The sequence below is a fragment of the Lissotriton vulgaris genome, chromosome 12 (genome assembly GCF_964263255.1).
Source record: "Lissotriton vulgaris chromosome 12, aLisVul1.2, whole genome shotgun sequence".
Lineage (NCBI taxonomy): Eukaryota > Metazoa > Chordata > Amphibia > Caudata > Salamandridae > Lissotriton > Lissotriton vulgaris.
Genome location: NC_141700.1, coordinates 786,208,145 through 786,269,092, shown reverse-complemented (window position 1 = coordinate 786,269,092; position 60,948 = coordinate 786,208,145). Strand labels below are relative to the sequence as shown.

Genomic DNA, 60,948 nt, shown 5'->3' with positions numbered 1-60,948 from the left:
CCTCCAGTTGCATGCAGCGGTAAATGCCAAGCCATCAGCATCCCATGAAATATAGCCTGGTTTTCCTCTAATGCTGTGCAATAAAGATGCAGCCCATGCATTACAGCTATTATACCAAGGGCCACTGGAAATATGTGATTGTGTGGCCGCAGCCATTTCAGCATAATTATAGATTTGCTGCATGTGCCACATAATCCATCATCTGCCGCAGTATCTGCTGGTTTTCGCACAAACAATAAAAACATTTTCTCAAAAGGTTTGAAAGTTACTAAAAAGCAGCAACAGGTGTTGCCGCTCTGTAGAAGGCCCTTTGTAAAGCTGTACTGGTCACCTTTTTAGGTTGACAAGTGAGCCAGCGCACAAACGCTGCTCCGAGAGAAACTTCGCCCACTCCCCCGCCCTTATTTTTCATTGGCTTGTGTGTTTGTCCTTTGTAAATGCTGTCTTCTGATTCATTATGAGGCTTGTTAGTCCCTCCTTAGAACAGCCTTCTCGTCCTTTGTATCCTCCCATGGCTACTGGCCCCTTTACTTGGTTTTTACACAGGGTGTGTACTATTTCCTTTATTAAGTTTCTCCATTAGGCGGATGAGTGCTTCGCCTACATTTAATGGCCATGCCCCCTTTCTCTTTTGAAACAGCCTGGATAATGCTGCAGCAGGGGTGGCCGGTACGTTAAATGCCAGTTGCAGTGATGCCCATACCTCCCCCCCTCCCACCCATTGTCCATGCCTTCTCCTCTCCTCCCCTGCCCGCCTGCCCTCCTGTTAACCGTGTCTTCTTCCCCTGCCCTCCCTACCAATGTCCTGGCCTTCCTCCCCCCGCTCTCCCTCCCATAGTCCATTATGCCAAGTTGCCAACCATTTGCAATGCAATAGGTTTGCAAAAATTGGAGACCTATTGCATTGCAAATGCTTGTTGTTTTGGCAATGCCCCTTTCTTTTGGTGTTTGGGAAATGCATACAGCATACCCGACGCAGAAAATGTACCCACATGTTCTAGATGTTTGGTTACTGTATATAATTAACATTGTGCACCACCGTTTTTACTAAAGATATATACTATAGCGTGCACGGACACCGCTCTTTAACTTTAACTACAATATACGCCCGCTCCCTAGACGCCGCGCTTTAACTATTGCGACTAGATGGAGCTCCGATCTCTCCGACAGATGCGTTCTTTATTAGTGTTACTTTAAAAAAAATTGTTTGGAGGTTGCTGACTCCATGGGGAGCTCAGCAGTAGGTGCTTTTGACCTGGGATGTTTCGGAGTACGGTCCCCACTACTCTGACGCAAGGTGCACTGGCACCAGTCGCACCGCCCTAAAGCTGCCACAGGTGCCCCAATATCCGCTACTCACTAGCCAGCAGGCGTGTCACTTGTCTCCAAAGTATCAGGGCACCATGTTTCCAGGACACGGATTTTGAAGGCCCACTGAATTCTGGGAACTGTAGTCTTGATTTGCTTCAGTTCAACTAGGCCACCTGTTACCTATGATTTGCAAGGATGAAGTTCACAACTGGAAACCAGCGTCTCAGGAGTCTGGGAGGTGATTTCCGGCACTCTATAAATGACAACTTTTTGAAACTTTGTGTGTTGAGAACATGGAGGAAGGTGGCAACCCTCTGGCATGATGCCTCAGCACTGTATAACAGGAACACTGGAATTATGTGCAAAAGGAAGCCCAATTGATGTGGCGGGGATGACTGAAGTATGCAGCAAGGAAGTGTGCTGTGGCATACAGCGCATTGTGTGGCAAGATCATTTCACTGTTATGGTCATTTTAACCCACAATAAAGCTGTCTGAGCAAAGGTTTCACCTCATCAACTTTTCTTTACAAGAAAAGGGAAATGGCACTTCTCTTTCTATCAGCGCTTATGACCTTTCCTTCCTCTCTCGGCAGGACACTTATGGATGGGCACAGGCCCCGCCCAGCGATGCCACTTGCAGAAGCTGTATTTTCTGGACATGCCACTCACATGTTGTGGTGCTTGGGCAGGAGCACATCAAGAAGGAAAAATACTCGAAGCGTGTTTCTGATTAGGCGCGTTGCTCTCTGCCCACCTCCCACACATGGTCCCAGTGGGCAGACTCCAGCCTGTGCAAGGCAATAGGACTGGCAAGGCCGCTTCTCCTAAGCGCAGACGGTAGTCTGCAGAAAGATTGAGCATTGCTTCAGATACCAAAACCGCTCCCTCATTAAACCAAGGTGAGAGACAGACTTTCTATAGAGAATTAAAAATGGTGGGGCAGATTTACAAGCCCTTTTTATGCCGCTGTTGCGCCACTTTTGTGACGCAGTGGCGCCGCCAATCCAGTGCCATGGTGCGGGGTGCTTACACGTGATGCATCTCCGAGATGCGTCACGTTGTAAAGCCCTGCACCACAAGAAGGCGTTCCTGCGCAAGGGAGGGCGTTCCGGTGCAGGAACGCCTCCCAAAAGTGGCTGAGTGAAATCTACAAGATTTCACTCAGTCAGTTTTAGGACCATGCTGCGTCAAAACCCTGCGCCTGCTTGAAGGCATAAGGATTGACGCAGCATGTTAGAGATGGGGCACCCCCGAGCCTTGCTGGAGCTGCGTCGCGCTGCATTGTAAATGCGTCGCATCTGTGGTGGCGTATGGGTGAGCAGATGCGTCGCAACTCTTTCTGGCGCATCTCTACTGATTAGCAAAGATGCGCCAGAAGTCGTAAATCTGCCCCGAAATGTGTCAACACGGGCATGCAAACAAATGTTATCATGGAACATAATTGAAACTGACTTACCAAATGTTGAAGCCTCAATCCTAGCACATTAGATTGTTGTACAGAAGTAATTTGATAAGCTGTTGGAACAGGAGAAGCAGAGATGCTACGATTGTCTTATGATATTTGTATAACATAATTCTGTCATTAGAATGACATTGTAAACCATTTGAAGGATGCCTTTTTCATAGGGTTACTGAATTATATTTGTTTCTGCTCTGAAAAGGTTCATCATTGGGCCGTTTACCCATAGACTTACCTTTGCTCGTGACCCCTGCCCTCTGAGCCCCACCCACCATTGACTCTTCCTACATCAACCCAGACCAACCATAGAACTGATAGCAGATCACATGACTTTAAACATGTATGCAGTGTGGCTGGCTGGTACAGGACTTTCATGAATGTCCTTGTGATGCATGTATCTACATGGCTAAACGCAGATCTCAGGGTAATTACTAGTGAACAGTTTGCTTATGGGGCAAAAGGAGATTTACAAATCTAGAAATGTGTTTTATTAATCTATGTATGTGTTAAAAATTATTGTTTTTATAAATACTTTCTCTCATTCACACAAACGACCTATCTTTATCCAAAATACTTTCAATATATTCGAAACAACTCTCGCAACTATCTATTAACCACACCACATAATTCCAAAACACAAAAATACGGCACACCCTACACAATTCTACAACTAACAATCACAACAAAAACCACAAAATACCACTACAGACAACACACACCCACTGCACCAAAACCGAATGAACATACGTAAGATTTATCATTTACAATACCAGTAACTCTAGCTTTCACAATGCGAGACCGAATGCATTGCAAATGCTTATTGTTGCTTATATGTGGATGTTAAACAGGAACTAGTGAGGTGCCACCACGGATTGACCGTTTCTCTGGAGAACAGTTATGGTTGTTAATAATAAGGACTACCAGGTTCTAGATTTTTTTGTCAGGAGGGGGTCCTCGCGCCTAAAGAATTTTGATGAGGGGTCTCGGCATCAAAAGGTTTGAAACCCGCACTGTTTTCGGCTCACTTTGAGGTGTGAGGTGACACTTTGTCCATTCTGCTGCTCTCTGTGATCTGAGACATGACACCCACAGTGTGAGCCCCGAGGACTCTCTCTGACACACCCCTCGTGCCCCCAGGGACATGCATGTGATTATGGGAGCGGATGCCCCTCGCCCCCAGGCTCTCGGTTCCCTCCCCAGAGGTGCGCACTTTCATGCTCTGCTGATTTTGCGCAGGAAGCACGTGCTCTCCACCCCATGATTCCTGGCAGTGCCCCCCACTCGTCCCCCAGCAGGGTGGAGCAGAGTGCGTGACGCGGGTGCCCTTGTAGAGCTGGTGGCAAGGGGCAGGCGGGCACATCTTCCAGACTGCACCGCCAGGCTCCCAGTTCAGCTCTCAGAAGGACCCCTCGTCTCCACGTCACCAGGTGAGAGCCCCCCCACTTCTCGGACAGATATCCAGGCAGGGGTGTGGCCCATGGGCTTGCTGGCACCTGCAGCAGGGGGCGGGGCTACGGGCCGCAGTGTGTGCAGCTGGTTGTAGGGATGAGGCTTTGTGGTTGGTGATGCCAGGCGATGCCAGTGCTCCAGTCTGGTGGAAACAGCTCCTGTGGCGCTGGTGATGTGCGCTGTACCAATGTAGGTGCCAGGAATTCTGGCCTGGGGCTGGCACAGTCAGGCAGTCTGTGCCAGGACGCATTGATCCTGGGAGGGCAGAAGACTGGAGCTGGCACTGGTAGATGCACCTATCTGTCTGTTCAAAGGGTCCCATGGTTCTGTGAGGGCAGAGCCCTAGGTGCCAAGTGGTCCGTGCCCGGGCTCATTGACCTCGTGAGGGCAGAAGGCTGGAGTTGACACTGGTAGATATACCCGGCTGTCTGTTCTAGGGTCCCATGGTTCTCTGAGGGTAGAGCCTGGGGATTATTAATATAGCCAGACGTGCCAGGCTGTCTGTGCCAGGGCTCATTGACCCCCAAGAGGGTAGGAACGTGGAGTTGGCACTGGTAGAGTAGATGTACCCAGCTGTCTGTTCCAGGGACCCCATGGTCTATGGGGACAGAGTCCAAAGTACCAGGCGGTATGTGCCAGTGTTCATGACCCTGTGAGGGCAGAGCCTGGAGTTGGCACTTTTAGAGGCACCCATTTGTCTGTTCCAAGGGTCCCATGGTTCTGTGAAGGCAGAGCCCTAAGTGCCAGGCGGTCCGCTCCAGGGTTCATGACCCTGTGAGGGCAGAAACTGGAGCTGACCCTGGTAGATGCACCTATCTGTCTGTTCCAAGGGTCCCCATGGTTCTGTGAGGGCAGAGCCCGGGGATTATTCATATAGCCAGAAGAGCCAGGCTGTCTGTGCCAGGGCTCATTGACCCCCACGAGGGTAGGAAGTGGAACTTGGAGTTGGCACTGGTAGATGTACTCGGCTGCCTGTTCCAGGGACCCCATGGTTCTGCGGGGGCAGAGCTCTGGAGGCTGGAACTGGCTCATTCTGTCTGGGGGAGTAGGGCCCTTCAGATTGCCAGGACCCCCTGATACTGTGAGCGGGCAGGCCTTGGGTGGCATGGGTGGCTGTGCCTATGGAGAGCTCTTTTGATGATACTAGCGTGGATCCCAGCTCTCTGGCCCCGGGGGGCGAGGGAAGGCTGGGTGTTGTTAGTGTAGATCACTAATACCTGTATAGGGTGGTATGCCCACCTTCTTGTTGGTAGGTCAGATGTCTTGTACTTGGCATTAGTAGGTGTGTCCACCATGGTGCAATTAGTGCTAATCTCTGGTACTTGATGTTGGTATGTGAGCCCAGCCTGGTGCATTTAGTGCAGATCGCTTGTACCACCTTGACGTCATTAGGGCAGATGCTTGTAATTGACATCGGTAGACGTGCCCACCTTGGTGTCAGTAGGGCAGATTGCTCATACTGATAGAGCGCGCAGTTCACCCTGGTCACCTAGTTCACCAATTACTTACATGCACTGGGCCCTGGCGTGCACAAGATTTAATACACCATTGACATCTGGGGGGAACTGGGTGATGGCTTCCGTTGCACGCTTCTATGAGCAATTAAGGTTTGGGTTTACACCTCTGCTTACCATGTACCTGACTTACCCCAGGCACAAATACATATGACAGATCTGGAGCTAACAGGGAAAATAGTAGACAGGGATCCTAGGAAAAAGTACTCTTTATAAACAGTACATTCTTATCCACAATTTTTTGTAAAATGACCACAGACACCTGAGGATGTTCAAAACTTTATATAGAGTATTTAAAGAAAGTATGACAAGGCAATAAGTGATATGCAGAATAATGCGTCAAACATCAAAATCAAAAACACCAGGTAACTATGTATTAACACTAGGACCATTGAGTATATGGGAAGACTAAAGGTAGGAATTTTAGAACAGAGCTAGTCACTGCAATTTTATACTAGAACATAGGACAGAGATGGGATCTAGAACATGTACTTAACCTAAAATCTTTAAGCTATTCTTTCTAAGTTCACCGCAATCATGCTAAAGGAAAGGGAAAAATTGGAACATGCTAAAATATAACAGTTTTGCAATTCCCTAAAGGTGGGGAGAGAAGTGGAACAATTCTAACAACTAATGGAATATAACTTGCTTTTCAAGATGATAGAACGATATCACAGGCAAGAGTGCTTTAATAAGAAAATGGAGAGAGAGAGAAAGAGAGAGAGAGACGCAAAACCCACAGACTGATATTTACCTAGTTCAGAATGAAGACCAACCCTGGCCACGGGTCAGTTGGAAGGACAAGGACCCTCAGGAAGGAATGCCAAAGTGCGAGCAGGTACAGCTCACGGGCAGTCAGGACAGGATACCCCTCAGGTTCAGGGTCAAGACTGGGCCACCCAGGGTACGACCAAACACCCACAGCTTCGGACAGCAACGCCTGCGTTAACCCCTCTCCTGCAAGTAATCCGCCAGTAACCCCGATTGGGTTTTCGAATTTCCCCAGCAAAGGTGCTTCGCCAGCACTTAGTATTATTTCCACCCCTTAGGAGTTTGTGGAAAGTATGGACAGAGTGCTCCGCAGCACTTTCAGATTGAGCACCTATAGAGTTCGTAGGGTCAGTGACAGGTCTGCTACTCGGACAAGTCGGACAATTTTCCTAAGCTAAACTAGGGCAATTATACTATTTTGGGGTCCCTCAGACCACCCCCTAATGTTGCAAGTGACAGTTTCCCACATTATGATTGGTCAGGAGAGGTGGTGCGGTCATTACCACCTCCTAGAATTCAACTTTCTCATCCCAATTATTAAAATTTTCCTACCCGCCCCTTGGGTTCACGTTCCCATGCATAGAATACAGCAGTACAGTAAAAGTTCACAATAGGTAGCAACAGAGTTGCATCGTCCAAGGTAAGATTCTGTCTTCCCAGGGAAGTTCTCAGGCGCATTGTGCTTCAGGAGCCAGCTGGCTTGTTTCAGCTTCTGCGCAATGGAGTTTTTCTCCGGTCATGTGATGGTGCCCAGCAGAGCATCAAGTATGGCTCCGCTCCCGATTTCCCAGCCCCAGAGACGCGGTACATGAAAAGTAAGCGAGAACAAATTAAAATCACATATAAAATGATCACACTGTATACCATGATGAAATTCTAACCATCCCTTACTTTATAATAACTATAGCATTACTGTTTAGTGCGAAAAGACAGATAGGCTAAAGCAGCAGTGGCAAGCAGAATGCGTGGTGAGAGACAAGCGGCCATGTTTGCAACAGTGCGCATGAGCACAGATTCCCTCCAGAATGCGAGTGCGTCACATCACATGGGTATGACCGACGCATGCGCAGACTGAATTTCAGCGAAGCAGCCGATTCTTTAGTGCAAGCTTCGTTAATATGGAAAAGACATACGAGCAAGCATCCTGGGGACACCCGCGTGTATGGGAAAACGTATAATAAATGACGAACAACTGGTTTAATAGGATTATACATTAGGCGAGGTTCTTGTACTAGAGCAAGGCGCTTTACGTGCGAATCCTTGCTCCATCAATACCACCTGGGTGTCGTTAGCGCAGATTGCTCATACCACCTGGGTGTCGCTAGGGCAGATTGCTCATACCACCTGGGTGTCACTAGGGCAGATTGCTCATACCACCTGGGTGTCGCTAGGGCAGATTGCTCATACCACCTGGGTGTCACTAGGGCAGATTGCTCATACCACCTGGGTGTCGCTAGGGCAGATTGCTTATACTACCATAGTGTCGTTAGGGCAGATTGCTCATACCACCTGGGTGTCGTTAGGGCAGATTGCTCATACCACCTGGGTGTCGCTAGGGCAGATTGCTCATACCACCTGGGTGTCGCTAGGGCAGATTGCTCATACCACCTGGGTGTCGTAGGGCAGATTGCTCATACCACCTGGTTGTCGCTAGGGCAGATTTCTCATCTCACCTGGGTGTCGCTAGGGCAGATTGCTCATACCACCTGGGTGTCATAGGGCAGATTGCTTATACCACCTGGGTGTCGTAGGGCAGATTGCTCACACCACCTGGGTGTCGTTAGGGCAGATTGCTTATACCACCTTGGTGTCGCTAGGGCAGATTGCTCATACCACCTGGGTGTCGCTAGGGCAGATTGCTCATACCACCTGGGTGTCGTCAGGGTAGATCACTTTGATACAGGGAACATGGGATACTGCATATAAGGAGACGCAATCTCCAAGAATTGAGACCCCCTGACAAATCTTTCAGGTTAGAAACAGTTTTAGGCCCCAACACAGGCCCGTTTGCTGCAAAGAAGCGGAGACGCAATTAAAAACAAAGTGTTCAGCAGAAATAAGACAGGCCCAGGGCGGGCTTCTCCATTTGAGCGGAAGAGCATCACCCCACAAAGAAAAGCCCCAGGCCACAGCTGAAAAATAATCTTTATTTATTACCATTTTACATTTCAGCAACCAACCCGTCCCAAAATGAGCGTAACAACGGGGTGGGCTAGTGCTGCCGAGTGGCAGCAGGGAGCTGGGGGCTTAAGTTTAACCACTTAACTGCAGAGGCAATTCCGCCGCGGTTTGATTAAGTGGGCAGGACCGCGTCAGCCAACAGACGTGTGCAGCACTACGGAGGTAGTACCCGCGACGGCCGCTGGCCGATGGGCGCAACGAAGGGGTTAAAATGAGCATATCCCTTTGGCCGGCTGTCTTGCAATGGTCAGCCAGACATTCGCATTTTAAACCTCTCTAACCCAGCTGTCTTGAGAGCACTCAGGGTCACATTTCCAGCAGAACGGAGAAGCGTGGCGTTAAGAAAACATGGCTAATGCCACACTTCTCCATTCTGGAACCCCATGGATGTGCACAATTCACAAGAATGCGGCACACCCTTGCGTTTCCCCTAGCACTGGCCCTTAGTTCAGCTGTCTAGCCCCAACACAGGTACCTTTGCACCACAGTGCAAGGGTGTCTGCGCTGGGAGGAAGATTGTTTATGTGCAGGAAGGTCCCCCTTCATGTACATAAACAATCTTTAAATGCCGTTTTGTAACTTCTATGTGTGAAGCTTAATGCAGCACACATGGAAGTTGCAAAATTGCATTTTTTTAAAATGATTGCTTATGTGCAGGAAGGCGGACTTTCTTGCACATGAACAATCATAGGCAATTTGCTGTTTCCATGTGTGCTACGCAAGACCGCACCCATGGAAACGGCAAAAACAAGGAGAAATAAAGCATTCCTCCTCCGTTCACCTGTTTAAGACCAGATTTTCTTGGTCTTAATTTAGGGGCTGCCTCCTATTTACGCTGCCCTTGTAAATAGGGGGCAGCGTCAAAATCAATATGTGTTGCGGTGGAACGCCCACCACAACACCCATTGCACACCCCTTTCACGCTAACATAGCGTGAAAGGGGGCCTTATTTACAAGGCAGCGTTAAGCCATTTTAAGAAGCTTAACGCTGCCTTGTAAATAAGGCAAGGCCCCTATCACATTGTGGCGATAGTGGCTTATAAATATGCCCCTGAGCGAGGGCGTTTCCTCAAATCCTGGTGCTTCTCTCATGCTGGTGATAGCAGCACTGGGATTGGTTAGGGGAGCTGGCTGAGTCCTGCGTTGGAGCCTCCCTTGAAGCGAGCTGACCGAAGGAGGAGGACGTTGTGGCGTGCAGGAAGGTAAGTGTATTTTTTAGTGCCACCCGCCCATCACCCTCGGTTCATCCAGCTGCCACTTGACACGTCCCTTCACACATTCAAGCTTCAGGAAAAATATTGTGGTTAATTCAACCTGAGCTTCTGCACGAAAATAGATCACATTTTCCTTCAGTTTCAGGAAACTTGACAGAACATTTAGTGGTGAGTAGGTTACCGCAATCTCCATCTACTAGGGAAATGAGCGAGGATGCACCAATCACATAAGAGCCCGCTTCCTCTGAAGATGTCCTCAACAGCTTGTACCACCTTGGTGTCATTAGGCAGAATGCATGCACCACCTTGGTGTTGCTAGGGCAGAATGCTTGTACCACCTTGATGTTGCTAGAGCAGAATGCTTGTACCACCTTGATGTTGCTAGGGCAGAACGCTTGTACCACCTTGATGTCGTTAGGACAGATCGTTTGTACCACCTTGGTGTTGCTAGGGTAGAACGCTTGTGCCACCTTGGTGTCATTAGGCAGAATGCATGCACCACCTTGGTGTTGCTAGGGTAGAACGCTTGTGCCACCTTGGTGTCGCTAGGGCAGATTGCTTGTGCCACCTTGGTGTTTAGGGCAGATCGCTTGTGCTAGGCATCGGTGGGTGTGCCCTCCTTTCGGTGCCAGGAAAAGAAGACCTCCAATGGGCTGCAGCTCTTATCAGTGATCACCTACCTTCCTCTGTTCATGAGTGTCATGGCTAAAGTCCCTATTTTACCACAAGAAAAGTATCCTACCACCTTCTTGACTTTGATTCTGTTTCTCCAGAAGGGTGGGCGACCCACAAGAGTTGTTTAGGGACCCTCCAACCCCCTATTTGTGCCATGCTTCATCATCGGGTCTCATGCTGGACCCTATAAACCAGGACGAGCCCAACCATCTTCCAGGGAGTTCTTTGAATATTATTCCTAGCGGGGTCTAAAAGATAAAAAATACCTGAAGGACACCCCAGTTTCCCTTTATTCTTGGATGCCTTTGGTATGGTTAACTCCATGGTTAACGGGTTTATTTTGAATTCCTTTTTCAGGTGGCCAAGTAAGAAGCTTCTCTACTTGTTATGACCGGCTGGTTGTGTTGCTTATATTGTGAATTATGTAAGAAGAGTTTCAGTGTGGGGTCAGAGGCTCATGGGTGTGCCTCAAACTTAGTGCACTGAAATTGTAGCTGCCTGAAGTTTGGCATGGAGCAGAGAGGGTTGCACCTACCAGCCATAATGACCTCATTGAGATGACATCTTCTGGAAGATGGGTGGGTAGAAGTGAGATGCTGGGCTTGGTCCATACAGGATCGGCAGCGGTGCTCCCGAAGGGTGATAGGGTGCACCGCAGAAGGTCTATGGGGGCCCCAGAGTGTGAAGTCACGAACCAGATAATACAGCAGAGGGTCTGTGGGGTCCACTCAGTGGTAGGTATTTGTGGTTCATACAAGAGGAGGTGTATGTAATCCACTTATAGTGGGTCTGTGAGATCCAGCCAGTGCTGGATCTGTGGTGTCCACCCAGTAGTGGGTGTATGAAGTCCACTTAGTAGTGGGTCTCTGGAATCCACATATCGTGGGTCTTTAGGATCTATCCAGTACTGGGTCTGTAGGTCAACTCAGTAGTGAACCTATATGGCCCATGCAATAATAGGTCTATGTGATACACCAATATGGGGTCCATAGGATCCACCCATAAGCGAAGATGGTACGATCCAAGAAAAATAGAGATACCACAGCAGTGGGTCTACGGGGCCAGCCCAGTATCAGTCAATCCAGGGATCACAACAGATACCATGGAAGTGGGAGAGCAGGTCCATCCAGAAGAGAAGGAGGTGGTTCCAAAGGAGAGTCACAAGGACCACAGCGGTGGAGCTCGGCTAGGAGGTAGTGAACAGTATCCTGTGGAAGGGGTTGGTCATGGTGAGATTTAGGGTGATGAGGGTGAGTCAAGGAGGGAATAGGGAGGACTGTGTAAGGGTGATGGAGCAGGGATTCTGAACCTAGGCCTTATCAACCCTAGAAGGTGCAAACAGGGAATACACCACAGAAAGATGCCCTCACCCTCTCCATCCTTCATATGGCCCCCCCTGGGCATGACACCCGAGGATGAGAGGTTAAGTAGAGGAGTTGAATTTAAACATCACAGAGGTTCAGAGGGGCTAATGGAGGGGCCGGGAAGACCTCCAAGTCAAGAGTCAAGGGATGAAGCCAAACCAACTAAATGTAAAGACAGGGAGAGAAAAGGATGCGGTGCAGAGGAATCAGGCCTGTAAAGGAACAAACTCTAAAGAAATGCCTCAAAATATACCTTTGTAAAGAATTGAATATGTATTTTAACCTTTTACTTGCAAAATAAGACACAGTAACAGCTGTAGTTGTCTTCTCAGCTCACAATAAGCAATTTAACTTGGTACAGGAAAACAGACTCTGAAATTTACTATCATCCCTGGGTGGCTACTGCAGGGGCTTTTACCCTTACATCTAGGTTAGAAAGGATCAGATAGAGCCCAGAGATTGACTCTTGGCAGATATAGAACTCCTTACCTCCTGTTGCACAAGAGTTCAGAAGTCAATTATACACAAATTAGGTGTTGGTGATGGTTTATGTGGTGTTGATGGTACCAGTGGTGTTGCTAATGGGGGTAAGGCTTGTGGTAATTGTGGTGGTGCCAATGGTGGTGGTAGTCATTATGGTGGCATGCCTGTGGTGGTAACGGTGTCGGTGGTGGTAATGGTGAAGTTAGTAGTAGTGGTGGTAACGTTTTTGGTAATTTTGGTGGTGTCAAAAGTGGCGCTAGTCATTATGGTGGCATGCTGGTGGTGGTTATAGTGTTGGTGGTGCTAATGGTGTTGGTGATAGTAATGGTGATGTTGGTAGTAGTAAGGTTTGTGTTAATTTTGGTGGTGCCAATGGCGGTGGTAGTCATTATGATGGCATGCTGGTGGTGGTAATAATGTTGGTGGTGGTAATGGTGATGTTGGTAGTGGTGGTAGTAAGGTTTGAGGTTATTTTGGTGGTGTCAATGTTGGTGCTAGACATTATGATGGCATGCTGGTGGTGGTAATGGTGGTGGTGGTAATGGTGATGTTGGTGATGGTGTGGTATGGTTTGAAGTTATTTTGCTGGTGCCAATGGTGGGGGTAGTCATTATGGTGGCATGCTAGTGATGGTAATAGTGTTGGAGGTGGTAATGGTGTTGGTGATGGTAATGGTGATGTTGATAGTAGGTAGGTTTGAGGGTATTTTGCTGGTGCCAAAGGCAGGGGTAGTCATTATGGTGGCATGCTAGTAGTCGTAATAGTGTTGGTGGTGGTAATGGTGTTGGTGATAGTAATGGTGATGTTGGTAGTAGGTAGGTTTGAGGTTATTTTGCTGGTGCCAATGGCGTGGGTAGTCATTATGGTGGCAGGCTAGTGGTGGTAATAGTGTTGGTGGTGGTATTGATGTTGGTGATGGTGATGGTAATGGTGCCGTGGGTAGTAGGTTGGTTTGTGCTTATTTTGCTGGTGCCTATGGCGGTGGTAGTCATTATGGTGGCATGCTGGTGGTGATAATGGTGTTGGTGGTGGTAATGGTGATGCTGGTAGTAGTAAGATTTGTGGTTATTTTGTTGGTGCCAATGGCAGTGGTAGTCATTATGGTGGCATGCTGGTGGTGCTAATGGTGTTGGTGGTGGTAATGGTGATGTTGGTAGTAGTAAGGTTTGTGGTTATTTTGGTGGTGCCAATGGCAGTGGTAGTCATTATGGTGGCATGTTAGTTGTGCTAATGGTGTTGGTGGTGGTAATGGTGATGTTGGTAGTAGTAAGATTTGTGGTTATTTTGCTGGTGCCAATGGTGGTGGTAGTCATTATGGTGGCATGCTGGTGGTGTTAAGGGTGTTGGTGGTGGTAATGATGATGTTGATAGTAGTAAGGTTTGGGGTTATTTTGGTGGTGCCAATGGTGGTGGTAGTCATTATGGGGGCATGCTGGTAGTATTAATGGTATTGGTGGTGGTAATGGTGGTGAAGATGGAAGTCATAATGGTGGTGGTAATTTAAATGCAAATGGTGATAGTACTGGTGATGGTAATGTTTGCAGTGTTTTCCACCAAAGTGTTGGACTCCCAGCCACTGAGTGAGAATATACACTAGAGGTGTGGGATTCTTGTTCTATGAGTGAGACCGTGCCCCACGGCGTGAGACTCTGTCCCACTGAGTGAGACCATGCTTCACGGCGTGGAACTCAACTCCAAACAAGCGTTATAATGCACCAAGTTGTGTGACTTGCATCACATATGTGTGACCAGTCTAAAAATACAGCCATCCTTGCTAACAATGCGTGAGACTCTGCTGCAAGAATTAAAGCTCGGACCCATTGAAGGAGCCTCTTTCCTAAGGCGTGACACTTATGCCAAAAGAGGGAGATAATGTATCAAGACACTAGATTGTCTCCAGCTGAGGGAGATGTGCTGCAGGACCTGCAGCTTACAAAGAGTCAGTGCCCAGTGGTTCAGACTGCACCTCAAGGTGTGAGACCCACATCCAGTCAGTGAGGATGTATTTCATTTTCCTTTATTTATAGATGGTTCATGACTAAGGGGTCCAGGGAACAAGAACATGCCTTATATAATGGTGCACAACAAAGGGGCATTACAAGAGTGCCCGCGGGGCCAATGAGAGATGCCAGAAAGGGGAGCAGAAGATATCAGGGAGATGGTCTGACTTTAGAAGAACCCTAACATGTGCAGGGAGGAAGAAGAGGTCACAGAGAGAGGGAGGAAGTAACACGGATTAGGGCAAGCACTGCAAGGCACTTAAATCAGGAGGAGGTGAAAGGAGGGCGGTGGGTGGAGGCTACAATGGAATCAGATCTAAAGAGAGAAGGATCATAGAGCAGAAAGGAGGGGCTGGAGCTGGAGACACTTAAAGACCAGAGAGAAGAAGGAAGTCAGAAAAGAGAGTGTCTGTGAGTGAAATTTTAAAGAGAGGTTGGATCATGGATGGAAGACTTAAGACCTATTTTAGAGAAGTAAGTGAGAGAATAGGCAGGAAGGGAAGGCATGAGCAGCAGGGTGGATCAGGGTTGGATTGGAAGAGAGGGTGTTTGTGCAGCAAGTGACGTGTGTATGCTACACAGTGATCGAAGTGCATTAAAAACGTATGGGAACTGTGATGCTGCGCTCAAATGGGACGGAGTGAGTGAGCGTTGGGGGATCAAAGGCGTGACTGCAAAAATCTAAATATTCAGTAACTTTTTTTAGGCTTTTAGAATGAATGAAAAATAAATGTTTGTTAACCTAATCAGTGGGAAATGCACTGCTGTGCATTATTAAGCCTCTATTAGTTAATGCCCTGCACCAGAGAGCCACATAATTAAATCCTGGTTGGTGCAGTGGAGTATTGAGACTTGTGTACGTTTAGTGGTAGGTCCGAGTTTGCGGGAGAAAGCACTGTGAATATGTAAGTAATTATTTTAAACTTGCATTAAACACAGTAGAAGACAGGTTGCTTTAAAATGTGCAAAAAGGTTTAAGATAAAAAAGAGTTCACTGATAGAATATCGATGTTAGAAACATCGAAGTGCAAAATATTGAAACAAAATATAGACTACTAAAATATTGACTCACATACCTACACAGGCAAGAACAAAAATATTGAATCAAAAATATTGTTGTAAAAAATATAGATGAAAAAAATATTGATTTAAATATATATAAAAAATTAAATAATATATATTAAATATTAATATTTATTTTAACAAAATTAATTACATTTAATATACATGTTTACAAAATATACCAAATAAACATAATAAAAACATAAATACACATAGTAATGTATATATATATATATACTAGCAGCCCGTCCCGACCTTGTCCGGGAGCATTTAGGCTTCCCCTACCCCTGCCTGCCCCGACATTGCCCAGCAGCCCGTGCCCCCGCCCGCCCCGCCAGCAGCCCGTGCCCCCGCCCGCCCCGTCCCCCGCCTGCCCCGACCCCGATCATTGTTTTAGTAATTTCCTGTCCCCTGCCTGGCCCGACACCCACCTGCCCCGACATTGTCCCCGGAGCATTACCTGAGCTGCAGGTCCTCATTTCACCGCTCCAATTTCCCGTCCCCTGCCTGGCCCGACACCCGCCTGCCCCGACATTGTCCCCGGAGCCTTACCTGAGCCGCAGGTCCTCATTTCACCGCTCCTCGCGCCTCAGCCGCCGGTCCTCATTTCTCCACTCCCTCGCTCTGCTCCTCACCGCCTGTCTGCCGCCGCTCCTCCCCCGCACCATGTCCGCCTCTCCGCTGCTCCCACCGCCGCTGGCCTCACGTCACCTCTCCTCCTCCGCGCCATGTCCGCCACTCCTCGGACGCCTCTCCTCCCCATGCTGACGTGAGCACGCACGTCGCGGCCGGCGCTACTTTGGGGGGGACTACTTTTTTTTAAATATAAATATTGTAAATAACGTTTTATTTTGTCATTTATATAGCCTATAACCATCTACACACCCTGACGATTTCAACGGTGTATCGGGTGTTTAGATTGGCGCTGTGGTTCCCGAGTTTACCCGCCTCAAAGCCTGAAAGTTCTTACTTTATTATAGTAGTATAGATATAGATATATATATATATACTTTAAAATAATTAATAAACTATTATCTTTAAAAAAATATTATTATATAAAAATAATATATATATATATATACATATATATATATATATATATATATATATATATATATATATATATATATATATATATATATATATATATATATCAAGAGTTCCAAAGTTCCAAAAGGATTATATGCGCACTCAGAATGAGGGTAGAAAACACCAAATTTTATTCTTGGTTACCGCTACGCGTTTCGAGACCCAACGGTCTCTTAATCACACGATACTGTTCGTATACCGCATTGTGCTTAAATAAAGTTTTCAAAAAACCAAATGTCTAATGTGTAAACACAAAAAAGGTTCTGCAGGTTAACATACTATAGCTGAAAGCATGGTTGCCATCTTGGAGTGGAGTTTTTACATAACATGCGTGTTATTACATACATTTTTTAACACAAGTTTTAGCATTGTGGCGGGCGGTGCAGAAAGCACCGCCCGCCACAAAAATGCAGGATGTGCCCGCCACTGTGGCAGGCACATCCTAATACCTGAAAACCACGATATGAAAAGAGGGCCCGAGGGAATTATTTTTAATGACCAAATGAACTCCAAACCCCCATAAAATGAACAAATAACAAAACTAGGAGAACACTGGTCAACAAAATGGTGAGACTGTTAAAGTTCTCAGTAGAGTGAAGAAGTGAAAAAACCATATAGTTTGAAATAATATCTATCTCAAGGCAATAGGATCCTGATCCTATTGCCTTGACATAGTTATTATTTCAAACTATCTGTTTTTTTTCACTTCTTTTTAATCTTGGCACTTGGCAAACACTAAATAAAAGATGGTGGTGTTTTCCGGTAGCTATTCTTAACCCGCACTTTTTCATGCACTGCACTTTTCAACATTTTTCAGCACCACTCTACTGAGAACTTGGACAGTTTAGTGTCCTCTAGATGCAGTGTGAGCAAAGTCCCCCTCATTGAGGGGTGTACTTTACTGTATCTATATTCCTCAATCTCAAATGACGATGCTCCGCCAGTGAGGTGGGCTGATGGGACGTGTCTCAGTATAGTGGAACTGAGTCCATTGGGGTTTTTCTAGCTTAACAGTCTCACCATTTTGTTGACCAGTGACATCCTAATACCCGCCACGGGACCCCCGCCCTTTTGGCAGGCGGTCCCTTTTTCTAATGGGATGGCAGTGGACAAAGTCCGCCGGTCATCCTAATGGGGGCATAAGGCTGTGCTCTTCCTCCACACAATGTGAGTGGGAAAGGCTCTCTGCAGGGGTTTCCGGCTAGTTTTCTATGTCATTGTGTGATATTGGCTCCTTACTGGGTGACTGTGTGAATGTAGCCGATGCTGTGCAACACTCTGTGGCAGTGTAGTGACAGAATATTGAGTACAAAATATTGAGTTGCACAAATATCGAGTCATTAATATTATGGGTCAGAAATAGCGACAGCAAGAATATCATGGTCAAGAATATCGGCTTACGGTACGTAATATTGATTTAAAAAATATCAAAGTGTGTAATATTGTTTGCAAAAATATATTTGTTAAAAATATAGTTTTTTATATTGTTATGCATTTTAGTATTTATTTTATATGTATGTGATGAATGTTTTTTTGTATAAGAATTGTTTGTATGTTTAATATATTTGTTAAGTTTTTAGTAGTTAACTTTTTTTACTTTAATTTTTCGCTTTTAGATCCGTAGCAGGTTGTGGGTTTATAGGGGAATAGAATGGGAAGTAATTTAATTTGATTATATTTATTAGTTTATTTTGATTTGAGTTTTGTGTTTTTAATTCCGTAGCTGGTTGTGGGTTTATAGGGGAATAGGGTGGGAAGTAATTTAGTTATATTAAATGTATTGATTACATTTTATTTATTAAAATGTGTTTACATGAGATGTTATAGTGTTAAATGTGTAAAGTAATTTATTATTAATTAATTCATATTTGGTTGTTAATGAATTTTAATTAATTAATTGGTAATAAATTATGGTAATTGTGTAACTAATTTTAGGTGTGTGTTGTGGTGTTTATAGGTGTAAAGTAGGTCGTAAAATGTGTTTAACTAATTAATATATAGTTGTTAATTAATGTTAATTATTTGACATATGTTTTGGGTAATTGTTTTATTTTATGTCTGTTGTTTTTACTTTTAAAGGGGTGAAGGGTGGGTATTAAATACATTTTACATATTTAATTATTAGTTGGTATTAGTAAGAGTTTTTAATTTAAAAATAAGTTTAAAATGTGTTTTATTATTTTATAGTTTAATTTAGGTGTGTATTGTGGATATTATAGTGTTTAACTTTGTGTATTCATTTAATATTTATTCATTTTCTTATTAATACATTTTTAATTGATTATTAATTATGTTAAATAGGTAAATACATGTAATAAAAAATGTTGAAATGTTTTGTTAGTGGTGTGGTGTTATACAGTATAAAATAAAATAAATACATTAATGTTTTAATAAATTTTTTTGTTTGTGTCTATGTTCTAGTTTAAAAGAATTTTTTGTGTGAACGTATTTTTTATTTTATTTTATATATTATTTGTAGGTTTTTGTTATTTATAATTATTATTTCATACGTGTTCTTTTTATTTTTAATTATTTTTTAATTAGATTTTTTACATACTGTTTATTAATTTATATTATGTATTTTTATTTTCAATATTATTTTTAAGTGTTTGAGTGTGAATAGTAATTTGTTTTCTCCTTTATCCAACAGTTCCCCTACAGTTGCATTCACTGGAGTGGTAAAAGTAATTTTTATCTTTCCGCTATCCTGCACTTTCCCTACTATTGCATTCACTGGAGTTGGAATAGTAATTATTACCTCTCCGCTATCCAACACTTTCCCTACTGTTGCACTCTCTGGAGTGCGAATAGTAACTTTTACCCCTCAGCCATCCAACACTTTCCCTACTGTTGCACTTACTGGAGTGGGAAAAGTAAGTTTTTACCCCTCCCCTATCCAGCACTTTACCTACTGTTGCATTCACTGGAATGTGAATATTAATTTTTACCTCTCCACTATCCTGCATTTTCCCTACTGTTGGACTCACTGGAGTCGGAATAGTAATTTTTACCTCTCTGCTATCCAACACTTTCCCTACTTTTGCACTCTTTGGAATGGGAATGGTAATTTTTACCTCTCCGCTATCCAGCACTTATCCTACTATTGCACTCAGTGGAGTGGGAATACTAATTTTAACCCCTTCACTATCCAACACTTTGCCTACTGTTGCTCTTACTGGAGTGGGAATAGTAATTTTTACCCCTCCGCTATCGAACATTTTTCCTACTGTTGCACTCACTGGAGTGGGAATAGTAATTTTTTCCATCCCGCTATCCAATACTTTCAATACTGTTGGACTCACTGGAGTGGGAACAGTAATTTTTTCCACTCCGCTATCCAACACTTTCCCTACTATTTCTCTCCCTGGAGTGGGAATAGTAATTTTTACCTCTCTGCTATCCAATACTTATCCTACTGTTGCACTCACTGGAGTTGGAATAGTAATTTTTACCTCTCCGCTATCCAACACTTTCCCTACTGTTGCACTCACTGGAGTTGGAATAGTAAACTTAATTGTTTTACTATCCAATACTTTCCCTACTGTTGCACTTATTGTATTGGGCAATTTCAGATAAAATATTTTTCATAGTTTGATGTTATAATTTATCCTAGATTTTCTACCCTCATTCTGAGTGCACATATAATCCTTTTGGAACCTTGGAACGTGTAGCGGTAACCAAGAATAAAATAACATGGGAAAAAGTGACGCACCGGTGGCGCAAGGCCTTCATAAATAAGGCCCCAGATTTTATTCTTGGTTACCGCTACACGTTTCGAGACCCAACGGTCTCTTGATCACACGATACTGTTCGTATACCGCATTGTGCTTAAATAAAGTTTTCAAAAAACCAAGTGTCTAATGTGTAAACACAAAAAAGGTTCTGCAGGTTAACATACTATAGCTGAAAGCATGGTTGCCATCTTGGAGTTTAGTTTTTACATAACATGCATGTTATTACATACATTTTTGAACACATATTTGAACGTATTTTAAACGTTTTGTATTTACATTTTGCATTACATTCATGGGATGTATGTATGTATACAAATGTGTTTATCTTCTGGCTCTTATAAGGTGGGATGGAGCTAGAGGGCGGTACAGGGGGAACTTGTATTACCATAGTGAATATTTGCAAGGAATGTGCGATTCCCCTCTGGGCCCTGTTACCCTCGCATGATAGATCTGTATTTGAACTCGGTCTAGTGCCGAAAATTCCTATGCTCTAAGTCTAGTGCCCCACTAGACCTAGAGCATAGGAATCCGCCCGCCATCCTAATGGGCACCTTAGTTTCTTTACTTAGGGGTGTTAGAGTAGCTCATGGACAGTAATTTGCACAAAGTATTGCTCCTCCCAATGGCCACGCCCCTTCAAAAGCCCTTTAATGGAAGGGGAGATAATGGGCTGAAAGTCCCGCCCCAGCTCTGCCCCACTCCCTCCTGGTTCCCTCATCTCACAAAGTGAGTGTTTTGTTGGCGGTTGGAAGTTCTGTAAATAAATAAATATATCACTGTGCCATCCTGTGAGCAGAAGTGGAAATCAGATACAGTGCCATATACTAACACAGGCCTCTGCTATGGGTGGGAAGAGTCACATTCCTAGTGCATAAGGATGAGTAATGGGAGCAGAGAGCTTGGCCCACATATTGTTGCAGTCCTTCCGGTCTCTATGAGCGGGAGGAGTCTCAGTCCCACTGCGTGAGGATGAATAATAGAAACCAAGAGCATTGTCCACATGTTGTTGCAGGACTGAGCTATGGTTGGAATGAGTCACAAACTCACTGCATAATGATGGATAATAGAAGCATAAAGCATAGCCCATATATTGTCACAGTCCTGTCTCTATGGGCAGGAGGAGTCGCAGCCCAACTGCATAAGGATGAGTAATAGGAGCATAGCCCATATACTGTCACAGTCCTGTCTCTATGGGCGGGAGGAGTCACAGCCCCACTGCATAAGGATAGGTAATGGGAATATAATGCATGACCCACATACTATCACATATCTGAGCTAGGGATGGGAGGAGTCGCAGCCCCAGCCCCACTGCATAAGGATGAATAATAGGAACATAGCCCATATACTGTCACAGTCCTGTCTCTATGGGCGGGAGGAGTCACAGCCCCACTGCATAAGGATAGGTAATGGGAATATAATGCATGACCCACATACTATCACATATCTGAGCTAGGGATGGGAGGAGTCGCAGCCCCAGCCCCACTGCATAAGGATGAATAATAGGAACATAGCCCTTATACTGTCACAGTACTGTCTCTATGGGCGGGAGGAGTCACAGCCCCACTGCATAAGGATAGGTAATTGGAGTATAGAGCATAACCCACATATTATCACAGATCTGACCTAGGGGCAGGAGGAGTCGCAGCCCCACTGCATAAGGATGAGTAATAGGAGCATTGTCCATATGTTGTCACAGTCCTGTCTCTATGGGTGTCACAACCCCACTGCATAAGGATTGGTAATGGGAATATAGTGCATGACCCACATACTATCACATATCTGAGCTAGGGTTGGTAGGAGTCGCAGCCCAAGCCCCACTGCATAAGCATGAGTAATAGGAGCATAGCCCATATACTGTCACAGTCCTGTCCCTATGGGTGGGAGGAGTCACAGCCCCACTGCATAAGGATAGGTAATGGGAATTTAGTGCATGACCCACATACTATCACAGATCTGAGCTAGGGTTGGGAGGAGTCACAGCCCCAGCCCCAGCCCCACTGCATAAGGAAATATAGTGCATGACCCACATACTATCACAGATCGGAGATACGAGCAGGAGTAGTCACAGCCCCAGCCCCACTGCATAAGGATGAATAATAGGAGCATAGTCCATATACTGTCACAGTACTGTCTCTATGGGCGGGAGGAGTCACAGCCCCACTGCATAAGGATAGGTAATTGGAGTATAGAGCATAACCCACATATTACCACAGATGTGACCTAGAGGCAGGATGAGTCGCAGCCCCACTGCGTAAGGATTAGTAATAGGAGCATAGTCCATATACTGTCTCAGTCCTGTCTCTATGGACGGGAGGAGTCACAGCCCCACTGCATAAGGATGAGTAATAGGAGCATAGAGCATGACCCACATACTATCACAGATCGGAGATACGGGCAGGAGGAGTTGCAGCCCCACTGCAAAAGGATGAGTAATGGGAGTATAGAGCATGGCCCACATACTATTGAAGGCCAGAGTTAATTGCTTTTTTAATGCCTGATCCATGACTAAACGTCTCATTTAGGTCTTGAAATTGGTCCAACAACCAGGGCAAAGTGACACCTGTCAAGCAATGGGGCTTTCTATAGAACCTGCTGTGGCAGCCTGGGATCAAAGTGATGCACGCGTCGAGTTGTGAATCACACTTATGGATTATGTTTCATGCAACTCAAAGTGCCTCCAATTTGCATATTGGATGCACAGGTGCACAAGCTCTCTGAGGAAAGATCACCTTTTTCTGTGCTGTCTGAAATTTCTCTTTCATCAATTTCACTGACACCCAAAAGCTTCATAAATACTGAAGTAGTTTGCTGCACAATTATTTCTGTAGCCTCCTATTTAGGGCAACAAGACCTGGTTCTCAGACCTAGTGACTTTGGAACATTAATATCTCCTACCTGCTAGGGAAGACATAGCTTCTGAGAAGCCAGGTCAGATCTTTCATCGCTTCCCACAATCAATGAGTTCAAGTGTTTCGGGTCCTGAGTTATGACGGTACACGCAGTCATGCACTTCAACCTGTCACATAAAAGTAAACCAGCATATAAAAGGTAAAAAATAGTTCACCAAACCACAGTATGCGAGAAAATGGATGAATGTCTAACATTTAGGGACCGATTCTAATGCGGGTTGGAAAGCTTCCTGACCGAATTGGTTTGGAAATGGTTTCCAACCCACTCGGATCGGGGGAGTCCGACAGACCGAGTACGATGCATCCGGATGCTTCCAGATACGATTTGGTTGGACTCCCATTGACTTCAATGAGAGCATATGTTCCTAAACACATAATAATTGGGCCGTGGGTCAGGAAGACACGTTCCCGATTCGATTTGGAAGGAGAAAATGCTGTTAGGAGGCCTTCCTAACCGCATCGCAATCAGGCCCCAGGTGGGAATGCTTTCCTAACCACATCGGAATCAGGCCCTAAATGTTAGACAAGCTTCTTGCCACTTTAATCTACCCTATCAATAACATTCTCTGCTTCAAATTTACTATAGCTAGATCTGGAATAAAGGACTTTAGAAGATCGGTTTCAGGAGAGCCCTACCTATCCACTTCCTCCTTGTCTCTGAAAGACTTCTGATTTGCGCAATAACTAGAATCCGGCACATGGTTTGGAGTCGTTATCTTTCTAAGTTTTGCAAGATGTGGAACAACAGAGGAATAACTGTGCTTCTAGGCTCAACCAATGTTACTGGACGTACAGACTCTAATTCACTTTTATACCAAAGAGGCCCCCTAATAGAAACCAAGCAAATATTCACAAAAGGATTGTGATATGCAAATAAGGGCCACATTTTTGGATTCCCATGTGCATATTGTGCTGCATTATGAGCCTTAACGGGAACAAAAGTCACAGTCTCTCCCTTGTTCCACCTCAGTCTGTGTGCTGTGCTCTGGTGCTTGCTGTTCTTCTCGGTGCTAGCTGACAGTTCCTTCCACGCGTGTAGACTATGCCTCTGCTGTATTTTATAACCTCGGCTGACCCCTTTACCTGCTTTCCAGGGTGTGTGCAGTTTAGGTCTTGTCTACAGGCAACTTCTAGTTCTTTGTTGTCAAAGACCTATTGTGTACAAAACCAATATTTAAAGTGTGCTTTGGATCGGCCTGTTCCTTATCATTGGTTCTCTTTCTTGTCAATCTCATTTGCTTGCTTCTCATGCTATCGATTTATTTTGTCTTCCTGTGTTTGTCCCTCCCCAGAACATCGTTTTGTTACAATCCTTCTGATTGGTTGACTTGCCTCCTTCCAGAGCTCACATGTTGCTCCCTACATCTCCCCCATAAAAGCCCAGCAGCTGGTGTACTTTTGCTGGGTGTTCACTAAAGAGCACCCTTTATTTGATTGCTTTTGTTTTATCTCTTCCATTCTCCATGCTGCATGAAGGCTCAGGCATTGGCTCACATTCAGCTGGCGTTTGAAGCAGAAAGCGTACTTAGCACAACTAGAAACGAGGCGTCTCTCCTCATGGAGGCCCATAAATCTGATCCCTGGGCTGCTACAAAGTTCCAAGTGGCTGGACCACTCACTTCAGGTCTAAGTGGTGTGGAAAGTAATTTTGACCTTGGCTAGTATTTTCCTTTAAATTCTTTATTCTTTTTAAAATTCTCATCCGATTGTCCTGCTTGAAAAAACATAAAGATTGAAAATATTGAGTTTAATGTAGTTTCAAAATGCCTTAATGCATTTTATTTGATTTTCTCCAGTAATGTGAAGTCTTTTCTTCATTTACTTTTTTTTATAGAACAATGATTTACAAACAAGCATCGGCAAAGTCAATAGCTTGGCACTTGCTTTGCAAGGATTCAACCTATTGGCTTTGTCAATGCTTGTTATTTTTGTGCTAACTTACCTATTTTTTTCCTGTTAAGCTCCTCCTCTGCTGTACTGGTCTCTTGTGACTTCTTCCAGACACCTCCTTCTGGCTGTTTTGCCCGGTACAGTCTTGCCACAAATCTCCGTCAGATCCTCGAATCTTCCTCTGGCAGACTACAGGGCATATTATCAAGAACGGTGTTAAAATTATCACCGCTTTAGCAGCAGGAAACTGCCGCTAAAGAGGCGATAATGGGCTTGATAATATGCCCTTGAGAATTCCAATAGAAGGCCATGTTCACACCAGAACCTTGTCTTCTATGGGAATTTACAAGGGCATATTATCAACCCCTTATCGCTGCTTTAGCGGCAGTTTCCTGCCGCTAAAGCGGCGATAATTTCAACGCTGTTTCTTGATAATATGCCCCTTCATTTTTTGGAGGCAGGACTTTGGAGCATTGGGGATGAACACAGTCACAGAAGAAACTTAATGCAACCTATAAATGAAGCACCCTGCTATTCTAATTGTATACAATTTTGTTTTTAAGATAACACCTATTAATATAGACAATGAGCACTGGTTCAATAGTTGAGGATATTCCCAACTAATAAAGCTCACATGTGTTCACTCTTGGCAGTTTTCCATTGCCTACTTCAAGCCAGAAGTAGAGTGCTACAGGAGGTCTTCTGATGTAGGAGCTATAACATGCAGGGTGCTCTCTTTTATAAAACAAGCAGTGGGAATCTCACCTATTCCTAAAGCTTTTGAAAGCCAGGTATCCATCATGGAACTCTGCCAGGCAGCCACATGGGCACCTCATCGTGCCATCTGTAAGTATCTTTCTCCAGATGTTCACTTGTTTGTTGACCACCTGACCATATTACTTGCCTTTTATTCAGCTTCTAGTCTGCAGTTCGGATTATTTGGTTCCTCCCCAGAATTTGCAAAAATAGAAGCAAAGAGGTTTTTGAGAAGGCAAGGTTAGCAAAACACTGACCCCACCACCATTGAGCTGCTCACATTCCCAACTTTCAACTACTGAGCATGCGCAGTTTCTGCCACCTTTAGCTCGGACTGAGGGTCATTCCATTGAAGCCAGATGGAGGGATGGGAATTCCCTCCAAGCTCCTGCTTTTAACTCTTGCCTCTTTTGCACCCGTGGTGTACAATCTTTGTTTCCAAGCTTTTAAGAATGTCTCTTCACACGTTAACATCTTGTTAGCCGCCATCTTTTCACCGAGATTAATTATCAACGTGTCTAAACTGCTTAACCGCGGCAGCAATTCCACCGCGGTGCAGTGGTTTAGTGGAGTAGGCGGGGCCACGTTGGCCAACAGACGTGCGCAGCACTATGGAGGAAGTGCGAGCAACGGCCATTGGCCGATAGAAGCAGCGAAGGGGTTAAATTGTAATGTTTGTTTTCTTATGCTGCGTGATCTTTGAAGTTTCTGCTGCAAATAACTATGCTCAGAATGCAGTGAAGTTACAATCAAGGACATAATAAATTAATTAAAATTAAGAAACAATTCCTTTGGTGATTTTACCGAACTGTTTACAATCCAATGTCATGGGAGTTTGAGTGGAGCAGAAAGTAGCTGATACCCAACCCTGTCTTCTTGGCCCCTCTTTTGCAGGATCACCATGGCCGCCGTGACAATGCAACCTCAAACGGTCATCACCAAGACGGTGACCATCATCAATGAAGGCGAGTGGAGTAGCGGGCTCTACGACTGCTGCGAGGACTGTGGGATATGTAGGTATCTGCAGCATGGACCAGACAGAAGTGCGGGTCTTGGACGGGGTCAGGCAGGGAACACAGTATTGGGGGGATATGAACATTGGGATGTCCTAAGAAGTGACCACTATAGACAAACTCTAGTAGCCAGCATGGGCGCTGTAGACATACTCCACTTACCTGAAGTGATATCTTCAATTAGCAGTAAGTGGACCATAGGTCAGGCATTACCACCATGACCAGCTGGGCACCTCCTCACTTTCAATAATCAGATTGATGGAAAGAATTAATGATGTTTACAAGGAGAGAACTTATTTGGCCATCTTAATGATGATGTGACCAAACCTACTCAAGTTCTCATGCAACGTTGGGTTAGTCGTCATTGGCATCTTACTACGATGTTCACTCAAGGACCTAATGGTTGATTTGCAAACTAAACCGGTGAGCTCTAATGCTGGAGCTAGTCAACAACTACGGCTGTACAATTCAGCCAGCTAGTTAGACATAAACTACACTAACACTATTACAGGATTACAACATGAGCATAAGAGTACATTAAGTGTACTATACGCACGCTAAAACGACTGACCTGCGACTGTGATACATCTATATTGCGAATCTTTAAATATTGTAAAAATATCAAGTGATGCTCGTTCTACTGCGCTATTCTCTTGGACGAGGCATATGGCTGTAATGTGCTTTACACAATGTTTACACTCTCCATTTATATTGAAGATATTCAAAGTCAGAACTAAAACTAGACTAATACCAAAAAAAGTCTAAACAAATACTTCTATTATATGTTTAGAAGAGATTTATTTATGATTTCTTCTTTTGTCCTTTGCAAATACATCCCTGCATCTATAATGTTATCACTCATACAGGTAATAAAGCAAGTATTTTAATGGCACATATTATCGAGGCGGTCTCATTTAGGACTTGGTGCAGCAGAAGCAATGCTGTGAACCAGATTGTACCACTGATCATCGCCCCTCCCCCCCCCCGAATAGTGTGGCACAACAATATCGAAGGACAAAATATCGAAAAGTAAGTGCGTATAGGGAAGTATAGATTTACTATTCATAACTCTACACCTACGTACCCTGAAGATATATATACACTGTGCAGGTTCTTATATGTGGAGTTAGGTATAGAAAATCTAGACTTGCTTCCTGTTGATATTCTATCCTCAATATTGTGTCTTATCGACATTCACATCTGTAAACCGATAGTCATACTGCCCGCCAAACCCACAGTTCTGCTGTATGTACTTATGTATGTATGTGTGTGGCAAACATTTAGGGCAAGTCCAGCCAAAAGGCAGCATGGCACCGTACAGGGTCACCGGCAAGGAAACAGTCAAGAAGTGTTTAAGGAGGTAGCTGCTCTATATAGAGTCAGTGGAGCTGATTGGTCACTGCTGATGGAGCCTCTGTGGCTCCACCAATGGGAACCTGTAATCCATTGGTACATTCACTGCAGGACCTTTGGGTCACAGTGATGGTAGTCCCACCCAAATGCAGGAAAAAACTTTCAATGCTTGTCAATGAAATTCACTTTTTGTTCCGCGAAAGCAAAGTCCCGATTCGGAAGTGGGCTTTTTAAAAAAATAAATAGTTGGTGAGCAGACACTTTAAATATGTCACCGACTTGGCAAACCTTCAGTGCTATGAAGGAAGACACTGTGGCTGTAGCCCTCTTCACAGAGTAGAATCACCACTAGGGAGAGGCAGGGATCTCTAAATATGGGGATTGTCCTCTTCCAGGGTGGCATAGCACATGATTTCCACCCTCTAGTTGACCAGAGGATCACCCAACAGGATCTTGAGAAGGCCTTATGTCACCGGTAGCACATTTAACTGATAATTCCATATCTAGTCAAATAATATTTTTGATTTTTTCAGAATTGTATTTCCTTATTGAATTCCCTTGTACACTTTGTTTGCTAAAGTAAAATTTAAATTAAGGCTTGATACATTAGGGGAAAATATGGTTGCTTCTTTCATAGTATGAAATCAACCACCAAATGAAAGTGCCCATTCTTGTCCATGAAAGGTAGCAAATGCACGACATATAAATATGTTCATCAAATTATCTGCTCTGTATCTATTGCAACAACAAGAAATACTGTTTTCAAACTAGACAGTTGTAAGACTATAAGTTGAGGATGTTATTATTATTATTATTATGTTTCTTATATAGCGCCAGAATCGACCCCCGAAGGGGTATCTCCACGCTTGCCTTGGGAACCGGTCCTGGCTTTTCCCTGTGAGATAGCCCCTACAGGGCATCCCCAAGGTGAAAGCCAGGCATCCCGCCGCAGGGGGGCCGTTGTGGAGATTAAGCAAGCTTAATGCCCAGAGTTGCAGAGTGTGAACCCATGATTAGGTCAGGCACCGAAGCGAGAATTATCAAGTCCATGGACGTTTGAGCTCAAGACCCTGCCACGTCGGGAATTGAACCCTGGTCCCGGGTCTGACCTCTGCTTCAGGGTCTGCCTGCTCTAACCAGTGAGCCAGGAGGAAAGCTCTTCTAGATAATCCAGCATTGCATCCACCTGATCCTCCAACCCATGTTCCACAAATGTCTTCTTCAGTGAAAAAATACAGAAGATCTGGAATCACCATTGACGACACAAAGTCCCCTTCTCGTCTTACACTCATCCTCCTTGTTGCATCCCACATTGATGACCCTTCAAACCCCTGACTCCCATGGATCACGGCAACGTCCCTTAAGTGAAAACCATGGTTCCCCGTGTCTGGCTGTAGGTACAGAAGAATATATACCGCCCTATAAGCACTGCATGTGTCAAGAGGCGTGGCCACGTCTATCGTAAGCAGCATTACCAGGGGTCTTTGTTTTCCCTGGGGATTTGTGAGAATGCACAGCATCTATGTGCGGCATTTTGTGTGCCACCCAAAAATGAATTTCTTCCTGCTTTTGAGGACAATCACCAAGGGTGAGGAGCACAGTGTGAGGGTGCAAGTATGGGGGGCCAAGCCAGTTCTCATCACCTACGACACATATTGTTGCAGTGGTCTTTATGTCTCCACTTGATCCCTAAGCATGCCCATTGCCATCTGCGGGTTACTATTGTTCTGTGGGGTATATTCGGCCGCTACAAGTCAACCCTCTCACTCCAGTGTGGGGCACTCTTTCCTTTTAGCGACGTGACATGGGGAACACCACCCGCAGAACACTGTTGATACACTTAAATCCTAGGCATACTTCCATACGTCAATGTGCGAAATGAGGTCGTGGTAAAAATGTTTGCGCATAATTTTCAAACTATTAATTCTTATATTATCAGCCACACCAATAGTTACACATGAATTAAATACTTCTGGGGCAGGTTATTAATTCCTTCTACTGCAGCGTGACATCACTCCCCGCTGCGTGCACCGCATATGCTATAGGGTAGGCAGTGAATGCTGGGAGCACCTCTTCCTCTGTTGTTATGGCAGCCATGGTAGGACTTTGCACCTTTCCAATTAAACTGGGACATTCTTTTGCGTCGTTGAGCTCAACAACACCTTGGAAATGCTGGACGCACCTGTCAATCAAACAATCTGGCCTTGTATAGCTCATCTAATCACCAGGGAAGGTATCCAGCCGACGTACCTGTAGTTCATGAAGGAGGTAATCTTATAAGTACCTGGTGAACACCTCCAGTACACTACAGATTTAAATATATTTTGATCTCTTTGGGCCACCACCTGTGACACAACGCAACTCTGGTACCGCATTGGGTGCCAGTGTGGTGGTGCCATCCGGGCCCCCAGTAGATCCCCTGAGGACCCTCCCCTCCTTCGGTGGCCCTGGGGGAGCAGAGCTTTGGGAATAGACGAGGTTGTACTCACTATTTCTGCTGACTGCTAGTCAGTACACATAAGCATGCACAACAGCATCAACTAACAGCATCATTGATGTGGATCACTGGTAAACTCTGAACATTGTATAGACCAGCGATTGCATAGATGAGCGCAATCTTTTTGGTTTTAATTTAACACTTATTTAAAAGGTAGATGGTGTAGGTTGGTTAATCCTCCTGCGTATGAGAATGAAACAATATCTAAAAGCACTGTCCTCACATGCTAAGGGGTGTCTCCAACTTGCACTTGATAAAGAAATGTAAATAAATTATCCACTTCTCGATAAGTTCTTCTCAATACGCTTTATTAAGTTAACAAATTTCCTTTAACTATCTCAATCTTGATACAAACATCACAGTGATCCTCACTTGAATACGCAACAAGGCCCTGGACTGGACCACCTCCTTCCTCACCGACAGAACCCAAGTCAAGTCAAGTCAAGTCGGTATTTATATAGCGCGCTACATACCCAGAGGGTCTCAAGGCGCTTGAGGAAGGGTGGGGAATTACTTGTCGAATATCCAGGTTTTAAGTAGCTTTTTGTATGCTAGGTGGTTCTGAGTGAGGCGAAGGTGAGTGGGAAGTGAGTTCCAGGTTTTAGCCGCCAGGTATGAGAAGGATCTTCCTCCCATGATGGATTTGTTAATGCGAGGGACAGCAGCAAAAGCTTGGTTGGAAGAGCGTAGCTGGCGGGAGGGGGTGTAGAATGAAACGCGTGTGTTGAGGCATTCGGGTCCAAGTTCGTAAAGTGCTTTGTGTGCGTGGGTTAGGAGGCGGAATGTTATCCTCTTATTGACGGGAAGCCAGTGAAGGTTTTTCAGGTGACCAGAGATGTGGTCTTTACGCGGGATGTCTATTATGAGTCTGGCTGATGCATTCTGGATGCGTTGGAGTTTTTTCTGGAGTTTTGAGGTGGTTCCTGCGTATAGGGTGTTACCGTAGTCCAGGCGGCTAGTAACCAATGTGTGGGTGACCGTTTTTCTGGTTTCGGTGGGGATCCAGCGAAATGTTTTTTTGAGCATTCGAAGAATGTTGAAACAGGAGGATGAAACGGCGTTGACTTGTCTGGTCATCGAGAGTGAGGAATCCAGGATGACGCCCAGGTTTCGCGCGTGGTCTGTCGGGATGGGTGCCTTTCCAAGGGCCTCTGGCCACCAAGAGTCGTCCCAGGCGGAGGGGGAGGTACCTAAGATAAGGACTTCTGCTTTGTCTGAGTTCAGTTTCAGACGGCTGTGTTTCATCCACTCAGCTACTTCTTTCATTCCTTCATGTAGGTTGGTTTTGGCGGTGTTGGGGTCTTTGGTGAGCGAGAGGATTAGTTGAGTGTCATCCGCGTAGGAGATGATGTTGAGGTTGTGTTGGCGTACGATGTCCGCGAGGGGGCTCATGTATACGTTGAAGAGGGTGGGGCTGAGTGAAGATCCTTGTGGTACGCCACAAATGACTTCAGTGGCCTCTGACTTGAATGGTGGGAGGCGGACTCTCTGGGTTCTTCCGGCAAGGAACAAGGTGATCCATTCCAGTGCTTTTCCTTGGATTCCGATGTTTCTGAGACGTTGTAGGAGGGTGCTATGGCAAACTGTGTCGAAGGCTGCGGAGAGGTCAAGGAGGATGAGGGCAACTGTGTCTCCATTGTCTAGTAGAGTTCGAATGTCGTCTGTTGCTGCGATGAGGGCGGTCTCAGTGCTGTGTTTGGCTCGGAAGCCGGACTGTGAGGAGTCGAGGGATTTGTTGGTTTCGAGGAAGGCGGCGAGCTGGTTGTTGACAGCTTTCTCGATGACTTTGGCCGGGAATGGAAGGAGCAAGATGGGGCGGTAGTTTTTGAGTTCGGTGGGGTCCGCTGTGGGTTTTTTCAGAAGGGCGCTGAGTTCGGCATGTTTCCAGCTTTCTGGGAAGGTGTCGGAGTTGAAGGAGCAGTTGATGACGTCTCGGAGGTGTGGTGCTATGATGAAGTCCGCTTTGTTGAAAATGTGGTGAGGGCATGGGTCGGTAGGTGATCCAGAGTGGATGGAGTTCATCAGGCGGACCCTTTTCAATGTCTACATGGCACCGCTCACCAACATCGTCCGCTCGCACAACCTGAAGATCGTCTCCTACGCCGATGACACACAGCTGATCCTCTCACTCACCAAAACCAACCTCCACGAAGGAATGAAGATCGTCGCCAACAGGATGCAGAACAGCCGCCTGAAACTATACTCAGACAAGACAGAGATCCTCATCATCTGCTCCACCCCTTCCCCTGGGACGACTCTTGGTGGCCAGCCGCCCTGGGAGCTGCGTCACACCCACCAACCACTCACGCAACCTGGGGTTCAACCTGGGTTCCTCGCTCTCAATGACCCAGCAAGTCAATGCAATTTCCTCCTCCTGCTTCAGCACCCTCCGCACGCTCCGCAAGATTTACAGATGGATCCCCACCGAAACCAGAAGGAACGTCACCCAGGCTCTCGTCAGCACCAGACTGGACTAGGGCAATGCCCTCTATGCAGGAACCACAGCCAAACTCCAGAAAAGACTCCAACGCATACAGAACATCTCCGCACACCTCATCCTCGACACAACCCACCACACCCACATTACAGCCCACCTGAAAGAACTACACTGGCTCTCAGTCAGCAAGAGGATCACCTTCAAGCTCCTCACCCACACTCACAAAGCACTCCACAATGCCGGATCAGCATACCTCAACAAACATCTCACCTTCTACACCCCGAACTGCCAGCTTCACTACGCCGCCCTTGCCCTCGCCACCATCCCACGCATCAACTGATCCGTCTCCTACCTCGCCGCCAAGTCATGGAACACCTTCCCCACACAGCTGAGACAGACTCAGGACCTGCTGACCTTCAGGAGACTTCTCAAGACCGGGCTGATCGAGCAATAGCTGAACCCTCCCCCCCGCTCAGCACCTTGAGACTAACCCCGGGCGCAGTGCTTTGCTCCGTCCACGGAGTGCTCGTAGTATTGCCCCTTTGCGATTCGCAAAGTAGGCGTAGTAGGTAACAATACACACACTCCATGGACGGAGCAAAGTTGCCCTTCACCTGCCTCTCTCCCGCTCTCTTCTACATGCCTAATTTAGTTTTCAAAATACGGTAAAAGCAAATTAAAGGCACTAACCTGGTACGGGGCACCCCTGGGCCCCCTCTTCTCTTTCGCGCCGACTTCTTCCATCCAAATGCGCATGGTCGACCGCCCGCGCATGCGCATTTCTTGCGAGAAATGCGCATGCACGGGCGGCCGTGCATGTGCATTTGGATGGAAGAAGTCGGCACGAAAGAGAAGAGGGAGCCCCGGGTGCCGCGTACCAGGTAAGTGCCTTTAATTTACTTTTACCGTATTTTGAAAACCAAATTAGGTATGTAGAAGAGGGCGGGAGGGAGGCGGTGGTGCGTAGTGGGGCTACGCGAAGTGTGTCGGTGGGCGTAGCTTCCTGCCCACTTCACGAAGCTTCGCGTAGCCCCACAACGCATACTACGCCCACCCTTACCTGAGACCTTCACGGATGGTTAGTGCACTCTACAAAATGCGGATTGATTTACTTGATGCCACAATATTTGTTTTACATATATTCATATGCCCAATGCATATCGATCAAATACAATATATGAACAAATGACTGCTTATTTCTCTGAACAAATATTTAAATGAAATGACATGAAAAAATACTGATCATTAAAATAAGAGTGACCTAGTAATACATTAATAAAATGACCAAACTAACTAGCTAATATTATATAAACCCTTAGGGATTTATTTTAATTGTAATCAGATGTGTATTTATATAGCACTTATGACCTCTGACCAGGCCATGAAGCGCTTTTCGTCGAGTAGCACGCTACTCCAGAACCGAATATTAGTAGTTAATATATATATATATATATATTTTCTGTTTTTCTGTTTCATTGGTTGTGTTATGTACAATGCTTCAGTAAGGCTGCAGAGGCGTAACCACATGCGTGGTTTCATTCATCATTCTGTGTCACAACCGTGCCCTGTGCACCCACTTGTGCTCCCCCTTTCTTCTTCCACATTAACACAAATATAGGTCAGGCTAACAAACTAAACTGTGAACACCTACATGTGATTACCACACTTTTAGAACTGTGGATTGAAAGTAAAGGAAATGAATCACTGAAACAGAAGAAGTGACCCTTAAAAACAAGCATTTGCAATGTATTAGATCTCCCATTTGTAAAAGTTTGAGCTTTTGGCGTTGCAAATAATAATGCAACACCAATAGCTCAAATTTTTTGTAATGCAAGGCCTATTGCCAACAGACAGCTACACAAAAATAATGATCAACACAAAAATCTCTCTCAATAGAAAGCAACAAGCTTGAGACTCCAATGCCAACCAATGGAATTGCTTAACCTCAGGGTGACGGGGTGCCAGGACAAACATTCGCAAAATGTTTCAGTTACTCTCTCCATCTCGATGCCAGGATACAGTATTGTTGCATAATAACAAAAAAATGAAGCATGATTTGTAAAACGTGAAAACTTGTGCCGTGGTTTGCGTTGAAAAGTGGGCCAGGCGTTCCTCCAGTGATTGCGGCCTTCAAATGCAGAGGATCTCTTTTTAATTCAACTGCTGTTTAATGTAATTAAATTCAATGCATGAAAGAAACGAAACAAAAAGCGGGCAGGTTGTCTGTGAAGGGCCCTTTCCAGGGCCCTGCTGATGCCAGGGCCGCTCCTCGCTAAGGTGATTGCCTTGGCAGCGCAGAGCTATGTAGGGCGGCGTAGTTCATCTTTTAGTGCCTCTTTCTGTCTCTGAGACACACAACACGGAGGCCATTATGTGCCAAGGCCAGGAGGGGGATTAGGGAGGCCTCTTTAATTAAGTTGCCTGGAAACAGGGTGAGAATTAATGAGGCGGGACATCTGCTGACTCAGCGTTCTGCTGCCAGGGGTGTTGAAAATCAGGGCTGCTGCTGTGGAGTAATTGAAGGCGCTTCTTACTGGGTAAGGGTAAGGCTGCGAAAGCAACACCCACCCTCCCTAGGATTTTAGGGAAGGGACTGCCTGCACCAAGGATGTGCCCGCTCAGTGCTTAATTTGTGCCGGTCATTGTACGTAGTGGGGAGCGGCACTAATTTTGGGGGATGAGAGATCGAAATGTAAAAAAGGGACACAGAAGCTAGAAGAGAAAGCTAGGAAAACAGCGACAAGGAGAGCAAACGACCCATTCGCCCGACCCCTTCCCAGTGTCGAGCTCCCCTCGTAGAGAAAGAGAGATAGTGTGTGTGGAGTGGTCCTTAGCCCCACAAATTGTGCCTTTATCTGTATAGGTTGCAATGCGGCACCAGTGCATCGAGAGGAGAGGCCCCTGGTCACCAAAAAACTTCGGAAGTTGAAAATGCGTAGACTGCAACCCACGACATTCACCACCTACAGGCAGAGGCAGCGATCGTTCCCCTAGCGGCGCTTGCTGCGCTTTCCACCTTACAGGCAGGTGACACAGTGCTCGGGCACAGGTACTGGGTACAGTGTGAAAGCTAGGTACCAAGTTCTGTCGGATATGAATCCTAGAGCGTTGCACTACCCGTCGCTGAGCAGTGTGATGTCCGCTCTGATAGAGAGAAGAATGCCGGCCCTTCAACTGGCAAATAGTGGTCTGCACATGTGCATTCATTGGACGCAGGGCACAAGAGCAGGCAGCCACAAGCGCAGGGCTGGCAACCAACTGTGGTGCACACAAAATGTCCTGGGTGCAGTGCGCACCGTCCCAGCAGGAGCTGTAGTGTACAGTTCCCGCAGGCAGCGACAATGCAGAGGAGCCCCAGGTACAGTGGTGAGGAGAACCAGCAGATGGCTGCAGTGCACAGCAGCAGCCAAGGGGCAGTGCCTTGTACCAGGAGACTACCACAGTGCACACTAACGGCCCCAGTGCACACAGTACCAGCAGGAATCATGGTGCACATTAGCAGCCCCTGGGACAGTACACACAGCCAGCAGGCAGTGGCACAGCACATTGGTTTTCGGTACAGTGCCCAGCACCAGCAGCTAGCTGCAGTGCAAAGAAGCGGCTCAGATCCGGGTGCAGTGCCTTCTACCAGCAACTAATCTAATCCTTTCTGCTACGTCCTGTGTACAGTGCCAGCCTTGGATTTCAGTAGGCAGTGCCAGCCAGTGGTCACAGTGTGCCCTGCCACCTTCACATTCACAAAGTGGTGCCAGCCACGTGTTCGCTGGGCACTGTCAGCCACAGAGCATAATCATACCCGCTGCTCTGTGAAGTGTGTGGTACCAGCCGCCCGGCATTGTGCCTTGCAGCAGATACCTGGCATGAGACATGGAGCTAGGCGCACTCTTTATGGCTGAATGCAGTGAGCGGTACCTGCTCCACGGTACAAAGGTAAGAGACAGATGCTTGCGTTGTCTGTTGGCCTGTGCCTGCTCAGTGCAGTCATATTACCATCTCACAAGTGCAGTGCGCGGTGCCAGGTACCACAGTACTATCTACCAGATACAGTATGTTGACTTCTCTCTGGGTCCAGTGCAAGGTGCTAGATACCGGGTTAAGTCTGCCTTCCACCAGGGGCTGTTTTGCTCAAGTGTGTGGCACCTCACACCAAATAACAGAGCACATTTCAGTCTACCAAAAACAAGCGTTAACAAAGTCAATAATCTTGCTTCCATTATGAGTCCTGACGAAGATTGGAAAAAAACCTGCGGCAGTAAAAAACAACAAGCGCGAGTGGTGCACGCGCGCGCACCACACCGAGACATCCGTTTCCTATTATCATGCACACCTCTGTGCACGATAATTGCAAACAGATGTCGGGCCTGCGGGTAACCAACACCAATAAGCCATGGGCAGAGCAATGCGCCCGCCTTTGGCCAATTGCGTGCTGTTTTTGTTAAAAAGATGCACGCAAAGGACAATAGCGTGGTCCAAAATGAAAAACACACGCATGAGCGTGTGCGATTCCTAGGTCCGTTTTCAAACCCCCTACAAGAGGTCTCTAGCTGCGTGAGCAATGCTGCGCACTGCAACGCTAGACGCGAGACCGAAAAAGTGTCAGTCAAACAACATAGGTGATCCAGTGAAACTGATAAACACAGGCCAAAAACAATAACAATGTGAAATATAGTACGCACCCACGTTGAACTCGCCCCACATTCTCTCACTGCAATGCTCAAGAACAGAGAGTAGAACCAGTTTGTGGTTTTCAAAGTAATAGCCTTTTTATTTATATCAACTTTTAAAACTGCTTATAAGCGAAGTCCGTCGAAGAACAGGTATGCATCAATAAAACTTTAATTTCGTAGATATCAAAAGCAAGATGGAAGATAAATACACAAGTCAAATATCATATACCACATTCCAAGAATGTCCAGCACACATTCATGAGATCCACTGCCAGCAGGCCCCACCTTGCAGTAGCCCCCAGTGTTCCACCCAGGGCATTCATGCACCCTTCCTAAAGGGAATTTACAGAAATATCATTGAGACAACTTAACCACATCTCCATCTCCTCCAACCCGAGAGAAGTATCACAAACTTGAAACAGGGCACAGCATAGCGCATCAGCCAACGGGGGTACCTGAACACAGACGTAACCCCCAAAAGTTCAAAAACCCTGCATCACGGAGTAGGGCAGGGGAGTCCATGGACCACCAGTAGGTCAAACCCCCCCTCCCCGCCTGACCAGTGCCCACACAAATCATACCCCGCCAAGGGGGCAGCCTAGTCCCAGAATCAGAACTCTCGTGTATCCCCCTTTATTATCTGCCAGGGATACCGCCGGCTCATGGTTGGGTGGGTGATTGACAGCGACAGCTGATCCTGGTCCGCAGCAGGCGTGATGAATGGGACAAAGAGGAAGGTATACGTGGCATGCTGGATTCAATAGACCTTTTGTGGAGCTTCTTGATGATGCAATCGGGCGACCCTTTGTCTCCACTTCCTGTGCCAGCTGAGCCTCCAGCCCGTGGCGCACCTAAGGGCACCCCTCCTCTAGTTGTGGGGGAAGCCTGTTCACAACTTAAGTGACACTAGAAGATAAAATCAAAAAACGGTGAGCAGAAAAGGCAGCAAGGCCAGTACTGTAAATGGGCAGGCACTGAGTACCTGCACTTCCTTAACTTAAAAGGGGGAACGCCAGCACTTCCCAGCAGGGGTTCAGTACTGCACATCCCATTACCAACCAGGCACTCTGGGAGAGCGAGTACAGTACGTCCACGTCCACCGTACGTCCACCTCAAGCACTGGGCTGGACCGGGTGCAAATACAGAATGTGATGACAATATCTGGCACATTTACAATATGCAGCAAGCAAGAACGTGAAAACAGAAAATATAGATTAAGATCTTAATGTGAGCATTCCATAATTCAAGCACTTTATAACAAGGGATGGCTAAAATGTAATAAAAACGCACTACTTTTGTAAACCAACTGAGTCGCGTAGAGTGTCATCAATGCAATAAATGCAACAATATTAAGAGCCAAGCGGCTGATTTCAAGGCGCTTTTAATTAAAAGGGATCAGAGGAAATACAAGGTGAAAGGTCACTGCAGCAAGGACTCTTGCATATTTTCCTTTATATACAATGCATAAAGTGAGTATCTAGCCAGTGGCACTACTATGGAATGAGGGGGGAGATTGGTCAAGCTCTACTCTGAGAGAGAGTGCTAGATGGGCCATCTTTAAAATATTTGGGGTCTTTTTGCATTGTCTCCTTTTCACAAGCTCAGAATAACCTTTGCCTCTTTCAAGATGTGGAAATGAAGATGGGACTTACATTGCAATTAACACGTCGGCCATCTTGAAATGGGTTTAGTTGTGATTCACTGCACCAGTGCTAGTTGTGAAAACACAAAGAATATGCTAGTTACTTGTTAAAAAAGCCTGAGGATTTCATAGATGAGGCATTGGGCCATGCAGGCCTTAAATAAAGGCACAAAGGGTATGTCTAAGGTGGAAAGGCATGTATTTATAAACCTCAAGAACCAATAAATATTGTGAATCGCTTACCCCACTGATTGATGAAAACACAAAATGCTGATACTTATATTGACTATTGGGATTATACATTCTAAGTAATTAGGTGGAAAAGCAATACTGGTTACAACATAAGCATAACACCACAGAGCCGCCCCGCATGCCCTGCAACAATTCAGACCTCTAGCAGAATCTAGAAGCGAAGGCCACAGGGCCAGCCGGATGTATGTCGTTACTACGCATGCTTTTACAACGCATGCCTTTACCACGCAGGTTTTACAACGCAAGTCGTTACAACGACTTGCGTTGGGGGGGCGCTGGATGATAGTGAATAGTTTAATTTACTATTCCAACTCCAGTCCCCGTGGATAGTAGGGAAGGTGTTGGATAGTAAATTAAGCTATTCCCTATCCTACAGCGCCCCCCAGCACAAGTCGTTGTAACGACTTGCGTTATAAAAGTTGGGTGGTAAAGGTACTGCGAGGTAAAAGTTGCGTTGTAAACGCTGTTCCCCGGGCCAGCCTAGTGCCTAGAAGCAGTCTGTACTCACAACCTTAAGGCAAGTAAAAGGCACACATCGGTCCCACAAACTTCACCAGAGCACGCTGACAAAAAACCGAACAATCAGAGCTTTTCTTATTCACATACGTCTATGTACATTCCTATGATCGCAAAGAGCCAGGTAGGTGCAGATACTGATGAGGCAGAGAGGAAGTACACAGAGGTCCAACCTTAGGAGGGATGTTGTTTGGTATTAATGCACCCTATTTCCTAGCCCACCTAGTCCACCGAGGACCAAATGGAGAGGGCAGTGAAGCCTCAATAGCAGCAGTCTCAGGCGCTCTCCCACCCCAGCCCTGTTCTTTCCATAACCATCACAGGGCACGTGCAATTAGCTTTAAATTTAAAAAAAATCTAAAAAAAAGAATGCCAGTTGCAGATAATTCTTAGCAAAAAGTGTTCTATTTTTGAAGAATGCATATATTGCCTTATTGTAATTCATAATACTGAAGAAAAAGTTATGATTCTGTGCATCTGATCTTCCTTCTTTGTATGGCATTGCCTGGCTTCCTTAACAGAGCTCCAATGACCTTGGACGACCTTGTCAACTCCATGCAGCAGCAGGTGTCCTGTGCACCCTTCTTTGCCTGTTGTCAACTTCTCTTCTCCATCTCTCTTAGGTTGCTGTGCAATATGGTGCTTCCCTTGTTTGATGTGCCAGACTGCCATGGACATGGGGGAGTGTGCCTGCCTGCCCCTTATGGACCCAAGCTGCGTGGGGTACGTTGGATGCGGGGCGCTCTGCCCGCCGGCGTCCATGGCCATCCGTGCGACCCTGCGGGAGAGATACAGAATAAAGGTACGGTGAGAGCGCCCTGAACTCCACTGACATCAAGAGGTCCCCTTGCTCTACCCACATAGGGGCATGAAAACACACCCTTATGTCTAGGACTCACGCAATGCACTGATTCGCGTGGCCTTCCACCACATGTTCATTCCACGAAATACTCAGACAACAGGTCCCCACAAGGCCCCTGTCCATCCTTTCTAATGTCTCCATGGGTTCACCTTGAAGTGCAACCAAGACATCATGGGCCCGATTCACAGAACTAACTTACTAAAAAATCCTAAATTTACTACCATTTTGGTAATGACAGAAGGCACTTACTCATTTTGGTATTCACCGAAGGCACTTACTCATTTTGGTATTGCTAATATGCGTTATATAATTCCAATAGAAGCCCAGGTTAGATGTCCTGCACATCTAACCTGGGCTTTTATTGGAATTATACAACCCTTATTAGCAAGCCCATTATTGCAGTTTTCGCTGCAGTTTCCTGCCACTAAAACAACGATAATTTTAAACGAGGTTCTTGCTAATATACCCCTTTATCTCTGTTATATATCCTCGAGTACATGAAAGGAAAGGAATAAAATTGTGTTTAAACCAATATTATTCTGACTATTAAACAGCACATCGGAACTGTTAGGTAAAAGGTTGTAGAAGTTATTTGGAAAAAATAAACAAAATGAATTGTTTCTGAGATGGTGAGACAATGTGTTCAGGAATGTAAAATAAGGTTTCATTATTAAATGAAAAGTGGACTAAAGGTTGTAGGCTAAATATAAGTCATACAACTTAATTAATGTGGTTTAAAGGGTTGGGATTGTTTGCGAAAGGAGGCAAAATGATATTAAGCAGAAATTGGGCTTCTTGATCCAAATATTCTTTATTAGTTGATGAAACAGCTTTAAAAGGTTGAATACCGCTATTGTTGTTAGTAAAAAAAATCTACAAATATTTTAAGGCTTAGCCTAGAATACTTTTAATTATGAATTACAACATGTCTTTGGTTTTGTCATTTTTTTGTTCCGAAGACTCTCTGATGAAAGTTCCAACCACCTTTGTCGCTACACATTTTGCGCAGGTGGTATGCAGGGGTCACTCATCTCAAGGTGGTGCAAAATGATGTGGGGGAGGGGAGGCTAGGGTTCTACGCTTCAGAACGAAGTCTCTTACCCCTTCTTCCTCTGTCGCCCCCTACAGGGCTCCATCTGCAGTGACTGTACCGTGTTCTGCTGCAGTTACTCCTGCGCTTGGTGCCAGATGGCCCGCGAGGTCAAGAAGAGAAAGTGCCACTACAACGTGGTCACTGCCCAGACCACCATGGCCACCATGCCACTGATGACGACACCGGAGCCCATGTAACCGGCATCGGAATCACTTGGAGGGCACAGAATCCCACGCTATGTCCGGTCCATAGTTACTGTAAAGCAAGCCCCAATATTCTAGTACTGTGGTTCTTAACCTTTTGACTTCTGGGGACCCCCACTTAATCATTACTGGGACCTGAGGACCACAAGTGAATCATTATCCAAATCCGGTGACCCCCACTGGGTCAGTACTGGAGGTCAGGGACCCCAGCCTAAGCATTTTCCTTGATTTGAACTGGAAAACAATACACAAAAAATACAGAAACAAGAATTCATCAAGCACACGGGTTCATAAATGATGAAACATTTTATATCATTTTAATATGAAGGTTGGAGCCTTTCTAAATTCAAGGGAGGCCCCTCCTCATCCATATTATAATCTGTTTCGTGCACCTGACCTGCTCCATCAAATCAATCTGAGGATACTAAATTCATTTTTAGCCTCCAATGGCAATTTCCTTCACATTTACAAAACGTTTTCAAATTTTCACAGGTACATTTTGGTTCTTTTTTTATATGCACTTTAGTAATCGGTTACTTATAGTAATTTTTCTAAGCAGTCGCGGACCCCCTGAATAGGCCTTTGCGAACCCCCAAGGGTCCTCGGACCACAGGTTAAGAACCACTGTTCTAGAGTATTTTGGACAAATGTTGTGCAGTTCCTGACTCTTCAGTGCTTCCTTTCTCCTTTTTTGATCCATTCTCTTAGAGGACATTTAAAACCACCAAGCCGCCCTGGTGGTGCATAAAGTGCTGTACCAACCAGCAACCAGGGAAGCATTGGCCCTGGCGAGAAGTGTGTGTGTGTGCTGCAGTGTTTGCGTGTTCGGATGTGCCCGTGTGCGCCTCCTTATCTGTGTATCTTTTGGTGTGTGAACTTTTGTACATGAGTGTGCATATGACTGCTGACATGTCAAACTTTTTTGCTTGTGAATTGGTCGTTGAGTGCATCTGTGCCTGTGTGTGCCTCTCCGTGTGAGGGAGTGAATGCACCATAACTACCTTGGTCCATTTTAACAAATACCAAACACAAATAATACACCACAGCCAAGAAAGAGAGAATCCCTATGGAGCTAAAGTAATTTAATAGGTCTGTGTGAAATTTTATTTCACAACGTTTGATGAAATTTGAGAATTAGACAAAAATGATACGAAATCAGACAAAATTTCACAGAATTTACCTTGTAGTATTTCATATGAATATAAAAAGTGAGGACAGACATTTCATTCAAAATTTACGAGACATCGGCAAGAGGGTGATTTTGGAAGAAAATGTCTCCTGCAAGATATGTTCTGCTCAAACACGTCTCCTGCGAAGCATTTTCAGCTCAATGCAATCACCGGTGAGACATTTTCTGCTCAAAGCAATCACCGGCGAGACATTTTCTGCTCAAAGCAATCACCGGCGAGACATTTTCTGCTCAAAGCAATCACCGGCGAGACATTTTCTGCTCAAAGCAATCACCTGCGAAGCATTTTCAGCTCAAAGCAATCACCTCGAAGACATTTTCTGCTCAAAGCAATCTCCTGCGAAGCATTTTCTGCTCAAAGCAATCACCGGCGAGACATTTTCTGCTCAAAGCAATCACCGGCGAGACATTTTCTGCTCAAAGCAATCACCGGCGAGACATTTTCTGCTCAAAGCAAACACCGACGAGACATTTTCTGCTCAAAGAAGTCTCCGGCAAGACATTTTCTGTTCTAACATGTCTCCAGCGAAAGGTTTTTTGCTCAACCCAGTCTCTTGCAATATATTTTCTTCTTATGCCACTTTGGTTCCCTCCACTTTTGACCCTCTCTAAGGACAAACCACTCTCAGTCTTCCAGCCTATGAAAGAGGTCCCTATGTGTGGGTAGGAGGAAAGAGGTGCGGCACAGGATGGGTCCTGAACAATATCACGTGGAACACTTTCTTGAGATGCAGATCCCACCAATTTCTGCGAAACAGCTGAAGGAAATCCACATTTTCTGTGTGGTTACCCCATTTTCATTGCCTTTGCTGGACCCTATTTTTGTTTGCTGGCTACAGAACTTTGCGCACTTTACCGATGTTAACCATTAGTTCTGTATCTGTTCTCCCTACTTTCAACACAGTTGAATTGGCCTATTCCAAATTGGTATACTTAACTGGCCAAACACTCCCTAGTACATGATGTACAAGGTGCACACAGAGCCTGGAAAGTGTGTACCTCTAGTGGACTGTAGCACCTATTGTGCCATCCAGTACAATGACAAAGGAAACAAGGCTTCAGGCCTACCCTGTGTATCATGGCTGCTGCAGTGCGACCTGTTAAAATGATCCTTTTTGATAAGTAAAAACCTTGCTTTTAAATATTAGCATGTCACCCCTATGTATGCCTTGGAGTCCACGAGGTAGGGTGCCTGGGGGCTATAGAAGTGTATTCCTTGGTGGACTAGGACATAAATGGCTAAGTCAGATAGTAAAATCATTAACTAGCATAAAAATGGTTGATGTACCCGACCCACGCTTCATCGCGGAGAGCATCAAATTGCCCCTCAGTCCCAATCTATGCAACCACTGACTAGCATTGCTGCTATTTGCTTTTAGGCGCTATTTCTACTTAAAGCTTTGAAACATCTTATCTCTGGTTCCTATTATTGGAGTTTTTTTTATTTTGGTGTAATTTTGCTGATTAACTTTTACATTATTTTTCCTAATTTCGTTTTTTTATGGTTTTGCATTTTGACTTTATCCTTTATTTTGGTACTCAATAAATGCTTTACACATTGCTCTAAATTGAGACTGTCTGCTCTGTGCCACAGCTAACAGGGGGTTGGGCTCAGGTTAATGTATTGACTCGGAGGGTTCACCCTGAGGGTTATGTTTATTCCTTGAAGGGAGAAGTCGCCCATCCCAAATAATAATTATTTTTCTTAAAATAGTCCTGAATATGTTAATAAACTTGGTGTGTATTTCTTCCATTAAGCCTGGTTCAGAAGGCTGACATTTTTTCAGATCAGTGGACAGAGTCTGGCAGAATATGATCTGCCCAGAATCAAACAGTTAGTTAAAGTAATGGACCCAAGATGGCAGCATGCTGCTACTTTCTGCAAAGGCTATACATTTGCACCAAATTGCATTATTGTAAATATATCAGGAGACTGGGCCATTCTCTCCTCCCCCAAGTACTATTTAGTCAATTATTTTTAAAAGCAGACTTACTAGCAGTTTTTACGTTGATTCTACACACTCCCAGTCTTGCCACAAAGGGAGCAGAAAAAAAACATTCAAAAAGAGATTGCCCAAGAGTTTGCAATTCAGCCAATTGAGAGGCCAGGATTTAAAACCATTTCTCCTGGTTCTACGTTTCGAACTAGTCCAATCGACCACAAATGGTTTGGCAGTGATTCTGATGGTGAGGCCAAGGGCTGACCCTCCTAGGAAAATGTCACTGTATTGTGGGCCCACCCATCTTTAGTATACCTTACTTAGGTAAAGAGGTAAAGCTGAGATTAGATGTCACATATCTTAGTACCAAGGATAAGCATACCCGCTGGACCAGGTCCATGGCAGGAGGTGGTTACTGGGCACTATGCGAGGTAGATTCTGATATTTACCATTGCTTTCTCAAGCTCAAGACTATTTCATTCCACTTGGATACCAGATTTGTTAATTTTCTAAACTTGTTTCTCACAAGTTACAATAGGGGGTTATCAAGACTTACTCCAAGAAGTGGTAAAGGAATCAGAAATCACATATAGGATGAACAGTAATCACACTGGATGAACTTAATATCAAGCCGGGTTACATCTTTTAAAGCGGCATGAGTTCTAAGAGAGGGATTAAACATGACTCCCTCCAAAAATGTGCAACACAACTAGTAGTCCCTCTGCTTCCTAACAAACGCATCCTCACACAGCCAGAGCTGCTGTTTTTGAAACTGGGGAAACAGGTTCAAGTCTCTGCGTCAGCTCATCATCCTGTGATTCTGGGCAAAAGCACTTAATCTCCCCATGCCAACCAAAAATGAATGTGTCCATCTGTAATGCGACTGGTGCTTATGTAAACTGCTCCAAAACCTTCGGGTCGAGTTTGCGCTAGATAAAAACTGCAAAAAAAAAGTGTCTCCGCGTTCCACTGCCTGTTATTCAGTGAAATGATAATAGAGAGCTGGCCACCTTAGCTGGAAGAGATGCCACGACCAAGTAGCGAACTTAACTCTTTCTCCACCAACGGGTGGATTTGCATTTACTGCCCAATCTAAATCACCTGCTATGGCCCGTCTCTGTTATAGAGCTTAGGCAGGAAGTGTTACAGCAGTGCCTCAGGCTGCGCATGTGCAGACATCTTTCTCCTTCCCAGTGTAATACTTCCCGGAAGCTCCTTTCCACAGACTCGGAGGGAGGCGTGGGAAAGAACAGATCTGTGTCTGGTGACCTCACAATGTGCAGTGCATCAATCTCACCTGAGGGGGGCAGCAGAGGAATGTCCATGCCACTGCTCTGGCTCTGCCTACTGGCATGCACATCTGCTTACATCAATGCAGCCATTGCATGGGTAACCACTTTCAGGGCCAACTCTTCTATGAAGCCAGATAGAGTAACACTAACAACCCTAGAGAGCTACCACTAGGTGGCACTAAATTAAAGGCAGAAATCATAAATTTACTTTTTAGTGGGATCCGAGAAAGGCCAAATGTGAAAATCCTATTTTGGCTTCAGGGCCATAAATCATACTTCTTGGCCCTGTGCACAGGCTCCAGCATAGAGTCATTTCACAAAAGTGAAAATTAAAATTTAGCAAGCAGTGAGAGAGGTGATGATTTTGAGATCCTCCCTACCCTAGGGAGAGAACCAAGCAGATGCCTTGAAAACAAAGAACACATCTTGATGAACGATTCAGTGGTGGTCCCTCTTAGGAGCACCTCAAGCACAGTTACAATTCCAACCAAAGGCCCTACAAAGCATTATGGGACGATATTAGCAGTGGGCAGTGAATATTATAGTATGTAATATTAAAATAATTCTACAAAGAGCTGCAGTTAAACTCGTTGTTACTAGGTGTCCATCACGAGTCAAATGCAAAAGCATTGAATCAAGCTGCAGTTCCATTAGTCGTTACTAGATGTCCCTCACGAGTCAAATGCAAAAGCATTGAAATTATTACATCAAGCTGCAGTTCCACTAGTCGTTACTAGATGTCCCTCACGAGTCAAATGCAAAAGCATTGAAACCCTGAGCTGAGAGCTAATACTATAAATTCTACAAAGAGCTGAACTGCAGCTTCATGAAAGGGTTTCAATGCTTTTGCATTTGACTTGTGAGGGACATCTAGTAACGACTAGTGGAACTGCACCTCTTTGTAGAATTATTTTGATGTTGGATACTATATTATTCACTGCCCACTGCTAATCTCTTCCCATAATGCTTTGCAGGGCCTTTGTTTGGGATTGTATTTTTGCCCATAATAACTGTACTTGGGGTGGTCCTAAGAGGATGGGGCCACCACTGAATCGTTCAGCATGATATGCTCATTGTGTTCAAGGCATCTGCTTGGTCCTCCCCTAGGTTAAGAGGGACCCCAAAATCATCACCTCTCTCATTGCCTGATATCTCACTTTCAAAGTTCACTTTTGTGAATTGGTTATATGCTTTTAGCATGTAAAGTTGATTTATCAAAGCATTTGTGGGAGCAGAATATTAGCTGACTCTTGAGGGGTGGATTCTTTGCCTGAATTGTGTTTTTAATGGAATGCGTAGTTAACAAATCTCTGGAGTTCATTGCCCAGGGTTAGTCAAAACTGGACTGTTCCCTTTATATCATTTCGGCAAATAGCATCATCTGCAGACTTTGACCAGAAAGCCCAGACCGGGAGACCTCCGCTGTCTGCAGCACTGGCCCCACTCACACGAAGGCACGCGCATCCCCAGCACAGATTCCAATGGCCTCTCAGCGCTGACCCATTTCCATTCTGCACTCTAACATCAGTGGTGTCAGGAAACCCCAGGTTCTGCAGCTGACGTGGGGGTAGTGTTGGCACCTATAGTTATTTATGGGTCTGTTCTGTCTGCAGCTCTGCAGACCAAAGCTCCTAAAAATAATTAAAAGAAAACCATAGCAGAGTCCAGGGATGTGAAAGTAATTACAGTAACGGATGCCCAGAAGGAGAAATAGTGAGAAAAGGAGAGGGAAGGGGAGAGAGAAAGGAAATAAGAGAGAAAGGAAGGACACATGAAGAGAAGCAAGAAACTGTGACAAGAGGAAGGTGTAAAAATCATGAGTGAAAGTATTGAAGGGTGGGTGGAAGGTAAAACAACATCAGCATGGGTGGGTGAAAGAAGGAATAGCGGGAATGATGAAAGGATGGATGAATGAGTGAATGGATGAATGAAGGGCATGGGAATCTGGATGGTAGGGGGAAAGGATGGATGAGTGAATTGATTAAAAAAAGGTGAAATGATGGATTGATGAAAAAGAAGGAATGTATGGTTGGGAATGTGCATGGAAGGATGGAAGAGGGTAATGATGAAAGGGTAGATAGACAGACTGGCAGAGGAAGGATGGATGAATAGCAAAAGGATTAAAGAATGACAATATGGATAGATGGATGCATGCATAAAAGTCTCAAAAAATAGAAAGAGATGGACAGAAGTCAGGATGAAGGGACCTCATCTACGGTGGGTGGGGCTTACTCGCTTCACTCACCCTAGGGCACTCGGGCTATGGGTCAAAGTGGTGGGTATATTAATTTTCTAGCTACTTTCTTGTCTCACATGGCCTCTAGGTGGTGGCACTGTCCTGTTTTTGCACCCGGAGCCTTTCAGGGCTGACACACTCATAATCTGTGCCCCTCTGGGGGCAGCTGCGCCAGAGTTTACCACCCCACCCTGTTCACACCCTGGAACCTCCTCTGCAACAGGTGAGGTGAGTCCCAACCCCACCAGTGCCCACTCCAGCCCAGGTGAACTTTCTCACTGTTCACAAGAGAAAGTTGGGATTAGGTTTTAGATTGATTTGTTTTTTTTTTACCTTACAAAACAGCAAAAAAATGTAAAATAACTCTATTCCTTTTTGTTTGCTTGTCTAAAACCTTATGTAATATGAAGCTTGATCTGTAAACAAATCATGAAACGTGTTTAATTAATCATCAACTTTACATACATTGGTTTCTGTGTTTAGCGTTCATTATGGTGGGAATGAAGGCTGAGATGCTGGTCGGTAAGCTTCCCCTACGTGAGTGTGCCCAGCCGACAGGTGAGTCCCAGCCTGTGGTAGCAAAGTGAGCAAAAGAACAATGGAGTGGAATGTGGCCAGGGTAATTCAATTGGGTTGAAATTCAAGTATCCCTCCCATTGCATTGTGGTAATCTTATTTACTCTTACACCTGTAGTAAGGTGGAAAGTGTGTGCGGATGGAAGTGCACTTACCACACATAAGAATGTCCCACTCGTGAGTGATGTACATGATTAATAAGTAACTTATAAAATATCATATACATTGGAGAAATTTCCATTCACTGGAGCCATTTCCATGAGAAATTGTTCCAATGAAAAAGAACTGGAAAAACAGAGCGAAGATATGAAACATAATTTCTCACCGAAACGATATAAGGCGAACATTATCAAAAGCTGCTGGGAAAGCGCAAAAACTCAAACAAGAATGGATTTACTTAATCCTAAGGAAAAACCAAAACAAAGCTAGGAAACTAAAATAACATAAAATAATTATGACATCATAAAGAACAGAATCAGATATAAAAAATACTTCAAAAATACGAACACACACTGGGAGGTGATCCAGATATTGGAGAACTTCTTTAGGATCACCCATGGATTACTTTTAGAAAAGCACCAGCCCTAAAAAATATCCTGATCAAACGTCAGTTTGAGGACAAAGGTCACATTGGAAGGTGGCTATTGAAGACATCTCAGGGATTTAAGGTAAATGTAAAGCATGCAGGATAACGTTCAATACCAATGAATATCAAGATCGGAAGGGACAAACGATTGTGAAGAGTTTTACATGCAGTATATATTTTGTTGTCTATATCCTGGAATGTACATGTGGACTGAAATATGTTCACAGCACATGTGCCCTTCATAAAAGGATATTAGAGCAAGTTAGAGCGGTCTGCAAGAAAGATACAAGCTATACAATGGCAAAACATGGCAAAAAACTAACCCTGGGTGTAGTTCGTGTAGTAGCACTATGCGTAGCTACGCGAATTGCACTTCGCACTATGCAAGCTACGCGTAGCTATGCGAAATGCGTAGTGCACTGTGCAAAATGGTGTTCGCACTGATTGCACAGTGCCGGATGCTTGTCCGCACTGTGCAATCAGTGCAAACCGCATCTTGCACAGTGCAAGCGGTCGTTTTCTGCTGCTCTGGTAGATTTCTACTCGAGCGGCAGCTTTCTCAACGCGGACTGGCAGTTCCTCATCGCGAGCGGTCGCGAGCATGCGCGACCACTCGCAATGGGAAACCTGACCTCCCCGCGTTGAGAATCTCGCTGGGAGGTTTATTTTCCATGCTCGTGATCGGTAACTTGGTGTTGCTGATCGCGAATGATGAAAAAATCTCACCGGGATGTCATTTTGCTCGCTCGCGGTTGCCAACTTCATGTTGAGGACCCCGAGCAAGCAAAAAATGAACGCTATGCGTGTTTGCACTTTGCTACGTGCAATTCACGTAATGAGTAGTAGTGCAAACTTCACAAACTACGCAAGCGTAGCTTAGTACTTTGCCCAGGGTTACAAAAAACGCCAGTGCTTAATTTGTAAAAAAAAAAAAAAGAAGTGCCAGGGCCATCCTCAGGAGGTCACTGAAGCTGGTACCTCCCATTGTCCCTGCCAGCGCTGCCAATGACAGTACCAACACAACAACTAACCATCGCATTCCTACAAGTGTGACAATTTCAGACAATTCCAGCTCCCCAAATCTATGAGAATGGCTTTGGTATTAAGTATTAGTCATTTTTAATGTTTATTTAAATATTAAACAACTGTTTGTGTTGATCTTTACCTTAGACAAACAGTGCCACCATGTTGTAGACTGTCATAAGTATCATTCTTGGCAATTAAGTACTGGTATCAAGTACCAGAACCCACCGACTCAAATTAAGCATTGTGGAACACTTGATAACTGGCAAGCACCAAAGTTCTACGGTATTGATACAGTTGAGAAAAGGGAACGTGGAGCAGATAGAGTTTGTGAACTAAGACGAGTGGAGTCAAAATATATAAACACTTGAAACATGTGTGCCTTTTGGACTTAATAATGATGAGGAACTCCATGTACATCTTTAAATGTCACAGGAAAGAGAAAGTATGATTTATTTATTTATAAAGTTTTATATAGCGCGAACTTGATCCTGAAGGATATCAGAGCGCTTTACAATTTGAGCCAAAGGTAACAAATTGGAAATGAAAACCATAAGACTTAAAATAAAATGAAGCTAATAATGACAGGTTGGAATCCCTCACCTAAAAATATAAAATAGAATATACTATTTAAATCAATCACACACCAAGTGACCCCACTGAATGAAACATCCAGTGGGTAAAATGCTACACGAGAACTGTATGAACATAAACCATGAGAGCTCGAGATGTGAGAGAAGAGAATAATGAATTAGACACACAAACTGTGAATTTAATGCATGAATGTAAATAATGAATACATTGTCCTAAATAGCTGGCACAGAATTATTGGGGATTTTCTTTCAGCAATCTCGGGAGAGAATTATAGTTGGACTATGTTATTCAAGAAGCCATAAAATGCTTGTAAAGGCAAGCTTGAAAATTCAAAGGAAATACAAAGAGGACAGTTTTACTTGCTATGACCAATGCCGGCAATGGTCGAAACGTGTTGGTGCGTTTGCACTTTTGTCATTTTATATTCCACTTAGAAGTGATGCTCACATCTTTCAATGCTGGATACAGAATACTGAAGGTTTAGGATGACCTTTGAGGGAGCACTGATGCAAAAGCTGCAGTAAAGTTGTCCACATTGGGCATATGGAGAGTTCAAATATTTATTTTATGGTTTATATATATATTCTTTTATTAGATAGTTGTTTATTGGTTTTATGTCAAAAGGTTTTTAGAGAAGGTAAAATGCCATGATTTTTTCTAGAGGAATCTAGCAGATGTAGGACGATGAACCCAGAACCTCTGGAAAAGGACTGAAATCTGCACACAGGTTATCTAAAGTATTTCTATGAAGCCTGCCGAGAGGTCGCTCAAGGAAATAATCCCAGATTACTGCAGTCTGCACAGAGGTCATATTGGTGAAGTAATCCTAGATTACTGAAGTCTGCACAGAGTTCATTTTGATGAAGTAATCCCATATTATTGAAGTCTGCATAAAGGTCATCTTGATGTCCTTTCAGATTACAGAAATATCATATTGGGAAAGTAACACCAACTGACTGAAGTCTGCACAAAGGTAATTTTGAGGAAGTAATCCAGATTACTGCAGTCTACACAGAGGTTATCTTGATGAAGTAATCCCAGATTACTGCAGTCTGCACAGAGGTCATCTTGATGAAGAAATCCCAGATTACTGAAGTCTGCACAGAGGTCATCTTGATGAAGTAATCCAAGATTGCGGAAGTCTGCACATCGGTCATTTTGATGAAGTAATCAAAGATTATTGCAGTCTCCTACTGAGGTCATCTTGATGAAGTAATCCCAGATTACTGAAGTCTGCACAGAGGTCATTTTGATGAAGTAATCCCAGATTGCTGCAGTCTGCATAGAGGTCATCTTGATGAAGTAATCCCAGATTGCTGAAGTCTGCACATAGGTCATGTTGACGAAGTAATCCCAGATTACTGCAGTCTGCACAGTGGTCATCTTGATGAAGTAATCCCAGATTGCTGAAGTCTGCACATAGATCATCTTGATGAAGTAATCCCAGGTTATTGCAGTCTGCACAGAGGTCATCTTGATGAAGTAATGCCAAATTACTGCAGTCTGCATAGAGGTCATTTTGGGAAAGTAAAACCAATTGACTGAAGTCTCCTCCAATATAATTTTTAGGAAGTAATCTCCGCTCAATAAATCATGTTCAGAGGTCCTTTTAAGGACATGGTCCCAGATGAGTGGAGTATGCTAAGAGGAATTCTCCAGCAAGCCATCCAAGCTCACCAAAGCCTTATCATGGATGGCCTCAAGGTGTTTTGTGGCCAGAGGGGTCATGACCTGCAGAGATCCTCCCAGAGCTGCTGGTGTGGTGACCTTGCCTCACCCAAGCTCTTTACTGCCAAATTGCAGTTTCTGCAAGCCTCCACCTGTCCCATTTTTCCCAGTGGGACATGGGGGTCTTTCCCTGGGTCCAGTGGCTGCAGCCTGATTCGGGAACATTTCGAACCATTTTTCCAGCCCTTTCAATTCAGGAGGAACCAGGAGTCCTCTCCCCTCCTGCGGGCTCAAGGCCCACCAGAGAGGGGGGGGTCTCTTGCCCTGACGACGGAGTCTTCAGTTCTTTTTCCCCATGGAGGGGAGTCTAGGCAGATTCAAAGATGCAGTTTCTCATTCATCTTCAGTCAAGGGTGTTCCCTTCTCAAGAAGGACTGAAGGTCTCTAGAAGGTTCTGCAGGTCTTCCACAGTCAGAGATTAAGGCCAACTACCAAAGTCCCGGAAGTTATGTGGGGTATTGTGCCTGCTTGGCACTGCTTCTAACGCAGGGGGTGTCCAATCCAGATCGCATGCCAGACTCTCAGGGTACCCACTGGCCCTGTAGGTGGGGCCCATTGGGATCATTGGTTGTAAATTTATTTCATGTTAATGTCCTGAAAGCCTATTTTGGATCCGGTACTCCTGGACCTATGTTGGACACTCCAGAGGTGTGCGAGACTGCACCAACAAGAACAAATGTGCATTAATACACATTCCATAAAACCAAGAACAAGGGTGTAAACAAGAGCTCCTGGGTCCTAAGATGTCACAAAAGTGGAAGGCAAGCACTGTAGTAATACCAGAGGTCGAAGTGCATTAAAACCAGTAAGGGAACTGTGATGCTGTGAACTATGGGAGCAGGGTAAAAGGCACTGCTAAAAAAAAAAAATATTCTGTAACTTTTTTAGGTCAGGTATATATATATATATATATATATACTAGCAGCCCGCCCCAGCGTTGCCTGGGGCAGAAGGGGGCTAGGGGCTGCATTTTTACCCCGGGGCAGAAGGTGGCTGGGGCAGCATGTTGTCGAGCGGTGCACCCGCCGACTCCCTCTCACCCCCTAGCCCGCCCCGCCTCCCGCCCGGACTCCAGCAACATCATATTTAAGTTCAGTAGCAGCCCGCGCGGTACACCCGCCGACTCCCTCCCGCCCCCCCCCCCCCCGGCCCGCCCCGCCTCCCGCCTCCCGCCCGGACTCCAGCAACATCATATTTAAGTTCAGTAGCAGCCCGCGCGGTAAACCCGCCGCCTCCCTCCCGCCCGCCCCGCCTCCCGCCCGGACTCCAGCAACATCATATTTAAGTTCAGTAGCAGCCCGCGCGGTACACCCGCCGACTCCCTCCCGCCTCCTGCCCCAGCAACACCTCCAGCAACGTACCTCTCACTGCTCCTCCGCTTCCCGCCGCTCCTCCCCGCGCTGCCACTGCTCCTCCGGTTCTCGCCGCACCGCAGCTCCTACCGGCGCTGTTGTCCTCCGCTCTTCCTGGTTCTGGTGAACGCCGCTCCTCCCCTCACGCAGACGTCGCTCATGTCGTCTGCTCTTCCTGGTTCTGGTGAACGCCGCTCCTCCCCTCACGCAGACGTCGCGGCCGGCGCTAGTTGCAAGGGACTACTTTTTAAAATTTATTAATATTTTAAACAACGTTTTATTTTTATTTTTATGTAGCCTATGTCCTTCTGCTTGCCCTGTGGTTTTCTAAGATGTCTTGGGTGTGTAGATTGGCGCTGTGGTTCCCGAGATTACCTTGCCCAAAGGTGCAAGTTCTCTCTTTATAATAGTAGTATAGATATATATATAGAAGCACAAGAATGGCGTGCTTCCGCCGCTTACACAGCGGGCATTCGACAGGGTCGCCAAACCCTCAATATGTCGGATTACTGGTACCTCAATCCTTTTGGAAAAACCGGAGTCGAAGCCCAAATAGATTTCAAAGTGCTAAAGATTTATTTGGCAGAAAAAACAACCCCTACGCGTTTCGAGGTGCGCCTACCTCTTGCTCACGGGTGGAGTGTAGATCAAAGCGCCAAACTTTTAAAGTGACAGATTCAGTGTTTACAAATCACGTGATGGTTGACATGAAAACAGACTATCGTAGCTACATTGTTACTACCGCTTTGCTGCAATTTAAAGCGCACATTGTTGTCAACATATTCGGCAAAATAACATTGCGTGAATTCACATATACAATAGGGTGCCATAAATTATATAAGCAGTCAAAGTTCGCTTTTCGGCCCAATCTGATAATTGCTCAAATTAGTGAACATAGTCGACTGCAAAAAAATGTCATGTGATGTCCTCGTTAACCATACAATAAGGACACAATGTTAGTACAAGGTATTGCACATATTAAACAAACGATCAGGAAATATTGTAACCATATTCCATGATTGTATAAGAGTCTGTAACGCCCAAGTGGGCATACACAAATAGAAGTATTGTGCAATACGTGTTTGATAAATTCTTCATCTAGCCCCAGTGGGCAGGCATCCAATATCTGTAACAAAGAGACAACAAGTATACTTTAGCATGTATGTCTTCAACATCAATCCTTATTATTATGTGCAATAAAAATAATAACTCAGTTAAAAGTTAGCAGTCAATATCAAGGAGGTGGTGTCAAATTTAAAACGCAATTTTGTATGATTCAATGCAAGCACTATGTGCCTAAACAGTTTAGTTGATAAAAAATATCTGTATAAGTACATTCAGTCGCGCAAATGGATGGCTAATTCTTCCCCGAGGTTGTGCCCCCCCGGTTGGATTGTGTTGTATTTAATTATGTATTTGGACTCCAGTTTTCTTAAATCGAGCCACCTGTTACCGCCTCTTTCTTTGTTTTCAACACTGTCAAGCACCACAAAGGTTAACAGATTGGGATTCTGATTATGTTCTAGGGCAAAGTGCCTTGCTACTGGGTACTGTTGATTGAGATTTTTTATGGCCCTTAGGTGTTCTAAGACCCTGAGTTTTGCTTGTTTTGTCGTGCACCCAATGTAGGATTTTTTGCAAGGGCACTGTAATGCATAAATTGCATAGTCGGTAAAGCAGCTTAAGTGTTTGGTAATGGTATGTTCATCTTGATCAGGGGAGATTTTTATCGATTTGCAGTTTTTGCTGGTTTTGCATGCTTTGCACTTTTTGCAAGGATAGAACCCTTGTATTGCATTCTGCTTAGGGCAACTTTTAATAAGTGTGGTGCTAAGCATGTCTTTCAGAGACCTAGCTTTTTTATAGGGAACTGATGGGGTATTATTTATTACCTCTTCCAGATCTTTATCTAATCTGAGGATCTCCCAAAACTTTTTTAACCCCCGTCTGACTTCCCAAGATTGACAGTTATAGGTGGTTATGAAACGAATCGTTTCTTCTTGTTTGCGTTGGTTTGGTATTAGGAGATCTTTTCTGACTTGCCTGACTCCGTGTGAGGTGGCCGCTCCACCCTCCCTCCTGAATCCATAGCGCTGCATAGCGCTGCTTTTGGTATCGTAGCGCTGCTCACCTCTGGCATTGTTATTCCACTTATTGAATCTGAACCCACTCAGTCTGCGCAGCGCTCAGCATAACTTAGCTTGCAGTGTGTTTTGTTCGTGAAGTGTGCTTTACTCGCATCGTTTTGCCACATTTGCATATCGCTCTTAGGAAAGCTGGGCATTGCTTTCTTTTAACTGAACCTATTATTGTGCCCGTTTTTCAGCGCCAGCCCGCATTTCCCGGTCCTCTTGCTTATCTCCCCGTCCATATTGTTGTGCCTGCAGCCCGCCCCTCCCCCTACGCTCCCGCCTCCCTGCTCCCCCTCCCACGCTCCGCCCCCTCCACTATCCATTAATGCTTGATGTTCCAACGCGCAGCGTCCACGCGCTACGGCCTCGCCGAAGGTGCGCCAAAGGTAAGCCCGTCTACGCCCGTCCGCGCCTGGACCGCGCCCAGCGCCATACCCCCTGGACCTCGCGCTGCGCTGCCCTCCCGCATCACCTACGATGCCACCACCCTCCTAGCCCTTAACCCCGGCCGCTCCCCCAACTGCGTCCAAGCCGCTCCTGGACACACCCATGGACCTTTCTCTTGCTACTCCTGCAAATTCAGCGGCACCAACTGCATCTCCGCTACGACCACACCACAGATTCACGACCCCAACCACCTACAATGCATCCTTCTCAACACCCGCTCGGTCCACAGACACGCCATTGACCTATGGAATCTACTAGACACCATCTCTCCAGACGTCGCCTTCCTAACGGAAACATGGATGAACGCTTCCTCCGCCCCAGACATCACCATTGCCATCCCTGAAGACTATAAGATCACTCGCAAGGACCGTACCGGCCACACAGGAGGAGGAATCGCTATCGTCCATAAAAAATCTATCCGCATCTCAACCAGCTCTGACGCCAACCTCGCCAACTCCGAACACCTTCACTTCCAAATCCACATCGACCCCAAGACCACACTCAGAGGCACCCTCCTCTACAGACCACCAGGACCCCGCGCAAAATTCAGTGAAGACATCGCGGACTTCGTCACTCCACACGCGCTCCCCTCCAAAGACTACATCCTTCTGGGAGACCTCAACTTTCACCTTGAAAAGATCAACGACCGCAACACCACCACCCTCTTGGACAACCTCGCCAACCTCGGACTTAAACAACTAGTCACTTCCCCCACCCACATCGCAGGTCACACACTCGACCCCATCTTCACCTCCAGCAATCATGTCTCCTTCAGCCACACCACGGACCTCCTCTGGACTGACCACAGCTGCGTTCACTTCACCTACAACAAGCCGAAACCCACCAACCACCTCCAACCAACTCTGCAAAGAAACTGGAACAAAATCATCACCGACCAGATCTCCGCATCGCTCCTTCTAAACACCCCAGCCCACTCTTCTAACCCAAACCAAGCCGCTGCCAACCTCACCCTATGGTTATTCAACACCGCCGACACCTTAGCACCACTGAAAAATCGTCAAAGCAAACCTGGCAGCAAGAAGGCCTCATGGTTCAACGATGACCTTAAGAAGTCCAAGAAACTCTGCCGCTCCCTTGAAAAGGCCTGGAAAAAAGACCCAACCTCTAGCACCAAAGACGCCTTCAAAAACGCCACCCGCATTCACCACCAACTAATCCGAAATGCCAAGAAAACAGCATTCAAGGATCGGCTTGACAACAACGCCCACAACAGCAAGGAACTTTTCAACATCGTCAAGGAATTTTTCAACCCCTCGGCCAACTCCAACGACATCACCCCCTCCCAAGCCCTCTGCAACTCCCTAGCCTCATTCTTCCACAACAAGATTGCAGACATCCACAACAGCTTCGACAACCAACCCGGAGACCAACCCACCCAACCATCTGCTGAACACTCTCCCCCCGTGAACACCCTTAACGACTGGAACCCAATCTCCACTGAGGACACCATCCGCCTGATGAACTCCATCCACTCAGGATCCCCCACAGATCCATGTCCTCACCACATCTTCAACAAAGCAGACTCCGTCATAGCACCGCACCTCCGAGACGTCATCAACTGCTCCTTCAACTCCGCCACCTTCCCGGAAGACTGGAAACACGCTGAACTCACCGCCCTCCTGAAAAAACCCACAGCGGACCCCACCGAACTCAAAAATTACCGCCCCATTTCGCTCCTTCCATTCCCGGCCAAAGTCATCGAGAAAGCCGTCAACAACCAGCTCGCCGCTTTCCTCGAAGCCAACAAATCCCTCGACTCCTCACAATCTGGCTTTCGAGCAAAACACAGCACTGAGACCGCCCTCATCGCAGCAACAGACGACATTCGAACTCTACTGGACAATGGAGACACAGTCGCACTCATCCTCCTCGACCTCTCTGCAGCCTTCGACACAGTCTGCCACAGCACCCTTTTACAACGCCTCAGAAACATCGGAATTCAAGGAAAAGCACTTGAATGGATCACCTCGTTCCTCACCGGAAGAACCCAGAGAGTCCGCCTTCCACCATTCACGTCCGAGGCCACTAAAGTCATCTGTGGCGTACCACAAGGATCCTCACTCAGCCCCACCCTCTTCAACGTATACATGAGCCCCCTCGCGGCCATCGCCCGCCAACACAACCTCAACATCATCTCTTACGCGGATGACACTCAACTAATCCTTTCTCTCACCAATGACCCCAGCACCGCCAAAACTAACCTACACGAAGGAATGAAAGAGGTTGCCGAATGGATGAAACAAAGCCGTCTGAAACTGAACTCAGACAAAACAGAAGTCCTCATCTTAGGTACATCCCCCTCTGCATGGGACGACTCTTGGTGGCCGGAAGCCCTTGGAAAAGCACCCATCCCGACAGACCACGCACGGAACCTAGGCGTGATCCTTGATTCTTCACTTTCAATGAACAGACAAGTCAGCGCCGTATCCTCATCCTGCTTCAACATTCTTCGCATGCTCAGGAAAACATTTCGCTGGATCCCCACCGAAACAAGGAAAACAGTCACCCATGCTCTAGTCACGAGCCGACTGGACTACGGAAACACCCTCTACGCAGGTACTACCGCTGAACTTCAGAAGAAACTCCAACGAATCCAAAACGCCTCAGCCAGAATCATATTAGACATCCCGCGCAACGAACACATCTCTGGTCACCTGAAAGACCTCCACTGGCTACCCGTCAATAAGAGAATCACTTTCCGACTGCTAACCCACGCACACAAATAACTCTACGACATAGGACCAGAATGCCTCAACTCACGACTGTCCTTCTACACCCCCCCCGCCAACTACGTTCTTCCAGCCAAGCCCTCGCCACTGTACCTCGCATCAACAAGACCACCATGGGAGGCAGATCCTTCTCATACCTGGCAGCTAACTAAAACATAGAACTCACTCCCCGCGTACCTTCGCCTCACCCAGAACCACCTAGCATTCAGAAAGCAACTTAAAACGTGGATATTTGACAAGTAATCCTCCTCCCCTTTCTAAGCGCCTTGAGACCCTCTGGGTAGGTAGTGCGCTATATAAATTCTCTGACTTGACTTGACTTGACTTCTCTCCATCTGAGCTACTTTTTCTTCTGCCTGTTTGATGGTTTTCTTGGAATAACCCCTATCAGAAAACCTTTTCTTCATTGTGTCTTTTTCTTTCTCATAACCCTCAGCAGTGCTGCAGTTCCTTTTGGCCCTAATGTGTTCCCCCAATGGAATACTTCGTATAAGTGAGGCTGGGTGGCAACTGTCTGCGTTAAGGAGACTATTACCTGCTGTTTTCTTTCGATATAGTGAACTGGTGAGTGACCCCTCCTTAACTGTCAGACTAACATCCAGGAACTCTAGGTGGGTTTGGCTCATTTGGCTTGTGAATTTTAGGTTGAGATCATTATTGTTGATAATGGACTCAAACTGTTGTGCTTGGTTGAGCGTGCCATTCCA

The 60,948-nt window shown here is 45.6% G+C and overlaps 1 protein-coding gene across 2 annotated transcripts; it reads left to right on the top strand.

The window, feature by feature from the left end:
* Positions 1-1,974: 1,974 nt before the first annotated feature.
* LOC147678717 (cornifelin homolog A-like) lies at positions 1,975-42,634 on the top strand. Of its 2 annotated transcripts, none has more exons than XM_086946176.1 (4): positions 1,975-2,210; positions 26,756-26,874; positions 40,862-41,040; positions 42,229-42,634. In XM_086946176.1, the coding sequence occupies exons 2-4, from the start codon at positions 26,763-26,765 to the stop codon at positions 42,388-42,390; spliced, it is 453 nt and encodes a 150-aa protein (XP_086802302.1). In that variant the 5' UTR covers positions 1,975-2,210; positions 26,756-26,762; the 3' UTR covers positions 42,391-42,634. The 2 variants fall into 2 exon arrangements, with proteins under 2 accessions (XP_086802302.1, XP_086802301.1); XM_086946175.1 differs by lacking the exon at positions 1,975-2,210 and adding an exon at positions 4,075-4,197.
* Positions 42,635-60,948: the final 18,314 nt, after the last annotated feature.

Bases quoted from the DNA above. Each gene is read 5' to 3' on its own strand.
- LOC147678717 (XM_086946176.1), top strand. From the start codon at position 26,763: ATGGCCGCCGTGACAATGCAACCTCAAACGGTCATCACCAAGACGGTG. The intron at 26,875-40,861 runs GTAGGTATCTGC...CATCTCTCTTAG, and splicing joins CTGCGAGGACTGTGGGATAT to GTTGCTGTGCAATATGGTGC. The intron at 41,041-42,228 runs GTACGGTGAGAG...CGCCCCCTACAG, and splicing joins GGGAGAGATACAGAATAAAG to GGCTCCATCTGCAGTGACTG.